The sequence below is a fragment of the Phocoena sinus genome, chromosome 4, assembly GCF_008692025.1.
Source record: "Phocoena sinus isolate mPhoSin1 chromosome 4, mPhoSin1.pri, whole genome shotgun sequence".
Taxonomy (NCBI): domain Eukaryota; kingdom Metazoa; phylum Chordata; class Mammalia; order Artiodactyla; family Phocoenidae; genus Phocoena; species Phocoena sinus.
Genome location: NC_045766.1, coordinates 19,228,912 through 19,299,778, shown reverse-complemented (window position 1 = coordinate 19,299,778; position 70,867 = coordinate 19,228,912). Strand labels below are relative to the sequence as shown.

At 51.0% G+C, this 70,867-nt stretch overlaps 1 protein-coding gene across 5 annotated transcripts; it reads right to left on the bottom strand.

Moving 5' to 3' along the window:
• Positions 1-10,187: 10,187 nt before the first annotated feature.
• MRAS (muscle RAS oncogene homolog) lies at positions 10,188-70,190 on the bottom strand. Of its 5 annotated transcripts, XR_004349701.1 has the most exons (8): positions 69,298-69,479; positions 44,411-44,621; positions 21,650-21,803; positions 20,202-20,301; positions 15,209-15,288; positions 12,716-13,495; positions 12,384-12,539; positions 10,188-11,671 (listed from the first exon to the last, which is right to left on the bottom strand). XR_004349701.1 is itself a non-coding variant. In XM_032630701.1 (6 exons), the coding sequence occupies exons 2-6, from the start codon at positions 44,601-44,603 to the stop codon at positions 13,396-13,398; spliced, it is 627 nt and encodes a 208-aa protein (XP_032486592.1). In that variant the 5' UTR covers positions 44,604-44,621; positions 69,908-70,190; the 3' UTR covers positions 12,251-13,395. The 5 variants fall into 5 exon arrangements, 4 of the variants coding, with proteins under 4 accessions (XP_032486592.1, XP_032486593.1, XP_032486590.1 ...); XM_032630701.1 differs by lacking the exons at positions 10,188-11,671; positions 69,298-69,479 and adding an exon at positions 69,908-70,190 and having other exon boundaries at positions 12,251-13,495; XM_032630702.1 differs by lacking the exons at positions 10,188-11,671; positions 69,298-69,479 and adding an exon at positions 69,737-69,803 and having other exon boundaries at positions 12,251-13,495.
• Between the last annotated feature and the right edge of the window lie 677 nt (positions 70,191-70,867).

The following is a 70,867-nucleotide window of genomic DNA, read 5'->3' as shown; positions in this document are numbered from 1 at the left end:
TCCTTTTCTTTGTAGGCTTCCACATTTATTGCCATAAAGTAGCACATAATGTTCTTGCATTAGTTTCCTAGGGCTGCGCTAACAAATTACCACAAACGGGGTGGCTTAAAACAACAGAAATTCATTCTCTCCTAGTTCTGGAGGCCAGAAGTCTGAAATTAAGGTGTTGATGGGGATTGGTTCCTCTGGAGTCTCTGAGGGAGAGTCCGTTCCATGCCTTCTCCTAGCTTCTGGAGGCTCTCAGAAATCCATGGCATTCCTAGGCTTGTAGCTGCATCCCTCCAAACTCGGCCTTCGTCTTAACATGGCCTCCCCTGTGTGTCTCTGATCTTTTCTCCTTTTCCTTATGAGGACACCAGATATTGAATTTAGGGGTCACCCGAAACCCAGGATAATCTCGTCACTATAGCTTTCACTTAATTACATCTGCAAAGACCCTAATTTCAAATAAAGTCACATTCACGGGTACTGGGGTTTAAGACTTGGGCATATCTTTTTTGGGCCACCATTCAACCCACTACTCTTCTATTTATAGAATCATGAGAACTGGGTTGAGGGTTTCTGAGAAACTAACACATTTATTTGTAATTAAAATGTAAAAATCTTTATTTTCCGTTGCCTTCCAGCATCAGTAAGAGAGCCTTGTTTACGTGATGCCACCAGGTCCATTTTCACAGGAAATAGGTGTCTCTCTTCTCTCTCACCATACACGTGGGGGATTTGGAAGGCAACGCTGAGTACTGTGAAATTCCTCTCTTAGAGGTGACCAAGAGGGAAAGGAATGAACTGTTCACACTTTCTGGGAAAAGTTTGTCTATTTGAGTTTGTGAGCTTCCTAAAGAATGGGGGAATGAGAGGTACAGACCCGTTCCTCCGGGTACCACGCTGTTCCGTTCCCAGGCCTGGCACTTGCCGAGGGTCGGGGCTCTCATAACATCATGCGGGGAGGGGACGGGTAAGAGAAGGGCCAGCATCTCTTCCCCCTTCGCTCTGTCAACGTCTCAGTGCAACCTCCTGTTGCCTCAGAGCCGAAAAGCAGTGTAGTTGCTAGGAACAAGAGAGATCATGAAATCTGATAATCTGTGAAGTCGGCTGTCACAAGTCAGGTTCTATTTGCTAAGCAACTGTCATGAAAACATTACACATTTTCATCAAGATTAAAAACGAAAACCACGATAGCTTTGAGCACCATCATACGGGAAAGTACCTATCACAACCCTGTCAGGTGGCACACCGCACAAACCGCTAACCACACCACTGACAAAACACTTCAGCCCCTTGGCAATCATAACAGAGACCCACCGGAGCTCTGGAGAGAGGGATTCCTGCTGCGGTAGAAGAGGGGAGAATGCCGGCCAGCGTGTCTCAAATTTCCCAACGCGGCAGAATCACCTGGAGGGCTTGATGACCACGGGTTGCTGACCCCACCCCAGAGTCTCTGATTCAGTGGGTCTGGAGCGGGGAGAATTTGCATTTCTTATAAGTTCCCAGGTGATGTGTAGTTGTTGAGAACCGGTGGCCCAGGTGGGGCTTTGGCATCTGCCCTGTTAATAAGCTCCAGCTGTGACTGAGGCAGAGACCCTCACACAACGTTTTGGTAAGTGCTGGTTGCAGAGTAAACAGGCCAGAGGCCAGGGACTTGGGGTCTCCCAAGGTGGTGGGTGTTTAGACCCAGAGGGGTTCATCTAACAGTTCCTAAGAGGGTCCTCCAGCCTAGACCTGTGTGTTCACTTGCTACACGCCAGTCCCGGGGTCCCCAGGGTGTACGTTAAGCTACATACAAGCAGGCCTTCTAGAGAGCGGGAAGTCCCAGAGGGCAGGGTGAGAGCTGGAGCAGGCGTAGAGGGGTCTGACTTTTGATATCCCAGGACTCCTATGGGGAGCTGAGCCGGAGGCCTTCTGGTACAAACCCCGTGAGGCTGGAAAGAGACCCATCTTCTCTGCGATGGTGCCGCCTGGTGGACGAGAGGGACACTGGCCCGGCTTCCCTGGCGTTCTCGGAGCAGGCCAGGGGAACCTCAAATGCAGACAACACATACCCACTTAGTAGCAGTGCTGCTACTACTACAAAAACAATGCTGGTAATGCCAAGAACAGCAGCTATGAAGTATCGAGAACATTCTCTGTATATGCCAGACACAGCATTCTAAGCTCTTAGAATGCATTGACTCATTTAATCCTCACGACAATAGAGGTAAACACTCATATGAGCCTGTTTTTCAGATGACGGAACCCGGTCCCAGAGAGCTGGAATAACTTGCCGAGGCCACGTCGTTAGTGAGGCAGTGTCCTCTGATCCCAGTTTGGAGTTCACATGGAGGACGCACTTGAGGTCCTGGCTTTGCCACTCAGGCCTGTGAGAACTGGAGAGAGTTGTTTAACATCGCTGAAGCTCAGGTTCCTCTCCTGAGGGGAGTTGCGTGTCCTCCTCCTGGGCATGCAGTGAGGGGTGGTGTGGTGAAAGCGCTCAGCTCTGTGAGGCCCGGGGGCACCATTCACACAAATGCCATGGCAGTGGTGCCTCACACTGGGTAGCCCCGGCCCCGCCCAGCACAGAGCAAGCCTTCAACAAGTGGCCTTTCAGCTCTTTGCCTGACAGAAAGTGGCATCTCTGTCAATAAATCCCATCTCCTTCCCCAAACTTTGATGCTATTTACACCTACCCCACCTCTCCCCTGCGCCCCAGCGAAAATGTGTGTCACTTCTGAAGAACTTCCTTGCAGAGGTGAATGACAAGGGAGAGGGATTAACCCTGTTTCAGCTTCAGACAGAGGAAATCTGGCCCTTATTGGACCCAGGAACCAGCAGTGGCCAGAGAGCCTAGCTGGGTGACACCTCCTCCCTCGCCCAGGGGTAGAGCATCCCTCACCCCCTCACTGCCACCCAGTGCAGGACAAAGGGCCTGTCCTTCCCCTGGCTCCTGCCCAGACTTGATGTCTAGGTTGGGGGCCACTGGTGACCTTGGCCGAGCCAAGGAGGGGTGTGGTCAGAGAAAACATGGATCTCATTGGCCCTAGTGAAGGGAGGGTTTGTGGAACGACTGAGGCTAGGAGGCCCTGAAGCTGGGCTGGGAAAGGAGATGGCAGTCAGGCTGAGCGTGTCTTGGCTCTGTCCCCTATCCTTAGGAAACCTGTTGTGGCAGAGGTCTTGAACTTAGCACGGGGGAAAGTCCTGAGTGAGAGCGGGCACAGGGAGCTTCGGAGCAGCCTCACGCCCTCCCAGCTCACTGCCCTGTAAAGGAAATTCCCTCTGGAGCTCTGGGGTCAACAAAAAGATTACCTTCCAGACACAGGCTTTTTGTTGGGACAACTGGCTTAACACAAAGCTGAAACCTATTTTACATGTAACCCCAGAATACATTTCCAATGAAATAAAATTTAAGTTAATGATAGCTAACGATGACAGAGCACCTACTATGTGCCAGTTATCGATTCTAGAGCTTTGCATGAATTTGCTCATTTGATCTTCACTACAATGGTATGAGGTATGGGTGATTCCATTTTATTATTTAATGGATAGGAAGTCATCTGGAAAAAAGGTGTAAATATAAAGGTATTAGAAGAAAATAATATTTGGATGAGAAAGGACCCTGTTAGTCTCACACCAAAGGCAAAAAACCATAAAGGAGAAAATGATAGTTTTAAACATTTAAAATTAAAAATATCTATAGTGTATAAACAAATCATAAATAAGATTAAAAGATTAATTCGATGCTAGGAAAATTTCTGCAATAAATATGACATAGAAGTGGCCAATAATACATAAAAACTAATAAATAAGAAAAATGAAATTTCCAATAGAAAATCGAAGAGATGGCATAAATAGGCAATTTATAAGGAATAAAACCTGACAAGCTTTAAAACGTCCAGTCTTACTGGTGGTCAAAGAAATGAAAATAAAAGAGAGACCAGATGCCATTTTCTTCACGTTTCCATTAAGCAAAGATCTCAAAAAAGATGATAACATCCAGGGATGGTGAAAATAAAGGAAATGTACATTTCTTAAGCTGGTTCACACATTTTCTCTTTAATAGCTGGGTAATACTCCATTATGTGGGTATAGCATTATTTATTTAATCATTCCCAATTATTGTTCACTTAGATCATTTCCAATTTTTTTGTTGAATGAACGCAAAGATCATCTTTGTTCATCATTGCAACCTTGATGATTTCTTTAGGAAAGGATTCCAGGAGTGGAATTTTTAGGGTGGGGTGTTTTAAACCTCTTGGTGCTGGATGCCAAATTGCTTCCCATGAAGGTAGACTATGTTTTGCTTGACAAGGGGAGCTGGGTAAGAGCGGAACTCAGAGTAGCCCTGGACCAGGAGAGGAGAAGATAACAGGCAGTGATTGGAGTCTGGAAGCTGCCCTTCAGGTGGTGAAGAGCTTCGGGGTGGGGGAGGGAGGCAGACTGGGGAGAGGTGGGAGGGCAGGAGCTGAGGCCAGAGGATGGGGGTGTAGGACAGAGCCTTCTAGGCTGGTCCTCCAAGGGAGGACGGCTGATTCCCAGCCCTGGACCTGCCCCACGAGTGAGGCAGTGGGGCCCCATGGGACAGGTTGGCCTGGATTCGGGCACCTCACTTACTGGGGCTGTCACCCAGCCCCTCCGAGTCTTAAGTGAGGTGACCCAGGCAAAGCACAATGACTGCTAGGTGGTCGATAAATGGTGGCTGTAGTTACTAGTAGGCATTCCAAAGGCATTTACTGATTTGACTCTGGGATCTTGGCTAACATTTAAATAAGAGATTCTACGTGCCAGCCATTATTCTGAAAAGTGTATATATCTAATTCAAACCTAAAAATTTGACAAATGAGGAAGTCGAGGCATAGAGCAGTCAGGCACCTTGCCCAAGTCACCGGCCTGTGGCACAGCCGGGCTAGACCTGGGCAGCCGTGCTCTGGGCACCACCTCACGCAGCTCTGCGCACCAATAATGCCAACCGCAGAGAAGGAACAAAAGTCTGAACTCTTGGGGGGCTTGTGGGGGCAGGGGAGGAGTTGTTCTGGTGCCCTGCATCAAGGGCTCCTCCAGGCTGCCTTCAAGTAGGGCTGAGGAGGGGTCCCAGGGGGCCCCTGGCTGCAGGCTGCTCCCACGGGCTGGAGGCCAGAGGTCCCAGACTACACTTGAGGCCGCTGGGGTTTCACCCACTCTGCTAAATGCTGGCTTTGCTGGCTGGCCTTGCTCAGAAAGACTAGGCTGGAAAAAGGCAGCAGATGGGCTAGGCAGTGCCCCTGGGAGGAGGCCCACTGCAGAAGCTCTGGAAAATGACAGTGCTCTAGGTTCAAAATGCCTCTGCTGAGTCACTCGGGGGAAGCTGATCTGCATTCAGCTCACTTGGAAGAAGGCGGGGATGTGGGAGATGCAGTGAAAGATTTGCCTCAAACAGGTTAAAATTTAAAAAGGGTGGGGTGGCTGGTGGGACCCGCTCAGCCTCAGCGAGGCTGGGGTGGTTGTAGACGGAGCACAGTCTTGGGAGCCAGACAAATCTGCATGCAAGGCCAGGCCCTGTCAGCCCTGGCTGTCCCTGGACCTTGGTTTCCCTTTCTGTGAACAAGTGCCCTACCACCTACCTCACGGGGTAAGATAATATGCACAAGTAACTCAGCGCCTGGCTTACCGTAAGCTCCACGAAATGTTCGCTGGTAACTAGCGTGTGAGGTCTAAGTACCCTGTGCAGACCAAGTACCATGGATTAGCTGATTCTCAGGGTTCTCAGCATCACTTCCCGGGGACTTGGGAGAAGCTCACACGCTCGGGCCCTATCCCAGACCTGCTGAATCAGAAAATCCTGTGTCTTACCCAGCCTCCCAGGTGACTCTGATGGATGCTAACGTTTGAGAACGGCCACCTAATTGATAATTATTAGTATTGTTGTTATAGAACAAGGTGAAAATTTTCATTCTTACTAATAGGGGGAACAAACTGTCACGGTTTGCCCTGGTCTGTCCTGGGTTTAGTACTGCAAGTCTCACATCCCAGGAAACTCCTCTGTCACAGGCAAACGGGAACCTTGGTCCCCCAGTTGGAACCAGATTGTACCCTAGGAAGGGGTTATGGTATTGTGACGAAAGAAAGCGAACCAGGTAGGGGGGAGATAACCTGAGGGGTGGGTGTTCAGCTGACTGGGGAGGCCGCTGCTGGGGGAAGCATGGGTGGGAGGGGGTCTGGCGAGGTATGGGTTGAAGGCCTACTGATAGTGGGCTTCCTTTGTGGAAACTGAGGCAGAGGCTGAACTTCAGAGTGGGGAGTCTGTGGGACGGAGTCAGAGGCAGAAGCCTCTGTGGGACCCTGACCCTCAGGAACTGAGTCTGCAGCTGCCCTGGGGCTGCCATAGGCTGGGGACTGGGGGCGAAGGAGGGAAGTAGGAACCTATCTGACTTAGGTTTGAAGACATGGATATCTGCTGATATCTGTAATAACTATTAATCCATTTAATAAACATTCAGCATTAACATTGGAGCACCAGGCCCTCCCCTGGACCTGGGGACATACACATCATTGTAGATTGGACCAGACCAGTCAAGTTAAGCGAGGCTCCCAGAGGCTTGTAGTCAAGTGTTCATTTACAAAGGGCTGGGCTCTCCATGCAGTTGTTTCTTTTATTAACCAGGTTTCACTGAGAAACCATAGGATTCAAGGGACCACCATACAGTGTAACCCAGCTGGTTGTCTCAGCCCTGGCCATACAGCTGAATCCCCTGGGGAGCTCTGACCCAAGCCAACTGCACCAGATCCTCTGGGGGTGTGGCCTGGGCAGCGAGATTCCTTCTAAAACTCCCGAAGTGATGCTAACACTGATACACAGCCCTTTGCAAACCACTGGTTACAAATTTGAGATGATGGCATCGGACACCAAGTGCCTTTGCTGCGCGCCTCACATCCCTCCTCTGCAGCTGGCTCCCAGCCCCCACTCCCGCCTGGGGTGGGTGGCTAAGTGCTCCCAGGCCATCACTGCATCGTGAATTTCCTCTCGCCTTTGCCAATTCTGGCCCAGGGTGCTGGGGCCTGAGCGGCAGGTGATGGTAACCCCGGTGGGAGGAGGCGGGAGAATCGTGTGTGGGTCACACACTTAGTCATGTGGGGGACGGGGAGAAGGGCTGAGGCCGCCCCCTCCCTCAGGATGTGGGAGCAATGCAGGGATGTGTGAAGGATGCTGTCAGAGCTGCTTAGAAGATGCACCTTTGCTCATTTCATTTCCTCTCCCCACTCTCAGTGGCCTTGAAACTACCAGAAGGGCCCGCAGACAGAAAAAGAGGTTCAAGGGGCCAGTTCATTTTCTCACTGGGTAACATGGTGGTACAGTGGGAATCTGATAAAAACGATTGTCTCCCCAGAAGAATGCATGCGTACATACAATTTTGCATATGATTTTGAGGAGGGGTCGAGAGGAGGTCAGCTACCCCACCTGTCACCTCACGGAGCCAAGGTTAATAACCTCTGTACTAGTGTCCCTGGGCTCCAGACCTTAAGGGACCCTTGTTAATCAGACACAGGAAGGAGAGGGGAAGGATCTGGGCAACTTCGCCCAGAGAGCCAGCTGCTGTCTTGCAGACGAGAACAAAACAAGCTGCCGTTTACCTCCACGTGGTAGGAATTTTCATTTTTACCTACAGTTATTAATTCAGTGGTTCTCAAACTTTGGGGAGCACCAGAACCACGGGTGAGCTTGTTAAAGCACACAGGGCTGAGCCTCACTTCAGAATTTCTGACTCAGTAGGTCTGAGATGGGCCCGGATCATTTGCATTTATAACAAGTTCCCAGGTGATGCTGAAGCTGCCGGTCTGGGGACCCAACTTTGAGAACCACCTGCCCGATTATTTTATCACCCCAGGTGCGGGTCCCATGACTGAGTAGGAAGCTGGTTTGAGTCAGAGTTTGGTTTCCCACATCATCGCCAGGACGTAAGTTCTACTGAAAGCATCCATCAGTTCTTGGCTGGTAGGAACTCAGTTTTCTTTTCTTAGGTTTAAAATTTCACATTAGCATGATAGTGTGCTATTTGGCACGGTGGTGGAGCTCCGCCAAGTGAAAGTCTTGGGGGATGAGAGTATCCCTAGCTGGCACAGAACACCCACCTTTAGAGAGAGTTCCAAGAACACAGAGCCTTTATGTGTTCTCAGCTCGGATTTGGAGCTCTATGCATTGAATGTGGTTGTCCACATTTTCAGAAAAATGCTGGAGAGTTTGAGAAGCAAACTGGGATCCAATTTGCCTTTGTGTAAACACTTGAAATCACTTGCTGGCTGTGGGGATACTTCTGAGTTCGCTGCCTGGCCAGGCAGCACCTTGCGGCTGTTCCAGGCAGAGGAGCAAACTCTAATTGCTGAGTTGAAAGCAGATGAGGCTGCCCCTGGGTGAACGGGGTTGAACTGGGTCTCGAGGCACAGTGAATCTGATCTCGGGCGGCCTCGGCCTGCAGTGGCTTGAAGCGGGATTTCAGTTCCCCGGCCAGAGATTCAAGTCAGGTAACAGCAGTGAGGACGCTGAATCCTAGCCACTAGACCACCAGAGACAGAAATGAATTTCCACAAAGAGATGGAAAGTAGTGAAACAAATGAAGGGTTTATTAGGAGTAAAAAGAGCATGTGTGAGGGGCTTCCCTGGTGGCACAGTGGTTGAGAGTCCGCCTGCCGATGCAAGGGACACGGGTTCGTGACCCGGCCCGGGAAGATCCCACATGCCGCGGAGCGGCTGGGCCCGTGAGCCATGGCCGCTGAGCCTGCGCGTCCGGAGCCTGTGCTCCGCAACGGGAGAGGCCACAACAGTGAGAGGCCCGCGTACCACAAAAAAAAAAAAAAAAAAAAGAGTACGTGTGAATAGACTCACATGGGTGGGCTCAGAGGGAGAGTCGTGCCCTCGTGGTAGTTTGAATCACTTGTATGGGGCATTTCTTCCGGGTTTCCTCTGGCCAATCATCTTGCTTTGCCTGGCTCTGAGTCCGTATCTGGTATATCTGGTGTAACTCAGCGTCCTCCCCTGTGTGCGTGTGCATCTCTTAGCCAAGATGGAGTCTAGTGAAGAGGCCTATGGGTAGGTTGACATCACCTACTACGGGATGATGCCCCTCCCCTTTTGGTCCCCAAAGAGCCTTTCTGCGCATGTGTAGTCAGGAAGTTCTCCTTGACCTCAGAATGAGGGACACGTGGTCTCTTTGTCTCTTATCTGGGCAGAGCTCAGCTCCTCTCCCCTCCTGCTATTGTCTTCATCATGGAGTGTCTGTCCACAGGGGACCAACTCCAGCGGCTCAGCCTGGGGCCCATCCATCTCCTGCCTCAGGTCCAGGCTAGATTTCATTCCAATGCTGGGGTTGATGTCGTAGGGCAGTGATACCCAGATTTTACTGCACATGTGAATTACCTGGGCATCTTGTTAAAATGCAGGTTTTGATTGAGTAGGTCAGGACGGGACTAAAGGAGACAGGACTAAAGGAGATCTATCAGAAGACCCTTTGCTCTGCTCACCACCACCCAGCACCCAGCCCAATGCCTGGCACGTGGTGGTGCCCAGGAAGTCTGCATGGGAGGGATGAATGGGCAGGCAGCCACACCACCCCTCCCTGCTCTAGTCTGCAGTCCGGCCTTCTCTGGCCCCAGCGCGGAGGGTGTGAGAAGCAACCCTAGCCTCCAAGTTTACATGCTTCAGCTGTCATCACCCAAAGAAGTACCAAAAGAGGGCTTTGGCCCTCTATTCCCTGGGAAAAAGACCCAAAGAGGCTCAGCTTGGCCAACTACCCATCAGTTTCAATCAAAAGAGAAATGTAATCACATTATAGGAAAGACTGTGATCTTGCAGATGGGGCCAGGGGGCAGTTTTCATGAAAAGCAACATCAGACAATCCAATCGGTGTCCTTTACAAAGAGCATCATTTCTGGGATCTGTACTACGAACGCCCACACTTGGCTTTAGCCCTCGTCTGCTTAGGAAGCGCACACCGTTGTCCCATTCGCAGGCGGGGCAGCTGAAGATTAAAGCAGGTAACTTGCTCAAAGGCACATAAAAGTCAGAGGCAGAGCCCATATCCAGGGCTGCTGGACATCAGGAGACCGGCAGGACGGGGACAACCCTCAGAGTCACCAGCTGTCTTCTCCGCAAGAGGGCAGTGTTCTGGGTCAGACGCTGACAACGTTTAATGTTCTCAGCAAAACGTCAGGAATATTTGAGTAAGAGGAAATCAGACAAGTGTTGCTCTTCTTTTCTTTATTAACGAGTTGGAATACACAAAGACTTAATAAAAGTTACATAAAAGGCTCAGGCATCATTGAGATCTTCAGGCATCACTCTCATTTCACGACAATGGCCACCTGTGTAGACAACTGCTAACACTGTGTAACAGAAGCTGGGCGCTCACGGGCGCTCAGTAATTCAAGTATCTTTCATTCTAAGTAAACCCGACATGGACTTTCTAATCCAATGGGCTGCGAATGGAGGGAAACTGTCTCTGGCTCCGGATTTTCTGTAACACGTCCGAGGGGCCTTTGGGTTAGAGCTGCCACGTGTTAGTGGGTCACTCTTCCTGGGAACACGAGGCAGGCCGCACCAGGCTGACAGGCATTCTCCACAAGAAGATGGGGGGCAAAGTCCTAACAGAAGCCATCCAAATGTCCCCTGTGAGGGAAAGTCAGTGGCCATCGCCCCAGGCTGGGGGTGGAGAGGATGGCTAGCATTACTTGCTGGGGAGAAAAGAGCCCTCTGAGTGGGGGAGGGGCGGAAGAATGTTAGAAGGAAATCTGAGAGCACACAGGGGCAAAGGCATGGGGTGAGAGGATTTCAGGAAGGGTGTGCTCCAGCGGGCACGAAGGGAGCACTAATTCAGATGGAAAACCAGTGGGAACACCAGAATGCCACCAAAGACACAAGTCCCATTGGGCTCCACGGTCAGGAAGTAGCATGGCCAACTGGTTTTCCAGACTGACCCCGCCAGGTGACCGTGTACTGGGGATGCCCTTGGGTATGCTCCACTCAGGCCTGTGCAGAAGCCCCCACTGCCACAAGCGTCCACAGTTCTCTAACACGCAAAGAACCGCCTTTTAAAAGTGTTATTTACCCATCTCACCTATGGGGAAAATGAGGTCACGGGAGACGAAGGCCGACCATTAGCTCAACAGGGAGGCTGCAGGAGGCCATCCCTCACCCAGTTTCTCCCTCTGGCACTGTGGGCTGAGTGCAGGAGAGATGGAAGATGGGGCCGGGGGTGGGGCTGATGTGCTGCCCTGTTGGGCGGAGGGCCTAGAAGCAGCTGGAATCTCTTCGTCTGGTTACATTCACAGCTAAGGGCTTCGTTCTCAGTCAACTGATCTGTTTCCAACAAGACTCCCCCATCCGGTGCCGTCAGGGAGCTGCAGGCTCCACAGTGGGCAGGGGTGCTGGTGGTGGTCCGTGCCCGGGACCTTTCTGAAGCGGACGCTGCCCCGTGTGCTGGGCTTCTTGTCCTGCTCTTCCAACTCGCTCTATCACCGCATCTCCATCCTTCCTTCTTCCCGCTGTCTTGCCTCTTCCTCATCTCCAGTTTGCAGCTGCCACCCAACTGCACCCAGGCTGCTAGGGTGTGGCTCAGAGGAGCGTATTGGTTGGAAAGAGCCTTGTCCTGTTAGTGTTTCGAAGGCCCATTAACATTACAGGATCTTGGGAAGCTCTGAAGTGCCTGATCTGGAATATTCTTTGTTATCCTTCCTTTTAGGGTCAGAAAAAAAGGGCCGTTTAGACAAAGAAGTTTGATTTTCCAACAAACAGAAGTCCCAACTGTTTTTTCCGGCATCAGAATCATTCTTTGGCTGTGCCCCCCTTCCACCACGTTGCTGGTGATCTTGCTGAATTAGGAACTCAGCGCATTTTCAAAACTAGGGAAGAATCCAGGGGTCTCAATGTCTGGCTGAGTGCTTTCTTTACCCGGGTTTCTCTCTCCAAATGGTGACCAGGCCACTGACTAGGGATATTCTCGTTTGCTTGGTGGCCTGATTTGTAACAGATGGAAACTAAGGTCACTAGCCAGCCACCTCATCTTTTGACTCTCTCTCGAGGGTGCGCTGTCCATCCATCCCGCCCCAGTCTGGCTCACACCAGCAGCACCTGAGAGGCAGGTGGGCGTGGTCAGGAAGCTAGGGGGCTGGTCCCTTGTAGAAACAGGTGTATGGGAGCCATGTCGGCACCCCAGCCTTACTTTCTCCTCCACTTATATAGCACAGTTAAGATCCAAGAGGTTAATAAAAGTTCCTGCCAGAAAGGCAACCTGTAATACTAAGCTTGCAAATGTTTCAAGGGGTTTTGCTCATTTACTGGGCTTAAGAAGTGAGTCAGTTGACTCAAAGGGAAAATGGCTTCAGGTCTTGGTGCTGTTTCAGTAAGAACAGTACTGGATCATTTTTGGTTAAGATTTAGCACGAACCAGAGTTTTCCAGATGGTGTCCATGTTAGCTGACTTCGACGCAGAGACCGTACACGCCTGTTCAGTGTGTTTGTATCAGAGGCACCAGACAGCACAGGTGATGGGAGAAAGCCCTCTCCCACGGCTGCGAAGAACACAGAACTTAACCCACACCACCTGAAAAATACACGAACACTTTTGCGACTCCAATAAACTTACTTAAAATTTATATATTTCCAGGGTAATGAGAAGCCCTTTTAAAACGGACGTGCCCGTCTCTCCCCTCAGCAAAACAAAATTTTGTTCCCTAATATCTGCATCCTCAAGCACAGTAAAACCTTCTGGGTACACACATCTCTCTTCTCTCCAGTCTATAGTAGGCCATGAGTGGGGTCTGTTTCTCCCGAGGCCTCCAGCCACGGTCCCCGTGAACTTCTGGTCTCTCGGTCACTCTGCTTTCACGTTGAGTTGAGTTTTGGCACGGCTGGGAAATTTCGGTTAAAAAACAACCATATTCCAGACATGTTATAGAAGAGGTCTGCTGAAGACTTGAAACTTCACCAGGCAGTGGGCACAGACCCCTTTAATAAAATAATAATCCCTAAAATAATTTAAAAATCTACAAAAGACACCCAAGCTCAGACACTGTGGACCGGGGTTGGCGGGGGGGGGAAGCGTGATCATGGCTTGTTTTTGTACGTGGAGAAACACTTCCACATCAAACCCACACTATGTAGTTCAAAGAAACAACACAGCCACCAAGAGCAGGGAGGGACCGGGTTGCATCAACACAGGGACTTGGATGCTGCTTTGTTTACTGTTGCCTCTTCTTTGCTGCTGAGACACAGGGTAGCCCGTGCCCTTCCAGCAAAGCCAGACTCTATCTCCTCCCTGCCCACCCTCCCTCTCTCCCTTCCTGTGTCAAGTCCTTGGGCCAAGGGTCATGGTTAGAATGGTCTTCAGTGCGGTTAGGCAGTGGAGGGGTCCCAAGGGCTGGCCAGTTCCCGGTCACTGTGCCCAGGGCCTCGGGCCGTCACAATATCGCGCACTGCAGTTTGTGGGTGCCAGTGGCCCGGTCTCCCCGCCATTTGGTTTTCTTCTTCTTCTTCTGGCTTTTTTCCGGAATCTGTTGCCTTTTGAGACAAGGAAGGGCAGAATAACAACGTTAGAAAGGGCTTTGCTGCTCCCTGCCTTCTCCTCCCTTGCCCCTGGGTCTGCGGCTGGGAGGCCAGTTCTGGCTCGGGAAGGGGAGGGGGCTAGGGGAGGGGGAGAGGAAGGGGGAGAAGGGGCCTCTGTCCTGGATGCTGGAGGAGGAGAGCCTGTCCTGTACGGTGTCTCTAAGGCGAGGAAGTGGGAAGGGAGAGAGGGCAGAGCAAAACCTGTCGTGCTACTGGTGAGACTTCCTGATACCATGCTGTGGCTATGTTTGTTTCAATCACAAGCGATGTTATATGTTATACAAGGTTGGCTTCTATGTCTGTGTTTCATATTTTAAATAAAATGACAGGCCAACTGAGCACAAAAGCTTTTTATGTGTTTCCTGTTCATTTTTCCTACATCTAAAACCTGCCCTTGGAACTCGAGGTCCATAACCAAGACATCACCCCCTCCTGGTGTGGTAGCATCTCCTAACTCCAGGCAAAGGCCCATGAGAAAATCGCTTCCCGAGTGCAGGACTGCCAGCTAAAGCATAAGGTGAAGGCTGCAAACCACAGTCCACGCTGGGGAATGATGAGAAAAGGGGGTTGTTAGGTGTGTGTGTATGGGTGTGAGTGTGTGCACGCACTGGGGGGGCTGAGAGGCGGCAGGTTGGGAAGTGCACGGGGATTCCATGACTAAGCAACAGCCCTACAGGTTGGCATGAGGCAACACACCAAATGCATGCTGTCTGAGAACCACTGGTTAGGCCGCTCTGTACGTTGAAGATTTTGGCAACAGCAAAGGTGGGGGGACAGTGAGACCAGCCAGGACACTGTCTCCGTCGTCTAGGCATGAGATGATTAAGGTTTGGACCTGACTATGCAAAGGAATCCACAAGAGACTACAGCCTGGGATTTCTGACACTCCCTGGAGACCGACAGTGGGTAGGGGCTGGAAAGGAGACACATGTACGAAGCCTCTGTGATTGGAGCCTGGGGATCAGAATGCTGGTTGTTCAGGTGAAATGTCAAGGGGTGCTCTGACATCAGGGAAGAGGAGAATGGCCTACTTTTTACCGTGTTGGCAGCTTTGGTGTTGGGAGAACAGCGGGGGCAGGATGGAGGCGCTGCCCTCGGGGAGCCTGAGCTGCAGGATGGAGGGGAGGCCAGGGAGGCACCTCGCGTAGGAAAGCACTTTGTTTAGCTTGTGGCTTCACGCATAGGGAGTTGGGGAGAGCAAACGTAGGTGGGAAGGACAGAGATGGACAGAAGTGTAAGAAATCCAACACTAGGGACTTCCCCGGCAGTCCAGTGGTTAAGAATCCGCCTTCCAATGCAGGGGACGCAGGTTCGATCCCTGGTCGGGGAACTAAGATCCCACATGCCGCGGGGCAACTAGGCCCGCGTGCCGCAACTGCTGAGCCCACGTGCTCTGGAGCCTGGGTGCCACAACTAAAGAGAAGCCCATGCGCTGCAACGAAGAGCCCGCATGCTGCAACAGAGATCCTGCGTGCCGCAACTAAGACCCAATGCGGCCAAAAAATTAATAAATAAAATAAATTAAAAAAAAAGAGAAAAAAAAGAAATCCAAAACCAGACCCAGAACCGCCCAGCCTGGGCCTCAGACACGGCGCCACGCTCCTCCAGCCTTCCCGGTGTCCGTCTGGCCACAGAGGCCCTGCTTCCAGGCAGGCGAGCCTCACTCACCTAATTACTCTAACCAGGTCATGGAAGGCTCTGTCGACGTTGAGAGGTGGGTCCTTGGCACTGGTTTCTATGTACGGAATCTGGAAGGCAAAGCAGCGTTACGGAGTTTCTGTAACAGCGTTACAAAGTCCTGTTCCCTAAGAAGGCAAATTCTCAGAGGTCCCAAGCAACCCTGCGAAGCCCCCATGGAACCCCGGCTCCTACAACTTCAAGCCCTCAGTGGTTTCTCGCTCTATAAAGTCAGAAAGTTTTACTGACAGCTTTTCTGATTCTCTCGTGTTCTCTGGTCACAGAGATATTTAAGAGCCCCCTAACAACAGAATAAAAATGATCTTTTTAGACACTTGAAGACTAAAGACTGTTTCATTTATCAAACTGATGTATGTTCTGATTCTATTCAGTTTTCTCTCTGAGGTCTATTTCTCTACCTTCGAGGATTCTGCCCCTCTTCTCAGGTCCTCCAGAGGGGACGCCGTTGGGAAAGGCTGAGGCGAGGCTGGCCCTGGGCAGGACTCTGCACCCTGGCGACCCCCGGTGGTCTATGCACCCCACCCCGACCTCAACCGTCTGCCTGGCCCAGCTCTTGCTTGGTCTGCATCCATGAGCTCGGAGCTCAGCCATGTTTGCAGAAGGCTTATGTCTGCATGTTTAAGGCTGAGGATCGTTACCCGGCTGGAAGGCAGCAGTAACTGCGAGATGTGGCTGAGGGGACCCTTATAGGGCCATGTCTACCCCAAGCCTCGGACTGGCACAGGGAGGAAAACAAAGGCTCCATGAGGTCAGGACATGGTCTTCTCCTTTAACAGGGACCCCACAAAGTCAGGAGGCTCATGCCCACTCCCCCAACAAGAGGCGAGCGTGTGGGCTCCGGACAACACGCACAGGACCCCTAGATGAGATGCAGGTGAGCCAATCACGATTGGACTGAAGAACTTTGGTATTTTTCACAACCTTCTCCTGATTACAAAATTAAGGCATTTCATTATAACACACTTGAAAAGGAAAAGCACAGCGAAGAAAATAAAAACAATCAACACTTTAAATGCATGGGGGTCCGGGGTAACAGGGTGAGTCGTTATCTTAGAGGAGCATGTCGTAACTGATTGCCCAGAACACATCATAAAGTATCTTCCCATCATCGCGGGAGATCAGATGTTCACCCACTGCTGTGGCTTCAAGCAGGGGCTTGCTCTAGCCGACCCAGACACAAAGGGCAGAGTACAAAGGACATGGCTCAGACCTTGGAAATTTTCATTTGACAAATATTTGAGCCTCTGATAACCCCGAGAGGAAACTGCCTTCCACTGTAGGCTGTTGGGCTGTAGGCTGCTCACTGAGGTGACCGTGGGCTGTTTGGCCTCCCAGGTCTCAACGTCCCTGACCTCACTAATCCTCACGTTAACCCTCTGAGGTAAGCGGTTATCTCCGTTTCACAGCTGGGGAGACTGAGTTCAGAGTGGTGACGTACTTGCCCAAGGCCACACGGTGGCCAGCAGAGAATCAAGATCTGGACCAAGTGCACACTGCACTTCCCACATGGCCTCGCACGGACAGGTAGAGGTGCTGAGGTCTGCTGCGGAGCCTCTTCTAGGCGTGGCAGGTGCCCCCAATAGCTCCTGGGAGCCAGAGTCCTGTGCAAGCTCGAGAGGGCAGGACAGCATTCTTCCCTGTGCACACTCACCCAGCGGGGAAGCGGGAGGGCAGCTGGGGCTGGGACCTCCCCGGAGGCTCTTCACATCCTATAATCCTGCCAGCTCGTAAGTCCCAGGCTCCTGGGGCCTCGGACCTCCACTGCCTGCTCACAGGCACACTGCTGTAGTACGCCCAGGTCCCCAGACGCCTCCGCTTTCTTTCTAGGGATCCTGCTTCTGAAGAAACACTGATGTGCATTATCTGGGTTCTTAGAATTCTAGGATGTCGTAGTAACAAGACTTAAACTAAGGGAAACCCTGCAATAAATGGTAGTACTATATGACTCCACCAAAGGGCCAGGAAATGCCACCTTCCTGCATTGGATGGGGGCGACCTGCCTCGGTCAGCTAAAGAAGAACTTGCCTTATGAGCTCTAAAACTAGGACAGTAGCTCACAGGGTCATTTGGTCGAATGATAAATGAGGCAGCAGCGTTCGCTGTAGGAGCAAGGTCAGCTGAGAGACTGGAGACCTGGGTTCTAGTGGGGATGGGTGGGTACTCCTCGCCAGCCGTGAAGCCCCCAGAATTCCCTTAGCCCCCTGTGTCTCATTCCCTTTCACCTGCAGAACGGGGCTGCTGCTACCCCCGTACAGCGCCCTTCCCCCGTCCCCAGCCAGCCACGCACCCACCCAGGGGTCTGTGAAGGCTCTTAGCGTGAGCTCACCGTGCGGAGCCCGAGGCTGTGGGATGCAATGGCTCCTGGCCTCTCTCTGTGCGGGAGGTTGGCCGGTGGAGGGCACGGGCACGCTACTGTCTGAGGCCTGCGTCTAATGCTAAACCCAGAGGTTAGTTCCAAGTGCTCACCTGGAGATTTCTGAGCACACCTGTCTTGGTTGATGACTTCCTCCTCCTCGAGGCATTTTCTTTCCTTGGCTCCCAAGGCCCCACTCTGGTCCTCACACATCACTGACCACTCTGTCCCTTTTGCTGCTTCCTCTCATTTCCCCATACCCACAGCACCGAAGTGTCCCCAGCCTCAAGCCTGGGACCCCTGCCCTAACTACACCCATTCCCCTGGGCTTCATGGCTTTTTTCTTTTTGTGTGTATATATCTCTATCTCTATCTCTATGTGTGTGTATACATAAATACATAATTATATATACACACAAAATTGAGGTAGAACTGAAATAACACTAATTTCAGGTGTACAACATAATGATTCGATATTTGTATATGTTGCAAAGTGATCACCACAATAAGTCTAGTTACATCCATCATATATAGTTACAGAACTGCTTTTTCTTGTGATGAGAGCTTTGAAGATTTACTCTGGTTTCATGGCTTTAGATTCTACCCACATGCTGCTGATTTCCAATATTTACCTCCAGATGGTGTATTTGACAGCGGTCTAGGCACCTCCACTTGACTATCCCCTCAGCTCCTCAAACTAAGCATCTAAAACAAAGCTCCTGGTGTTCCCCACATCCTCGGTGCTCTAGTCCCCCTGCCCGGCTAGTGGAACTCCAGTCTTCTGAAAGTTCCTCGTGCCCCAAACCTTGGCATCCTCCTCAAATCCTTTCTCTGTCACCCCACATCCGGTCTGTGGACAAATCCTGTCGGCTTTCAGAAAGACACCAGAATCCACCCGCTCCTTGCCACCTCCACGGGCACCACGCGGGTGCACGTCAGCCGGCACCCGGCTTACGGTGCAGCCCCCAAAGACCTTTCTCCACACGGGCGCCAGAGGGAAGCTGTTCAGTCATGAGTCGGGCCATGTCACTCCTCACTCAAAACCCTCCAGTGGAGCTTCCCTGGTGGTGCAGTGGTTGAGAATCTGCCTGCTAATGCGCGGGACACGGGTTCGAGCCCTGGTCTGGGAGGATCCCACATGCCGTGGAGCAACTGGGCCCGTGAGCCACAACTACTGAGCCTGTGCGTCTGGAGCCTGTGCTCCGCCACAAGAGAGGCCGTGATAGTGAGAGGCCTACGCACCGCGATGAAGAGTGGCCCCCGCTTGCCACAACTAGAGAAAGCCCTCGCACAGAAACGAAGGCCCAACACAGCAAAAATAAAAAAATAAATTACTAAACTCCTACCCCCAACATCTTCTTTAAAAAACAAACACAAAAACCCTCCAGTGGTTTCCCCTCCACTCTGAGCAAAAGCCCATAAGGTCTTAACCCCCCCGCTCTGACCTCACTTCCTGCTACTCACCCCTCCTACTCCTGCTCTGGCCACTCCGGCCTCCTTTCACCTCCTTGCTGTTCCTCAAACTCCCACCTCAGGGCCTTTGCACTGATTATTCCTCTGCTGGAACATGCTTTCCCCAGATATCCAGAGGACTCACTCCCTCACTTCCTGTCAGTCCTCACTGATATGCACCTTTCCAGTAAGGCTTTCCCTGACCACCTATGTGTAAAAACAGCCCCCCACTCCACGTTCCCTACCCCCTTCCCTGATTTACTTTCCCCCAGAGCACATGTCACCTTCGGACATGCTCTAATTTGCTGCCGTCTCTAGAAGCAAGCACCCTGAGGGAAGGAGTTTTGTTTGCCAGGGCCTAGGACTCTTGAATGAATACGTGAATAAACACAGAAGGCAGAGACAAGCAAAATGAACTTGCAGTGGGCCCCTCCCTCTACTTGCGGAGCTGGGCCCACCGGGCAGAGGGAAGGGGCAACCCTGCAGACTTTCCAGGAGGCTGGGTGAACTTCTACATAACTGACCATTGAGGCTGGGGCATGGCTGTGCTAATGCGGGGGAGGGGTGGGAAGAAGCCCAGTGACCCCACCATCCAGTGGGCAAAGGGGCATCACAGTGAACTGAAAAAAAAAAAAAAAAAAGCAACCCAAAGGTGTCTGCTGACATGCACGGTGTGGCCTGGGCAAACCTCGGTTTGAACACTTGATGAAGACAGTGGTGCCTACCTCAATGTGTGGCTGCGGGGAGTAGATGCTCCCCCAGCACAATGCCTGGCACAGAGCAGGGCTCAGTGAAGGTGGCTGACCTGACGATTCTGAACATAGTCAGGCACTGGCTCAGAGACAGGGACGAAGCCAAGCCTCCACAGCCCAGTGAGGAACCTGCTGCGTCAGGGCCAGGAGGTGAAGGTACCTGCTCTCGACAGCAGGGCCTCTAATGACTGCCAAGAAGGTGCTTTCTCTCTGGCCTATTGTCTTGTTTCACAAAATATCCCACATCACATGTGCCTCTATGTGGATCTAGCCCACTACCTAGGAGGCCTGTGTTTCATTCCAATAGACTAGGGCTGCAGGAGTGAGGGGGCACTGACATCCCCCGAGCCCTCACCCCGACACACACACACACAGGCGCGCACACACACACACACACACCACCTACATTGTGTTTGGTGGCCATTTCTTTTCCTTGCTCCCTGGTGATTTTCCTCAAATGCATCAAATCGACCTTGTTGGCCACGAGGATCATCGGGAATGACTCCCTGGGAAAAAAAGGAACAGCAGCTTGTGAGCTTCCCTTGGTGAAGGCGGGGCACCCACGCCTCAGACCTGACACAGCACACAGCACCTCCCTATGGGGCTGGGTTAACTTCAGAGTCTTTCCCTCCACATCTCTTGGAATGGAAGAGGGACCCGGGGGCTGCTGGCTGCCTTGGTTTGAAGCCTCAGGCCTGTTGCAAGGTGAGTGCAGGCCCTCCTGGGAATCCCCTGGCTCTGCACTGACTGGACCAGCGGCCAGGTTCCCAGACCTGCTTCCTCTCATCTCCCAGTCACCCTGACACACCACCCATGCAGGCCAGCATGCTGTGGCCATTGGCAGTGACTTGTGAAGAGCACCAGGGCCAGGGGCTGGCACACAGTTGCCACTCAATAAATGGCAGCCACAAAATCAGGATGGCTCCCAAGAGTGGAAGGCGGGGATCAAGAGGCATGTCTGCCTTAAAGATTCCCGTGGACACATGGGGCCAAACTGCTGTCCCAACGTGAATGAAATGCCAGTCTTTGTCAGCGTTGAGTATTTTCATAAAGAAATTATAATTTGATGGGTGAAAAATGGTACTTTATCCTTCTTCCTTGCACTTCTTTGATTAGCAAGAAGGTTGAATATTTTCCCGTATCTGTGTCATGTATGTTTTCTCTTTGTAGATTCCTATAGTCAGCGGCTTAACCCACATTTGTCTCTTGGAGCTCTATGTGTATATGTGTGTATATGTGTGTGAGTGTATAGCCCTTTACCTTGAAAAGTTATTAACACTTTGCCTTTGAGATAAGTGTTAACTGGATTTTTCGAATTTTGAAATTTTTGAAAATTTTGAATTTTCGAGATTTGCTCAAAGCTTGCTGTTTTCCTATTAGTTTGTCCTTTTACTTTTACATTGCCTCTTTAAGAGCCAATTAACTGAAAAGACCAGTTGGGCTTAAAACAGACTCCAAATTATTTAGCTATGCCATATTATGCTAAGGAAAACATGAGCCTTTAATAGGGGCTTAGAAATCTCACAGTCAAATGTGATGTAACCAGTTACGATGTACGCCGGAGAGAAAATTCACTTTTTCTTTGACTGTAATAAAATTTGGTTACATTGGAGCTGAAAAACAGATGTTATTTATGATTCCTTGACTCATCGGTGGGGACAGTTTAGGAGAGATGGGGGGGCCGACGCCTCGAGGCCTTGGCTGCGTGTAGACTCCTCTGGCTGTGTGGAAAGGTCTGAATTCAGCTCTGCCCCTCGAACCTCAGCTTTCACCTGAAGATCTGAGAAAGACAGACAGACAGACAGAGCCCACCCTGAGCCAGGCATGGGGAGGTCCCAGCCTGGCCGCCCTCACCTGTCCTTGACGCGCAGGATGAGCTGGTGGAAGCGGTCCACGTGCTCGAAGCTGGCCTTGTCCGTGACCGAGAAGACGATAAGGAAGCCGTCCCCCGTGCGCATGTACTGCTCCCGCATGGCGCTGAACTCCTCCTGTCCGGCTGTGTCCAGAACTGGGGTGGGATGAGGATGCTCAGGGGCTGTCACCACCCACCCTGGAGCCCCTGGGGCCTGTGGCTCCATCGAGCTCCCCCCAAGAGGTTCCAGGCTGTGCTTGGTAAGGGTTCAGCGGGGCCTCAGAAACCTCAGTGTGTGGCTCTAACTGACTCACTTGTGGACCCACTGACTCTAGCCCACGGTGCTCCCTGGGCCTTAATTCTCTGCCTACAGAAAAGCCTCATAAAGCCAGTGATCAACTCTGCCACAAAACCCCTCTGGAGTCCCCAGACCTAGGCTTGGAGCCCTGCTGCAGCCCTTACAAGCTGATTCTTGGGAAAGTCACCTGACTGTCTGAGCCTCCATTTTCCCCTTTGTAAAATGGACACAATGGGGTTTCCCTGGTGGGACAGTGGTTAAGAATCCTCCTGCCTGTGCAGGGGACACGGGTTCGAGCCCTGGTCCGGGAAGATCCCACATGCCACGGAGCAACTAAGCCCGTGTGCCACAATTACTGAGCCTGCACTCTAGAGCCCGCGAGCCACAACCACTGAGCCTGTGCTCTAGAGCCTGCAAGACATAACTACTGAGCCCATGTGCCACAACTACTGAGCCTGCGCTCTAGAGCCCGTGCTCCGCAACAAGAGAAGCCACCGTAATGAGAAGACTGTGCACCACAACCAAGAGTAGCCCCTGCTCGCCGCAACTAGAGAAAGCCCGCGCGCAGCAACGAAGACCCAACGCAGCCAAACATAAAAATAAATAAACTAAAAAAAAAAAAGGACACAATGCCTCTTCTTGCAGCTCCTTTGGAGGAGAGCCCTGGGACAAGCCTGAGGGAAGCCCCAAGAGGCCATCCCCGGGTCAGGAAGGGTCCTCAGTCCCTGTGCGGACAGACGCCAGGCAGGGCGAGGAGAAGAAGCAGGCCCCTGAGAGCCGGGGCCCTCGCCACCTAGGATGCGGCTGCTACAGGGTGGTGGGATATGGGAGCTGAGGCAGCTGGGGAGACGGAGGCTGCGGGGGGAACCTCTCCACAAAGGCTCTTCCCCCCAACCCATCCATCCCTTCCACTACCCACACTGCTATTCTCCAGAGATAAAATGCTCTCCCTGACTGTTTCAGAGAGAGGTCACAGCCTCAGCGGCGTAGGGGGCGGGGGTGTCTCCCTTTAGACCTGCAAGCCTGGCGGGCTCCAGCCCTGTGGGCGTTGTGAAATCTGAACCCCTCAGCGGCCGCAAGCCCCTGCCCCAGACTCACTTCCTCTCTCCTGCATGCAGCGGAGAGGCTGGTTACCGATTTTGAAGCCAGGTTCGGGGCTGAGTCCGGCTCCTCATATCCCTAGAGTGTGACCCTGGGCAAGCTCACTTCTCTGTGCCTCCTCTTCCTAAAATGGGGCTTGTCGGGGCTGTTTTGAGTGAATGTACTCAGGCCCTCGGAGCAGTGCTGGCACAAAGAAGCCCTATAGGAGCGTCTGCTGTGAGCCTGTGTCCTCTCCCACCTCCGGGCCTGGGACTCCTTCCCCCAGCCACCCCACCTCTCTGCGCCCCAAGCTTGGCGAGCAGGCTCTGACTCACAGAATTCTGCTCCTGAGCCCCCATGACTCTCACCACCCCCATACAGACCCTTCATGACGCTGTTCTCACTGCCCATGAAAAGGCCCCCAGCTGGACTGTCAGTTCCCAGAGGCAGGGACCTGGTTTGTGTGTCACTCATCTACTCAGAGCCTGGCACAAACAGTACTCAAATAGTAGTTGAATGAATAAATGAATGTGAAGTCTATTTGGTTTCATGCATCCATTCATTCATTCAGGAAATATCTGAGAGCCTACTGTGTGTCAGGCAGTGTTCTAGGCACTATGGATACACGGGGAATGGGGCAAAATCCTTGCTCCCATAGGACTTACATATACTCTAATAGGAAGGCAGATAAATGAATTCTTTGGTCTGGATATCAAATGAAGGGGCTAAGAAAATAAGATCTACAGCTGAGGACCAGTGGGGTGACTGAGGCAGTTTCCCCAATTTCCTAGGGAGGGGGTGGGGAACGAAGACTGCACCTTCACGCAGAGGGAGTGGAGCCTTTGGTCCTAAGTCTATGTCTAGTAAAGATGAGTACATACTATGAAGAACAATGGCACCAGCTAAAGGAAACTGGAAGAAGTTGGTGTCGTTTTGGATAGGGAAGGATGGCGTCTCTAGGAGAAGCTTTTGAACAGTGACTAAATGATGGGGGAGGGGGAGCCACGTGGCCGAGCCACATGGCCGAGGGCAAGAGCATTCCCAGCAGAGGGAACACAGTGCGTGGAGGTGTGCAAGGGCAGGCCCGCTGGCCTGGGGAAGCGGAGGGACTGGTGAGTGTTGGATAGGAGGTGGGGGCAGGTGATGGGGGGGGTGGGCTGCTGCACCGGGGTAAGGCTGACTTCATTCTAAGCAAGAAACAGGCCACCGCAGAGACTGGGCCAACGAGCGAAATGATGTATAGGACATTTGAATAGTTTATCCTGGCTGTTGGGAAAACCCAGACCAAGAGTAGAAGCAGTGGCACTAGGTAGGAGGTTATGCCATAACCAACAAGACAGGATGGAGGGCTGGACCAACGGTGGGATGGGGTGGATGCTGTGAGAAGTGACCAGGTTTAGGCCACTTTCTAAGACAGAGTCAACAGGAGTGGGGCGTTCTGGGTGGAAATATGCAGACGTGGGAGTGGGAGAGAAGAGTGTTGATGACAGTGGCTGTCTGGGGCCTTGGCCAAATGAATGGTGGTGTCATATCCCGAGGTGGGGAAGACGGTGAAAAAAGGGTTGGGAGGGCTGAGTTTTTTTTTTTTTTTTTTTTTTTTTTGCAGTACACGGGCCTCTCACTGTTGGGGCGTCTCCCGTTGCGGAGCACAGGCTCCAGACGCGCAGGATCAGCGGCCATGGCTCACGGGCTCCGCGGCATGTGGGATCCTCCCGGACCAGGGCACGAACCCGCGTCCCCTGCATCAGCAGGCGGACTCTCAACCACTGCGCCACCAGGGAAGCCCAGGGCTGGGTTTTTGACACACACTATCGGAACCTCTCAGACACCTATGTGGGTTTCAAATAGGCATTTGCAGACTTCAGTCAGAAACTGAGAAGAGGGCAAGAGATACAGATGTAGGATATATCCATCTACATGTGTGTGGATGGCAAGGAAAGCCACAGGACGGGCTCCCAGGACCCCCAGGAAGCCACGTCTCCTCAGGAGACACCTTGAGCCCGTGCCTGAGAGAAGTGACCATCGTCCCCATAGCCTGTCGCCCTGCACAACCTCCTGAGTCACTCAGCATGGCCGAGGGGCAAGGCTCGGCGGACACACTGACCCAGGCTGTGCCCACGCACAGAGTCTCGGTCTCCTCATGGATGAAAGTCGGGGCGGGGCTCCTGCGTCTTCAGGATTGAGTTCCTGATATCCTAGAATTCTTGGTCTGGATATCAAATGAAAGGGGCTAAGAGAAAATAAGATCTACAGCTGAGGACCAGTGGGGTGACTGAGGCAGTTTCCCCAATTTCCTAGGGAGGGGGTGGAGAACGAAGACGGCACCTTCACGCAGAGGGAGTGGAGCCTTTGGTCCTAAGTAAATCCCACTCAGAATGCAATCAAGAAAACAGATGAAAATGGCATGGATTTGGCTGAAGTGGGGATGGGGAGGCCTGGACTGAATAGCAAAGACATTCAGGTAATATTGTAATTAATATGCTCATAGATTTGAGGGTGTATATTATCCAAAACAAAAACTAGAGGTCTAAGGTATTTAAAAATCTGATCATTAAGAACTTAAAAAAAAACGATTCAACAGGGAGCTGAAAATCAAAATGGACCCCTCTAGAACGGAGAAACATTCAGACATTGATGGCCTTAGAAATTACATTACCCACAGTTTCGAGGAGAATTCTTGGAGGATATACACCAGCAAAGTGAAAAACAGATCCACGAAAGAAAGACAAGTGGTATTATAAACAATGGTACCAATGGTATGCAAAGGAAACAGCAAAACCTAAGAGTTAGATTTAAATAAATATAACACAACTTGGAGAAAATGAAGGCAATTTAGAACTAAAATCTATGCTGATCTATAAGTGAGGGTATGGGCTGGGAAAAAGTAAGTCACTACTAAAGTGCTTGCCTTATCTGGGAAGAGTTTAAAGATACTGATTACATCCAGATGTTGATAGAAAAACATAAGTATATACACACATATGTATATAGAATAACCACCTGAAATAAAACTCAAACCTTCCTAATCATTAGAGGAAAGAAAAACAGGACAAAGTAAACGGGACCAATCCAATGAAACTATACAAAAATAAGCAAGTTTAAAAAGTAGACATGAGGGCTTCCCTGGTGGCGCAGTGGTTGAGAGTCTGCCTGCCGATGCGGGGGACACGTGTTCGTGCCCCGGTCCGGGAAGATCCCACATGCCGCGGAGCGGCTGGGCCCGTGAGCCATGGCCGCTGAGCCTGCGCGTACGGAGTCTGTGCTCCGCAACGGGAGAGGCCACAGCAGTGAGGAGCCCGCGTACCGAAAAAAAAAAAAAAAAAAAAAGTAGACATGAAATAAGATGGCAGAAATAAATCTATGATGAATGACAGTAAATGCAAATGGGTTAAATTCACCCATTAAAAGCAGATACTCAGTACAAAATCCACTTGTCTGCTACTATAAAAGACACGTCTAAAACAAAATGACACAGAAAGAGTGAAAAATGAAAAGATAAAAAAGGATATGCTAGCCACATGCATCCACGAAACAGAATTCAAGGCTAAGGAATTAAACAGAACAAACCAGGGTATTTATAATAGGAAAAAGTACAGCATCAAGAAATGCCAAAGTCATGAGTCATAAGCACATAAGAATGTTGCCTAAAATACATATATATGTATAAAAAACTAATTTTTTAAAACAGTAGGAAATGACAAATCCCACAATCATTGTGGGAGAATTGAACAGTCCTCCCTTAGAGATAGAACAAGTGACTCCCAAAATAATGATTTATCATTAAATAATACAATTCACAAATGTAATCTGAGAGACTGAAAGAATGAACTTTACATTCAAAACCATAAATAAGTATTTTCAAAACACACGTGAAATTGTCATAAAAATTGCCATATATTAGGCCATAAATAAAAATTTCAACAAATTCCAGAAAGCGTAAGTCATATGGGTCATCAGAAATGAACAGAAACATGAGTATAAAAGAAACTATCCACTTGAAAATCTAAAAAGGTATAGTGGGCTTCCCTGGTGGCGCAGTGGTTGAGTCCGCCTGCCGATGCAAGGGACGCGGGTTCGTGCCCCAGTCCAGGAAGATCCCACATGCCACGGAGCGGCTGGGCCCGTGAGCCATGGCCGCTGAGCCTGCGCGTCCGGAGCCTGTGCTCCACAAGAGGAGAGGCCACAACAGTGAGAGGCCCGTGTACCACACACACACAAAAAAAGACAGAGCCTGGGGAAGGGCCTCATAGGCAGAGGAACAGCATGGGCAAGGGCCTGGGGGCTGGAAAGGAGAGAGCAGTGAGGAGGCTGGTGTGCTGGGGGAAAAGGTCTGTGTTGGGAAGAGGAGCGAGAAAGAGAAAGAGGAGACAGGGAGGTCAGAGGCTGGGACCTTGGATCCTAAACTAAAATGTTAGAACTTGGGGGGCACTGGGGAGCTACTGAAGGTCCAGAAAGGAAAGAGATGTAGTCAGAGGACAGAGAGTTTGGCATCCAAAGAGGGAGGGGGCTGAAGGAGGGGTGCTTGTGAAGAGGTGGAGGAGGACCCCGAGAAGAGGCTGCCGGGGTGTAAGCAAAGGCAGTGTGCTTCAGAGGGAGGGGAAAGAATGAACAGGGGCACCCCGAGGACATGGAACACAGGGAATGGGGGCCAAGGGGAGAGAGCAGAGTTGAGGGCGCCTTGGAAATTCCAAACCTTGGGCCCCAGGAAGGCAGGTTCAACCAGGGAGGAGTGGGGGCCAAGCTGGGCCTTGTCTGGTTTGGGGTCCACCCCTTGCCCACCCCTCCCCTCCACATATCCTGCAAAAGCCTGGTCACAGGCCCCTGGTCAGCAGCTCTGCCTCCAAGACTTCTGGGGAGGCTGCAGAAAACGGGCAGCTATGCTTTAAAAAAAAAAATCATGATTCTGCCTGCATCCCCCATGCCTGACGTCATGAAGGTAGGAGGACTCCTGAGACAGGAAGTATTAGTCACTGTGAAAGGTGTTCTGCCAATGTGTGCATGTGTGAGTGAGACAGACGGGCAGACAGACAGAGACAGGGACAGACAGACGCAGCCAGACTGGAGAAAGAGGGAGGAGAGAGACAGAGGGGGCCAGTGCTGTGCATCTCCATCCGCCCTGCCCCAGTCTTCCCACCCGGGGGTGGACGGGCCCTGCAGTGCTGCTGAGGAGGATTTAAGTGGAAACCCTGGAGCCATTCTTGGATCTGGTGGATTCAGAAGCCGAGCCCACATGCTGGCGGGGATGGGGCCCCAGGCAGGCGGGCAGCCAGCATGGAGGCAGCACCTGCTTGGGTCCCTGCTGAACCCTCCCCCCAACCCCTCCCTAGGTCTCTCCCTCTCCTTCCTCCTCCTCCTCCAGGGCTCCCAGAGGGAGGCAAACCCTGGCAAGGGGTCTGGTGGCTCTGACGCTGGCCCACAGCTCAGGGTACAGTCCAAGCTCTTTGGCTAAGCGTAGCCCCACTCACTGTTCCGACTGGCGGCAAGCACCGTGCTGGGGCTTTATACACACAGGTCCTTGCAGTCCTTTTCATGGCCCTGGAAAGAAGGTATTACTGTCCCCCTTGCACAGATGAGAAAACTGAGGCCCAGGGAGTTAAAGGGATCTGCTTAAGGCCACACGCTGGGGAGGAGGCTGCTGTAACTCCCCAAGGCCCAGCTGCCTCAGCTCATCCAGGCTGTTTGCTTCAACCAGAGGGTGTGGATCTGGCCGGGCTGTGTCTCGACTCCAGGCCTTTGCCCAGCCATGACTTCAACCAGAATGCCCTCTCGGGGCTCCCCCCTGCTGCCCTCCAGAAGGGCTACAGCCCTCCTCCTCTCCTGAGGGCCCCGCCGGCCTCTGACCTCCGACCTCCGTCTTTGAACCCTTGCTGGTGTGTGGCTCTGGTTCCTCCCAGACTGTGCCTCTAGGCTGGGCTCAGCTCCCCACCAGGTGGTGGAGCCCCAGAGCGTGGGAGTCTGGCTTTCATTTCCCTGGGTCCCCCAAAAGCTTCAGCACCCAATGAAGGGCTCAAAAAATATTTACAGAATGACTGGACAAATCGCACGCACGCTACAGGAAATGCAGTTATTGTGTTCAAGCAGCCCACGCCAGCTGTAAGGGAAACCACTAAAAACAGACTTTTGAGGTCCTATAACTCACCCTTCAGGGTGAAGTAAGGGTTCTGGAATATGAAGCAACACAGATGACAATTTCTGGAGATAATATGCCTCCAAGGACCGTGTGTGGTGTTTTCTATACCCCTCTCATGCACAGGCCCACTGTGCAAGGCAGGAGGGATGTGCCCATTTTACAGGGCAGTCAGGCAGCGAAGCCTGTGCTCTTCCTAAGAAAAGACTCCCATTAAGAAATGCCACCTAGTTGAGGATCAATAGTGATGAAGCCTCCCCTTTCTGGGAGAGGGTGTGTATGGGGTAGGCTGGATGCCGGGCAGAGGGCTGGATGCATCGACCAGGCACTGTTCCCAGAAAAAGGGTCGCTTTCTCCTTCTCCAAAGTGCTGGCCCAGTGTGGGAGCCAGGCCGCTCCAAGGGGAGGGAGCTAAAATCCCGTGGCAGGCGCCAGCTGGCTCCCTGGCGATGGGGGAAGATTTCCTCTGGCAGTGGCCCCAACCTTGACTAGCTGACCCCAGGGGAAAAGTGCTGGCCACCGGCCCCAGGGGACACTTGTTCTCATGACCATACCGCTGCAGCTGCAGGAGTGGGGTAAAGTGGGGGGGGGTCTTGGGAGACGTTTCCATGAGGCCCACAGATTCATGGACTTGGTGGGCACATTGCATGTGTGGGTGCACACCCTTTCAGGGAGGGGATCCATGGCTTTGTGGGATTCTTAGAGGAGCCTGGACCTCCCCGCACCCCACCTCCATGTTGCTCTCAGGGAGGGAAGAGAAGAAAGAGGGGAAAGAGCAGCAGCGGGGCTCACCTGTATAACCAGGGACCCAGGAGCAACCCAGAGACAGGTGGGGGCCTGGGTCCCGGCCTGGCTCTGCCAGTCCCTGAGTGAGGAGCTGGCAGCAGTGTCCCCAAGGCCTGTGAAGAGGGGCAGGCCTAAAAGGAGGGGTGAGGACGGAACACCTGAGGTTTGTGGGGATGGAAGACAAAGTCCTGGAGGCTATGCCTCCTCCCCCAACCCCCACCTGGTCACCCCAAACCGTTCACCTACTCCACATCTGCCCCTGGGCAGCCACGTGGAGCTAGGAGGAGAGAGCTTGGCTGAGCTGGCCTGGTTCCCTTAGAGCAGCTCGCAGGGCACCCTTAGAACACCCAGTAAATCTAAACACATCCCCATCCAGTCCCTCCATTCTCAGGCCACCATTTCCCATGGCTTCCTCTCTCCCCAAGCCTCCACCCCCAGCTGAGGATCAGAAACAGATTATCAGGAGCTAAACTCCACAAGTTTCCAAACCAACCCGCCTTGGAGACAGCAGAAGCCTCATACACTGCAGGTGAGGAAAGTAAAATGATGCAGTCACTTTAGAAAACAGTTTGGCAGTTCCTCAAAATGTTAAACAGAGTTACCACAGGACCCGGCAATTCCGCTCCCAGGGGTGTACCCAAGAGAACTGAAAACACATGTCTGCACAAAAACTTGGACACCAAGGTCCACAGCAGCATTATTCATCATAGACCCAAAGCGGAAACAACCCGAGTGTCCATCAACTGATGAATGGATAAACGAAATGTCGTCCCTCCATGTACAGCTGACCCTTGAACAGCATGGGTTTGAACTGAGCAGGTCTATTTATACCATTTATACGGGGATTCTTTTCAATAAATATACAAAACTATATGTGTAGAACATCGTGTGCAAGACTTGTGTTGAAGTGGATGGCCTATCCTTACATTAGGCATAAGGTGAGTGATATTTAAAATTACTAATCTGTTAGTTTTCTTATCGTTTTATAACTTTGCTTTCAAAGAATTACATAACTGCACAGTATGTCTCTTCCCCTCCTCAGCTTGTAATTAGAGAAACTGCATATCAGTCTATCATCACAAGTAAGTGGTTTCTAAAAAAAAGTAACAGTGTTTCCAGTACAGTATTATGAATATGACTGTAATACTGTATGCTGTAAAAACTTTATAACGATTCATTCATTAGTGTTAAAGCTAGGCTACTGGGAAACAGCTGTATCGGTTACACTAGGCTACCGTAAAGTGCTCATGTCGCTGCTTCTTTGTTATCAGTGCATGAATCATTATACCTGTGTATAAATATGAACTTCTTTTTCATATTACCCTTTCATTTTTGATGTTTAGTGTTAGTGACACATATAATATCTACAGTGCTTTGTATCCTATAAGACAGAAGTGATGTAGGTACTGACAGACAGATATAAACAGATGACATAAACTTATGGTATCGATAAATACAGTACTGTAAATGTATTTTCTCTTCCTTATGATTTGCTTAATAACATTTTCTTTAGCTTACTTTATTGTGAAAATACAGTATATAATATACGTAACATATAAAATACACGCGAATTGACAGTTTATGTTATTGGTGAAGGCTTTGATCAGTAGCAGGCTATTAGTAGTTAAGTTTTGGGGGAGTCAAAAGTTATGAGCAGATTTTCAACTGCGAGGGAGGTCGGTACCCCTAACCACCACGTTGTTCGAAGGATCGACTGTACTAGAATATTATTCACATGTAAAAAGGAATGAAATCCTGAGACATGCTACAACATGGATGAACCTTGAAAGCACTGTGCTAGGGGACAGAAACCAGACACAAAGGTCACATGTTATATGATTCCACATATGTGAAATGTCCAGAATAGGCAAACCCATAAAGACAGGAAGGAGATGAGTGGCTTGCGGACTGGGGGGAGGGGAGGGCAGGGGGAATGACGGATAATGGGTGTGAGTTTCCTGGAGGGTGATGAAAATGTCGAGGATGAGACAGTGATGATTCCAGGGCTCGCTGATCTGTGAAATCTATCAGCAGTTTGTGATTGCACACCTTTGTGTATATACTATCAGCCACTGAACTGTACATTTTAAAAGCGGGGGATTTTACATGTGAATTATATCTAAATTCTGAGGGAAAAAACCCACCTCCCTTCTCTGAGATGCGTGCTCCGCCTTCCCCTCTCTGCGGTGGACGCCCCGGCCTACTCCTGTCCAAGACCATCATCCCTCCAGCTGCCCACTGGATCCTGTCCCCTGTCACCCACGGAAGCACATTGCTACTATTTTGTCTCCTCCCCGTCCTGCATCATCCGTTTCCCTATTGGTTCATTTCCATCGGTATGTAAACATGGTATAATTTCTTTCACCCTAAAAAAAATGAACAAAGATAAAGAAGAAAAAATTAAAAATAAAAAACCCCTCCCCTTGACCTCACACCTTACAGCTACTATGCATTTCTCTCGTCCTCTTTACAGCCACACTCCTTGACTGATCTGTTTTTACTGCCTGCCCTTCCTCTCCTCCACTCTCTCTATTTTTTTTTTACATCTTTATTGGAGTATAATTGCTTTACAATGGTGTGTTAGTTTCTGCTTTATAACACAGTGAATCAGTTATACATATGTTCCCATATCTCTCCCTCTTGCGTCTCCCTCCCTCCCCCTCTCCACTCTCTTGAACCCACCGTTATCAGGCCACTCTATCAAAGCTGAGCTTGTCAAGTCACCATGACCTCGGTGTCACTAAATCCAGTGGACACTTCGTGGTCCTCGTCCCACTGGGTCACTCACCAGCACCTGATGCACTTGATGGTTCCCTCCTTTTTGAAGAGCCTTCTGCACTTGGCCTTGGTATGTCACTCTATCTTGCTTCTTCTCTGACCCTGATCACTCTCTGGGCATCAGTGGGTCGCTGCGCTCAATCCCGGGACCCCGTCTCTAAACACGTTCACTTTCTCAGAGGTCTCCTGTCTCATGGCTTTATGTGGCAACTCCCAAGTTTCCATCTCCAGCCTGCACACCTCCCCTTACTCCAGACTCAGACCCCAGGTGCTGGTTTGACTTTTATTTGTATGTGTGAAAGGCATCTCAGATTTCACACGTCCAGAATTAGACTCTTAATTTTTCCGTCAAACTTGCTTTTACCAGTCTTTCTAACCTTTTTTAAAAATTTTATTTAAAAATATTTAAAAAAATTTATTTCATTCAAGTATAGTTGATTTATCAGTCTTCCTAATCTTGATAAACGTAACTCTATTCTACCCGTTGTCCAGGTCAAAGGCTCTTCCCTCCATACTCCTACCCCATCCCACATACTCCATCGACAAATTCTGTTACTTCCTCCTTAAAATACATCCAGACTCTCTTTCTCACCGCCTCCTTTATCGATACCCTAGTCTACCATCAGGAGCCTCCTAACTGGTCTCCCTAGTTCTGCCCTGGCTCCTCTCTCGTCTATTGTCCACACCATGGCCAGAGTGAGCCTTTTAAACATCAGTCAGACCATGCCCGTCCTCTGCTCAAAACCCTCCAGTGGCTTATTTCCCTCCAAGGCCCTAGAAGATCACTGCCCCCTAGCTATCTCCCTGCTGTCTCCTATTAGCTTCTCTCTCACTTCCTCTGCACTCTAGCCTCCTAGCTATTCCCCAAACACATCCCCGCCTCAGGGCCTTTGCACCTGATTCTCTGTCCAAGATTCTCTCCCCCGAGGTGCAGGCACAGCTTTTCCCTTCAGGTCTCTGTTCCAACACCACCTCAACAGGAAGGCCTTCCCTAATGGGCACAGATAAGATAGCAACTCCGTCCTCACTGTCTATTCCCTTCTACCTTGCCTCATTCTCCTTCACAGCATTCATCACCACCTGACACAGTACATATTTGTTTATGCCCTGTCTCCCCCATTCTACCAGAAGCTTCATGAGGGCAGGGCCCTGGCTTTGCCAACTGCTGCACGCAAAGCGCCCCAAAGACAGCAACAGGTACCCAGAAGTATTTCTAGAATGAATTAGTGAACAGTCCCACATACATAAGTCTCGGGGACCGATCCACACAACACTGGAGGGGAGAGGTGGAAGCTCCAAGTCAGGGGCTTAAGCCTCACTCTGGACCTCCCCAGATGCAGGCAGGTGGGTCAGTGACCCCTCATCTGCACATGTGATAGGACCTATTCTTGAAAGCACCAAGCCACTCTCTGAATATAAATCATATTAGAACAGCCCTAGCAACAAAAGCGTTACCGAGGCTTTCTATGTGCTGAGCTTCACAAGGTGCTGCATTCCCTCCGTCACTCAACAAACAATAACTAAGCACCTAATAGGCGCTGCTGGCACCAGAGATACGATGGTGGGCAAAGTCTCTCTCCTGAAGGAGCTTACAATCTGTGATGTTTTTTTTTTTTTAACTTTTTATTTTATATTGGAGTATAGTTGATTAACACTGTTGTGTTAGTTTCAGGTGTCCAGCAAAGTGATTCAGTTACACATATACATGTATCTCTTCTTTTTCAAATTCTTTTCCCCTTTAGGTTGTTACATGATACTGAGCAGAGTTCCCTGTGCTATACAGAAGGTCCTTTGCTGGTTATCCATTTTAAATAGAGCAGCATGTACACGTCAATCCCAAACTCCCTAAGGGATAGTTAGGGAGTCAACAACTATGAGACTCTCTCCCATTTGGGCACAGACCCCACCGATGAGGGCAGGTGGTCTTAAGAGGCCCAGAGGCTGTCTGTGCCCAAGGGAAAGAGGAGCCCCCAGTCACTCAGACCTGGGGCCGGGTGACAACAGGCTGACAGCGGCTGCGCCACCGGCCTGGAGCTGGCAGCATCACCCAACACAAGGGCAGACAGGTGAGATCTCAAATCTACTGACCGGGCTGGTGCGCTTAGCGCAGACCGGTCACGTGACTTCTAACAGGGATTAACTCTAAGTTCTGAAATCAGGGCAAAACCCGAAATTAACTGCAGGAGTCTAGGACCTGATTGTCAGCAAGGTGAGTAAGAGGAAAACCTGGGGTTTGGGGTGCTGACAAGCATGGAATGACCCCCAGGCTGTGCTGTGACTCTGAAGGGGAGGGGTGCACGCTGCACTCAGACCTTCACCACTCAGCCCTGCCGAACTGACTCTAGGTCACTGGCTGATGGCCGGTCCCTCAGCTCCCAGGCTGGCTAGCGGGGCTAAGATGAGCATAGAGCAAGATATCCTTGGCTTCAGGGTCAGAGGGAATGGGGTGCTAAGTAGCTGTGTGACCTTGGACTTGTTATTTCACCTCTCTGAGTCTTCGTTCCTTCCCCTGCAGGGCCCTGACCTACCAGTCAGGGCTGCTGGACAGGTGCGGAAGCAGGAGGTCTGGGTTCCCAGCGGGAGGGCTTCTGGGGACACGGGGTGGCAGCACTAGCAGCAATCTTACAGTGGTACCAAAGTATTTCACCATTTTACCCACGGGTGCAGTAGTACTGCTGCGTACTGGCCGGACCCTGTGCTAAGTGCTTCACGGGGATTGCTTTATTTCATCCTTGTAGCAATCCTGCTAAATTGAGATTAGTGCCTTCACTTTACAGGTGAGCACAGCTGCTCTTCGGCCAGTACACACCAGTGCTACCGCACCAGTGGGTGAAATGGTGAAATACTTCGGTACCATCGGAAAATTGCTGCCACCGCTGCTACCCTGTGTCCCCAAGAGCCCTCCCCCTGGGGACGCAGACCTCCTGCTCCCGCAGCTGTCCAGCAGTAGCTGCTAACACTGCTGAGGGCAGAAGGAGCGACAGCGACCAGGCTTCAGGGTCAGGAAGGGCTTTCTACCAGCAAGCACCGCCCCAGGCACCTTGGAGATCAGTGAGCTCTGCGTCACTGGAAGCATTCGAGCAGTGATGGCTGATGGAGGTGAGATAAAGGGTCAGGCAGAGAGGCCTGCGGGGCTGAGTTGCATAATCTCAGGCCAGCGGCCATGCTCCCTCAGAAAGGAAAAGAAAGAGGGAAATCCCTCCCACATCACTGTGGGCAGGGCAAGGGGAGGACGGTGGGAGGACGGGTGGAAGGACGGCCAGCTCTGCCCATACCCCCCTCTTAGTGGGGTCTACTCTGAAGTTGGCCTAAGGGCTGCTGATCATAGAGCCCACCATGCAAAGCCCCCAGCTCAGAAAAAACTCTCAGTAAGTGTTCCTGTCCTCTTGCTGCCCTACCCACATCCTCCTCCCCCCACCTCCTCAGAAAGAATGTGGATTCAAGTGTTCGGGGAAAAGCCAGGTCCAGGCCCCTCCGTGAAGACAACAGCACTTGTGTCTGCGGTTTGGGCAGAAGCCAGGGTGGAAACGTCCCAGCTTCTGAGGGTGCAGGAGGGGAGCCAGGGTTTTCGCTCTTTGCAGAGACTGAGCCCTTGCCGGGGACAGAGTGGCTGCATAGTGGGGCCCAAGAGCCCCTAGGTGGGAAGGGGTATCCGCAAGGCCACTGTCCTCTGTCGATGGAAGAAAGATGCTAGCTTCCAGAGGCTGGCTGGGCAGAGGGCGGGGCTGGCAGCCCTGTGGGTGGGAAGGCCCAGACTGTTAAGTGGGCAGAAGATTTGGTCAACATCCTACCCTGCAGGCCTGAGGCTTGGGCCAGAGTGGGAGGCAGGCTGACAGGATGGGACGTACTTGGCAGAGTGAGGAGGCCCTAGGCCTGGCTCTGCCTCTAGAGAGGTCTGAACCCGGCAGTCACTTCTCCACCTGCACTGCAGTTTCTTCAGGTGTAAAGTAAAGGGGGCTGATACCACAGCGCTCAGGAGCCTTCCTCCAAACGGACTGGAAGAACAGGCAGGCAAGCACTCCAAGACAAAAGAAGTGAGAGCAGGGACTGGAGCAGATATCTGTACGCCCACGTGCACAGCGGCATTGTTCACGATGGCCAAAACGCAAATGTCCATTGCCGGATGAGAGGCTCAACAAAATGTGGTAGATGCATAAAGTGGAATAGTATTCAGTCTTAAAAAGGAAGGGAATTCTGGCACATGTCATAACGTGGGTGAACCATGTGGTAAGTGAAATAAGACAGTCACAGACGGATATTGTATGATTCCACCCGTACGGGGTCCCTAGAGTAGTCAAAACCATAGAGACAGAAAGTAGAATGGGGGTTGCCGGGGGCTGGGGCTGATGGGGAAATGGGAGCTCTTGTTTGGCAGGTACAGGGTTTCAGCTGGAGGAAATGCAAATGTTCTGAAGATGGATGGGGGTGATGGTCACAGAACAATATGAATGTACTGAATGCCACAGAACTGTCCACGTAAACATGCTTAAGATGGTCAGTTTTACGTTACGTATATTTTACCACAATAAAAACAGAAACAAACACAAAACTCCAGGACTTTGGGCTTCCCTGGTGGCGCAGTGGTTGAGAGTCCGCCTGCCGATGCAGGGGACACGGGTTCGTGCCCCAGTCCGGGAAGATCCCACATGCTGCGGAGCGGCTGGGCCCGTGAGCCACGGCCGCTGAGCCTGTGCGTCCGGAGCCTGTGCTCCGCAACGGGAGAGGCCACGACAGTGAGAGGCCCACGTACCACATAAAAACAACAACAACAAAAAAAACTCCAGGACTTTGACTAAGGCTCGGGTCTTCCTGATTCATGAAGCCGGAGAACTGGGGTACAGGGAGTCATACAGCTGACAGACAGGGTGACGGGGTCCAAAGTCACAGACCCCCGAAGAGGGAGCTGGGGAGCCGATGCAGCCCCACAGCGCAGAGGTGGGACCCAGATGATGAGGAGGCGATGCCCCCAGAGTTGGGCCCTTAACACTGGAAGGTGAGACAAAGGTCCCGAACCCTTGTGGGAAAGAACACAGAGCAGGCTTGCTCCAATGTTGGGGGGCCCCACAGACACTGGGGAGCCTGGCTGCTGGCCCCTGAGGTCGGCCATCTCCTGTCTTTTAGATTCTGCGAGCACCAGGGCAATGAGACTCCTTGAAAGACAACAAGAAATAGGTTTGTAAGTGGGAAGACTGAGACTCTTCAGTATGGAAACCACAGAGTAGGCCCCCTGAGCAAGCTTGAGCATCTCTGCTCTGAGATTCAGATCAGAACTGGAGCCCCTGGTCCTCTGAAGACCTTAGGCAAGGAGCTGGAAGGGCAGGTGCGTTTGTCTGCCGACCCTGATAATCCAGGCCACGCCCCTTTCTCCCTGGGATTTCAGCTCCATTCCCAGAGGCGCAGGGACCAACTGTGTGAGGTGGGAGAGGTTTTCCCACCCAGCTACACTGAGAGTATAGGAGACAAAGGGAAGTTGAAACCGTTGCTGGCTGTGTGACTCCCTCCGTGCTTTATTTTTATAGTGATAACAAAAGTAGCTACCACAATAGTGTTTGTGAGGATGAGTACATAGCATGGGCCTTCCACACAGTAACTGCCCAACAGATATCATTATTGTCTCCTCCTGTTCATCATCATTATCAAGCTGCCATGTTTTTATCTTTCTGAATTTGGAAGAAGAGAAACCCCAGAGTTCAGAGTGCTTGGCAGGCATCCCAGGCTTAGCACCTCCCCCAGGATGCTGTGGGCTCCAGGGAAGAAGGATGTCACGGATAGTCCCGTCCATCCCAGGGCAGCCAACAACCCCAGAAGAGTTCAGCCCCAGTAGGGGTCAGAGTTACACCCAAGCCTAATACAACCAGCCTTTGATTAAAGTTCCCCAAATATGGGACAACCTTTTAAATGCCAGACTAATTAGTATTTAGCTGTAATGCTTTAAGCCTTTCTTTTCTTAAAACAAGACCTAATTGAGTAGAGAAGTGTGCTAATCTGGGAATCCAGTATCGACTCCTGAGGCAGGCCTGGGTGGGCAATGCCCTAAATCAGGCCTGATTCTGGGGGCAGGATCAGAGGCGTAGCACCTAAGGGGAGCCCAGGAGCTTCAGAACACAAGCTCTGCAAATTCACACTTATAAAGTAATGCTGTGGCCATGCTTCCTCCACTGCTATAAATGTCATCCCCAAATCTTCCTAAAACCGCCTTTGAGGAAAAAAAAACTTTTTTCTAGAAACAACCTTGGGTAATCTAATATCCAAAGTTACTTTTAAAAAATGTTAGAGGGACTTGCCTGGTGGCACAGTGGTTAAGACTCCATGCTCCCAATTCAGGGGGCCTGGGTTCAATCCCTGGTCAGGGAACTAGATCCCACATGCATGCCACAGCTAAGAGTTCGCATGCTACAACTAAGGAGCCTGCAAGCCACAACTAAGAAGCCCGTGAGCCGCAACTAAGGAGCCCGCCTGCAGCAACTCAGGAGCCATGTGCTAAGGAGCCAGTACAGCCAAATATGTAATAAATAAATAAATAAATAAACATTAAAAAAATATCTCCATCATTAAAAAAAAAGTTAGAGAAGTTAATATGGCAGTAGACAGAAATAATATTTATTGAACCAGGCATGACGTTACTCTCTTACATATGCATTATGCAATGCTTTTCAGAATGTCTTCTGTGGAACTAGCCCAGAATGATGTGCAGAAAAACGGTCCTTTGGGAAACCCTAAGGATAATATATTCTTCCAATATACTTATAACGTATGTTTGTATATTGAAGGTTCTTTCAAGCCCTGCAGTAAACAAACTGTTTACATTTATTTAACTCAGTACATCCCAAAGAGTGGTATATATTCAAATGGGTGATGCATGAGACGATTTTAGAAAGTGCATAAATGTTTTTAATTTTAATGGTTATATATATTTATTTTGATGTCAGTTGGCAAATAATATAGCTAGCACATCAAACCTATGATTGCACATATATTGCTCAGGACTCATTCGTTCACTCATTCCACAGACATTTACTGAGGACCTACTATGAGCCAGGCAGTATTCTAGATGTTGAGAATGTAGCAGTAAATAAAATAAAGTCCCTGCTCTCATAAATTTACTTTTTAGTGGGGAATGACAAAAACTCAAACAAACAGAAAAATATATTGAACACATATAAATATATGTTCAACAGTAAAAGGCAGAATAAAGAAAAACAGTTGGGCAAGGGGATAGAAGTGAGAGGGGTGGGGTGAGTACTAGTGTAGGGAAGACCTCTCAGACAAAGGGACACTTGAATGGAGAGCTAAATGGAGACCGTCTTTCTGCAGGAAGAACGTGCTGGGCAGAGAGAACACCAGACACAAATCCCTGAGGTGAGAATGTGCTTGGCACCTGGTGGAACGGTTCCAAGTTCCAGGGCAGCAGACAAACCCTAAGGGATGCTTTTTAAAATTAATTAAATCAAATTCAAATACCATAATATTTGCCCTTTTAAAGTGTACAAGTCAGTGTTTTTTTTAGTATATACACAAAGTTGTTCTATTTTTTTAGAGTGATGATTTGGTTCTGGTTCTGGCCAAGATGAAGTACTGGGGATCAGATTTACCTTCTCACCTAAACAACCAAAAAGCAGACAAAATATAGGAAACTGGATTTCAAGACACTGGACATCAGGCAACAAAGGATGGTGACCCCTGAGAGATGGGATACAAAAGAGGGGAAGGCATGGGAGTTCCCTGGTGGCCTAGTGGTTAGGACTCTGGGCTTTCACTGCTGTGGCCTGGGTTCAATCCCTGGTTGGGGAACTGAGATCCTGCAAGCCAAGGCCAAAACAAACAAACAAAAAACAGGGAAAGGCACCTATGAACATTCAGCTTCCCAGCTTACTGCCCTGAGAGAGCTTCTAGGCCACAGTGTTGAAACCCAGGGATAAAGAATGTCATTTTATAATAATAAAAAGGTCAGTTCATCAAGAGGATGATTCAGCCTAAACATTTATGCACTTAACAACAGAGTGTCAAAATACATGCAGCAAAAACTGATCGAACTAAAAGGAAAAAAATAGGCAAGTCCACAATTAAACTGTGAAATTCAACACCCCTCTCTCAATAATTGACAGAACAAGTAGACAGAAGATCAGTAAGGACACAGAAGACTTAGAAAACACTACCAGCTTGATCTGGTTGACATTCGTAGAACATCCCAGCCAACAGAGTGGAATACACATTCTTTTCATGTGCACATGGAATATTTGCCAAGATAGACCATATCCTGAGTCATAAAACAAGCCTCAATAAGTTTGAAAGAATTCAAATAATATATTGTATGTTTTCTGACACAATGAAACTAAAATAGCAATCGATGACAGAAAGATCTCTGGAAAATTCCTAAATAGTTGCAACTAAATGATACACTTCTAAATAACCTAAGGGTCAAAGAAGGTATAAAAAGGGAACTTAGAAAGTATTTTTAACCTAATGGAAATGAAAACACAACATATTAAAATTTGTGGGATATAGCTAAATGAGTAGTTAGGGGGAATTTATAGCACCAAAATGAATATCTTATTAAAGAAATGTTCAAATCAATGACATCAGCTTCCACTTTAAGATGTTAGAAAAATTAGAGCAAATTAAATCCAAAGTAGGAAGGCAAAAGGAAACAATAAACATAAGAATGGAAATCAATAGAATTAAATGGGAAAAATCAATGGACTGGTTCTTTGTGAAAATCAACGGCATTGATTTTCAAATCTCTAGCCAGCCTGATTAGGAAAAAAGAGAAGACACAAATTACCAATATCAAAAATGAGAGACGTAAAATCACTACAAATCCTACGGAATATAAAAGGATAATAAGAGAATATTATGAACTTGATGCCAATAAATTTGATAACTCTGATGAAACGATCAAGTTTCTGAAAGGCACAAACTACAAAAGCTCACTGGAGAAGAAATAGATAAGCTGAATGGCCCTATATCTATTAAAGAAATTGAATTTGCAGTTAAAAACCTTCCCACTAAGAAAACTTCAAGCCCAGATGTCTTCATAGGTGAATTCTACTAAACATTTAAGGAAGAAGTAATACCAATGTCATTGAAATTCTTCCAGAAAATTGAAAAAGAGAGAATACTTCCCAAGTCATTCTATAAAGCCAGAATTACTCAGACATTACAAGAAAACCACAGACCAACATCTCTCAAGAACACAGATGGGGCTTCACTGGCGGTACAGTGGTTGGGAGTGGGCCTGCCAACGCAGGGGACATGGGTTTGAGCGCTGGTCCAGGAGGATCCCACGTGCCGCAGAGCAGCTAAGCCCGTGCGCCACAACTGCTGAGCCTGTGCTCTAGAGCCCGTGAGCTGCAGCTACTGAGCCCACGTGCCATAACTGCTGAGGCCTGCACGCCTGGAGCCTGTGCTCCGAGACAAAGAGAGGCCACCGCAGTGAGAGGCCTGTGCACTGCAGTGAAGAGTAGCCCCTGCTTGCCACAACTAGGGAAAGCCTGTGCACAGCAACGAGGACCCAATGCAGCCAAAAATAAAATAAATAAAATAAATTTATTTAAAAAGAAAGAACATAGATGCAACAATTCTAAAAAACTTCTAACAAATCAAAGCCAACAATATATAAAAAGATAATATATCACGACCAAGTGGGGTTTATCCCAGGAATACAATCTTGGTTTAACATTAGAAAAACTGATCAACGTAATTTACCATATTAAAGACTAAAAAAGAAAAACTCATATGATTATCTCAATAGACACAGAAAAAGCATTTGACAATATCACATTCCTGATAACATTCAATGTCATTCATAACATTCATTCCTGATAAAAACTCTCAGCAAACTAGGAATAGAAAGCAACTTCCTTGACGTGATAAAGGGCATCTATAAAAACCCTACAGCTAACATTATACTTAATGCTGAAAGACTGAAAGCTTTCTCCTGAAGATCAAGAACAAGACAAGTATGCCTTTAAGTCAATGAAATAAGGCAAGAAAAAGAAATAGAAGTCATCCAGATTGGAAAGAAATACGTAAAACTATCTTTACTCACAGACACGATCATCTCTGCAGAAAACCTATAAAGAAGCCACTAGCACTAATAAGTAATTAGCAAGGCTGCAAGTTACAATATATAAAATTCTATTGTATTTCTATATACTGGCAATAAACAATTGAAAACTGAAATTTAAAAAACAGTATCATTTATAATACAGAGGTAAGTATAAACCTGACAAAATATGTAAAAGGCCTATGCACTCAAAACTACAAAACAATTGATAAGCGAATTAAAGAAGACAAATGGAGAGAGATACTGTGTTCATGGGTTGGAAGGCTCAACACCGTTAGGATGTCAATTCTCCTCATATTCATCCATACGAATATGAATCAACACAATCTCAGTCAAAATCTAGAATCTTAGAATTTAACTGATTCTAAAATTCATACGGAAATGCAAAGGACCTAGGCTAGCCAAAACAACTTTGAATAAGAATGAAGTTGGAGATTTAACAGTACCTGATTTCAAGACTTATTATAAAGCTACAGGTACCAAGACAGTGTGCTATTGGTGTTAAGACAGACAATAGATCAAACAGAATATATGGACAATCAATTTTCATCAAAGGTACAAAAAAGGCAATTCAGTAGGGAAAGGACAATCTTTTCAACAAATAGTGCTGGGACAACTGCATATCCATATACCAAAAAGATGAACTTTGTCCCATACCTCATACCATATACAAAAATTAATTCAGGATAGATCATAAGCCTAAATATAAAACCCAAAACCATTAAACTTCTAAAAGAAAACATAGGAGAAAACCTTTGTGACCTTGGGTCAGGCAAAGATTTCTCAGACACAACACGAAGCGGGGTGGAGAGTCACCTAAAAGAACAAACTGATAAACTGAACTTCATCAAAATTAAAAACTCTCATCTTTGAAAGACACTGTTAAGAGAATAAAAAACAAGCCAAAGACTAGGAAAAAACATTTGCAAATCACATGTCTGATAGAGGACTTGTATCTCAGTGGTTTTCAAATGTCATAGAATGACATTCTATGAATAATGGCTCTTTGTTTCGAGACTCAGATGGTATAAAGTAAGAATCAGTAAGAATCTAGAACAGTGGTTCTCTAACTTCATCACCTGAAGGGCTTGTTAAAACACAAGTTGCTGGGCCCCACCCTCAGAATTTCTGAACTGGTAGGGCTTGAGGGTTTTCATTTCTGATTAAGTTTCCTGCTAGTGCCCCTGCAGCTGGTCTGGCTACCACACTTTGAGAACTGTTACTCCAGACCAACTTAGACTAAACTAGAAACACAATGTCAGACGCAAGATTCCCCACCCCACCCCAGGGACAATTATCAAATAAACTATGTTTATTAAGAGAAAAAATTGATTTCCCCCTTTTTAATTAGCTAGAGACATCTATAAATGTTAATCAGAGCTTCTGATGAGAGAGAAATAAACATGACATCACTGAGTTGGCTTGATTCTAGCCGTGCCTCTTTGTTGAATACACATTTTGGTTTCCACAAAGTTGTTCAGAATTCACCCTGGAAAACATACACAGCCTTATACCAACCATCCCATAATGGCAACACAGAAGAAACTGGCATGTCCCGCTGAAGCCTATCGACTTTCCCTGACCCCCGCGTAACGCCCCACCTACAGGCAGGGCTGCATCGAGTCTCACCGTCCAAGATGGCCCACTGGTTGTCAATCTCTGTATGCTTCAGGTAGGAGTCTTCGATGGTGGGGTCATAGTCAGGCACAAAGATCTTCTGGAAAAACTGGATGGTGAGGGCGCTCTTGCCCACACCCCCGTCTCCCACCACCACCAGCTTGTACGTGGGGAGGTTGTCGCTGGGGACGGCACTGGTCGCCATGTTGCTGGTAGGTCAGACCTGGGGAGGCAAGATATGTGGAATGAGACAGGGGGCTGCTTCTTCTCTGACTCAGGGGAAAATATTCACGGGGTTTCCTCCTTTCTTACAGAGTAACAAATACTCCCAGTTGTAGAAAGTTTTGAAAATGAAGACATGCAAGAGAAAAGTGCAACCCCAGGTCCCTCACCCAGAGACAATAACTGTTAAAATGATTTATTCAACCATTTACTGAATGTCAACTATGTGCCAGGCCCGGTCTTGGGGATGTAATGCCACACGGCCTTTAACCAGCCAAAGGCCATGTCAACGAAGTTTTTCCACCATCAAATTCCGCCCTAGTCCTGTACAGTTAAACACGTGGGCGTTAGTCTCAGCAGGGAGGGCAAGGAGGTTCGCCTTTCACATCAACTCTGGTCATTGGACTGTGGTGCTGAGAAGAATGGGAGGCTGTCTGAGCTTAAAGGAAAAGACAGTCACAACAGCTTAGCACAGCTGAGCTCAACGTCTCTGAGCCCCTTCCAACTCTCAGAATTCTGTGATCCTGGCTCTGTTCTCTGATCTCCTTGGCCTCTATCATGCAGAATGTCGTGTTAGACTCTCGTGACATCTGGTCAACCCCTCTTTTAGTTGGGGAGGAAGAAGAGGAGGATCAGGGATAAGTTTTATTTTGATGACGTTGAGTCCAGTTAAGGCAGTGGTTCTCAACCAGGGGCAATTTTGTCCCCCAGGGATATCTGCAATGTCTGGAAATATTTTTGGTTGCCAAAACCAAGTGGGTGCTACCAGCGTCTAGTTAGCAGAGGCCAGGGATGCTGCTAAAGATCCTGTAATGCCCAGGAAAACACCCCCAGAACACATAATTAACCATCCTAAAATGTCCATAGTGCCAAGGTTGAGAAACGTTGAGCTAAGCTGACTAGGCAGGGGCTGGAAATATGGGACCAGGATCCTAAAGAGCAACTGAGCCTGAACAGATAAGGACTGACTGTGTAGAGGTGATGGCAGAGAAGTGAAGAGTGACTTTGGAAACTGCATCACAAAGTACCAAGGAGGAGAGGCGGGCAGAGAGCATGGAAGGAGCATTCAGAAAAATAGGAGGGAAACCAGGATCTGTCACAGTGATGGAAGCCCAGGGTTTCCAGAAGGAGGAGATTGACAGCACCGAAGGCTAAACACTGGTGCGGGATGAGGGAGGAGAGTCACCTAAAGAACAATTTGAGGGTGTTGCCAGGGACCTAAGATGCTAACTAGGGAAAAGCACAAACCACCTCTGGTAGGGCCATTCCTGGGTAGCTTCAGGACTCATAGAAGGGTAGGGGGGCAGGCAGCATGCCAGGGGACAACGAACTGTGTGTCCTGTGCGCAATCACTGCTGCTCGGGAAGGCCACTGACTGAGCCATAGTTCCCTTACGTAATAGATTAAAGGGCTGGGTTTTCACAGTTGTTCTTAGCTCTAAAAGAGTCCTCCGTTCTAGATTTCAACAGAAAGGACGTTAGACACAAATGTAGGTTATGTGGCCACGCTGATTTGCATGGGGCTATAGGCGAGAGTCATTGCATAATCTTTGCAGTTACTGAAGCTTGATGTTGACATTTAGGGTTTCCCTGCAGTGGCAGGGAAAGTAGGCGCTTTCACACGTTGTGGGTGAGAATGTAAATCTGTCCAAACTGGACTGAGAATACACTTGCATAAATACATCAAAATTTAAAACAACATATCCTCTCTCAAAGCTATACCACATGTGAGAATGTAGTCTAAAGAGGTAATCAGACAAGTGTACAAAGATGTTAAGAACAGGGGTAAAAATGGAAATAACTTAAATACTGGGGGGCAAGTTAAAGAAAAATTTATCCATACAATGCAATACTATACGGCCATTCAGAAGGACGATATTCCCTAGCCTAGAAAAGGTTTATAATATACATGGGAAAAAAAAAAAAAAGCCAGTCTGCAAAACAGCAAGTACATATGATTACACTTCCATGAAGCTACCATCTATGAATCTACATGTCTAGGGCGGTTCTAGGCATAGAGAGGATTGGCATGTAGCTGTCTCTACAGGAGACTTAGGGACACTTTCTCAGATTTTCAATTTTCTACAACAAGCGTGTGTTCTATTTGTGTATCAGAAAAGCTGAACAGTGTTAAAATATTTCCACCAAGCAGCCGCATAGCACAGGGATATCAGCTCAGTGCTTTGTGACCGCCTGGAGGGCTGGGATAGGGAGGGTGGGAGGGAGGGAGATGCAAGAGGGAAGAGATATGGGAACATATGTATACGTATAACTGATTCACTTTGTTATAAAGCAGAAACTAACACACCATTGTAAAGCAATTATACCCCAATAAAGATGCTAAAAAAAATATTTCCACCAAATAAAATGTTCGGGCCACCTGAAAATGTGCGATTCCCTCTCCTTCGAGTGGGGATTTAAAACTCCTTTGGTGCGGGATAGAAGGACCAGGTGCCAGCTGAGCCCCAGCATCTGGTTCCCCCATCCCCCCTAGGTGGGGATGACAGTGGGGTTAAGCTGAGCCTTCAACACACTGAGCTCTCCCACGTGACAGAGCTGGTGGTCCAAAGGGGAGGTGAGGGAGACAAAAATGAACTGCTGTCCTAGCCTGGGGAGGATGGTGACACTAAGCCAGCGTGAATGTATCTGCCTATGAAAGAGGCTGTTTTTAAAGCTCCCTTCCAAGAGGATACAAACTACTATGTATAAAATAAATAAGCTCGGGCTTCCCTGGTGGCGCAGTGGTTGAGAGTCCGCCTGCCGATGCAGGGGACATGGGTTCGTGGCCCGGTCCGGGAGGATCCCACATGCTGTGGAGCGGCTGGGCCCGTGAGCCATGGCCGCTGAGCCTGCGTGTCCAGAGCCTGTGCTCCGCAATGGGAGAGGCCACAGCCATGAGAGGCCCGCGTACCGCAAAAAAAAAAAAAAAAAAAGTGAAATAAGTCAGAAAGAGAAAGACAAATACCGTATGCTAACACATATATATGGAATCTAAGAAAAAAAAATGTCATGAAGAACCTAGGGGTAGGACAGGAATAAAGACACAGACCTACTAGAGAATGGACTTGAGGGTATGGGGAGGGGGAAGGGTAAGCTGTGACAAAGTGAGAGAGTGGCATGGACATATATACACCACCAAACGTAAAATAGATAGCTAGTGGGAAGTAGCCGCATAGCACAGGGAGATCAGCTCGGTGCTTTGTGACCACCTGGGTGGGTAGGAGGGAGGGAGACGCAAGAGGGAGGAGATGTGGGAACATATGTATGTGTATAACTGATTCACTTTGTTATAGAGCGGAAACTAACACACCATTGTAAAGCAATTATACTCCAATAAAGATGTAAAATAAATAAATAAATAAGCTCCAAGGATATGATGTATATATAGCACAGGGAATATAGCCAATATTTTATAGTAGTTTTAAATGGAGTATAATCGATAAAAAATTTGAATCACTATGTTGTACACATGAACCTAATATAATATTGTAAATCAACTATACCTCAATAAAAAAATTAGAATAAATAAAAATGAAAGCTCCCTTCCCTTCTCGCTGGCAGCAACGTGAATAAAAAAATACTAAGTGGGTGCGAAGGTATCGGGAAGCAAAATCATTTCCCTTGATTCTCTTCACAAAATAAAACAAGATGAGAGGGTTTCCCTGGTGGTGCAGTGGTTGAGAATCTGCCTGCCTATGCAGGGGACACGGGTTCGAGCCCTGGTCTGGGAAGATCCCACATGCCGCGGAGCAACTAGGCCCGTGAGCCACAACTACTGAGCCTGTGCTTCTGGAGCCTGTGCTCCGCAACAAGAGAGGCCACGACAGTGAGAGGCCCGCGCACCGCGATGAAGAGGGGCCCCCCCGCTTGCTGCAACTAGAGAAAGCCCACACACAGAAACGAAGACCCAACACAGCCAAAAATAAATAAATAAAATTAAAAAAAAAAAAGGAAAGCGAGGATGTTTTTTAAAAAAAAAAAAAGATGAGAAATACACTAGTAAATATGATAGAGGACCAACCTTTGAGGCGGTGCTCAGACCACCCACAGCAGAATCACCTGGGGACTTGAAAAAAATCGCCCTCTGCTTGTGAAGCAAGGCAGCTGGCAGGAAATGGTCAGATGAGGGCTGATTTCCTTTCACAGTGCCCTGCACTCAGGAGTTGGGCCTTGAGAGACCACGGGGGGCCAATCTGGGGTTCCCTCCCACCTCAGACTCAGTGGAACAGGGTTAGAATGCACGGTTAACACAAACCTTGGACTGGGTCCCTCGTGGGGAGAAACCCTTTAGTTCTTCCCATGGCTGATGGGTCAAGTCCTTGCCCCTTCACTGGACATTCAAGGCAGTCACTGGCTGCCATCGCTGACCTCTCCAGTGGGACCCATGTTTCAGCCTCTGACACTACTCTCTCCCAAGCAACTCTGTGTTCCCCAGTGTGCCCTGTGGTCCTATGGAGCCCTCTGCCCACCCCACCTCCTACTGGGGCCCTGGGGAGAGCGCACACCTCTTCACAGGTCAGGCCCAGGCCGAGGAATCGCCTCTCGGGAGGCACCCCCTTCGACCCTGTGCCCCACAGTTCCTGGTGCAGAGGCCACCACCACACTTGAAGTTTTCTATACTTACTATACACACTTGAAGTGTGTATACTTTCTATACACACTTGAAGTTTTCTATACTTACAGGGCAGGGATGCATCTCGTCCCTCCCTGGCTCACCAAGGCCCAGCACCGCATCAGCAAGGACAGATGTCAGCTAGAGGAACTGGGGGCCCAACAATGGCCTTTCTGAACAACCATCAGACAACCCACCAGCCACAGCACTGGCCTCCCCACGCAGAGGGCTCGGGGGCAGCTCTCCCGGCCAGGCCTTGGGACTGTCTCCCTCCTTCTCCCAAGTCAGACGGATCACACAGATAAGACCCTTCCTGGAAGCAAGTGTGAGCCCAGGTTTACAAAGGTGGGACCATGAGTCCAGAAAACCCCTCAATCTATAAGGGCTCTCGGGCAGATCTTCTCTTGATGCACATGTTTTTCCAGTCTTCAACCTCCCCCGAAATAATCCCTGACTAAAATGATGTCTTTGTAAACAGGGAGGGCAGTCAAAATGCCAAGGGGCGTGCACCACACTCCTACAAAATCGGCTGATCTCACGTGGTGTGGAGAAAGAATTTTTAAAGTCACCGGAGGCTATGACGAAAGTCACCACAGGACAAAAAGTTGGTCGGTGCTTAAGGAGCAAACTGTTTCCATTTACGACATCCCTCTCCTCTCCTGTCTATTCAACTAGACGGCACCTTGGAGATCATTCTAGAACGCTGCTTCTTCACCATTTGGGGGCCATAGATGGCCCCTTCGAGGTGGGAGGGTGGAATAAGGTGGGCCCGGGGCTCCCTTTAAAGTCTCGCCACCGATTTTTCGTGCCTGAGCGACCTTGGGCGAGTTAACCTTTCACAACCTCAGTTTTTTTACTTGAAAGATAGAGTTGGCTAGAGAATCATCCTTTGCAGGATTGCTCTAAGCGGGAAATTAAAATGTATGAGGCGAGCCCAGCTTAAAGAAGGTGCTCAAATGTTTGTTCTCTCGCCCTGTTTACTTAGTTCCCAGAAGAGGCGGACCCACAGTCTCCCTCCCTCCCTCCACTCTGAGGCTCCGCGGTTCCCAGCCTCCTCCCCCGCCCCCATCAGAAGCCCCGCTGCCACCTCAGCTCCCTTGCAGTCAGATTAAATAGGCTCGTGTGGCAACGTCACCCATCAGTTAGAATACTGTTTCCATGGGAAATGGCTCTGAGGTTCCAGACAGCCCGCTCCACTCAGAAACCAACTTTTGGAACCGCAGCCCCTGGGCGGAGGAGGCGCCGAGCGCTGGTTCCCATGGCAACCACGGCTCCCAGAGCCCTTCCCAGTGCCCGAGCAACCCAAACCCCGGCTCATACTGGAAACTTCTCTCTAAAAGGCAGTGTCACTGCCTCGACGATTTTAATGACGTGTAGACGAAAACTTTAGGCATCTTTGAGCTGAGAAATAAACTTTTTTGGTGGCTGTCTTTTGCTCCCTTTCTCTCCCCACGATTAGCACCAGGCCTGCTTGGTTTGAAGTTGTTTCCTGGGTGGCAGATTTCGTCTCCCCAGCAACTGAGGAGCTCCAAGAGGACAACAGCCACGTCTCCTCATTCTCTTGACCTCTCACAGGGCCAGGCAGGGCCCAACACGTGGGAACCTCAGGGTGTATTCGTTGACTGACTACTCCATACTGGCCCAATAAGCGGGGTGTGACACCCTCCCTTCGGACAGGGGTAGGCTCGTGTCCCTAGGAAGTGGGGGCTGGGTGGACTCATGACCCCAGAATAACCTTTTCACCCAGCAATTTTCAAAGTGTGCTTGGAGGGAGTTCCTGAGACCTCCTGGGAAGACTTGTGCAAAGCCCCCTCTGTTCTCAGGGGGCAGCTTGGGGTGGAGCATCAGTCATAGCCTTGGACTCTTCAGCCAGGCAGCTTGAGTTCCACTTGTGTCTCTGATACGGACTCCCTGTGTGACGTGGAGCGAGTTTCTTAAATTCAGGGAGCCTCAGTTTCCCCATCTATAAAACAGAACAGGACCCTCAAGAATGTGTAATTACAGTCCCAGTGGGGGGGGGGAACTGGAGGGCCCCCCAGTGAGGGCATATTTGCACTGATGTGCAAAGCAGCTGGGCCCCTGGGCTCCCTGCAATGTGGTAGAGCCTAGTGATCTGGACCCCTGCTTGCCCCATCCATGGCCCTGAGAGCACCTGAACGCATAGGGCTGCTGGAGGACCCAACACAGTAACAAATCCTAGGACAGCAGTGGTCCCCAGCAGCCCCCTAAAACAGCAGTGCCCAGTGGTTATTATCTCTTACCAAATCTGCCGCCTTCTCCCCAAGTTCCAAGTTTCTAGGGCTTCTAGAGAGCTTGTTTCCCAAAAGAACAGCCCAGAACACTGCCCATTTTTCTAAGTGGGCACATGGTAAAAGAAATGGCTTTGGCTGCAGACACTGTCAAGGGGCTCACGGGCTTCCTGGCCTCTCCATGCTCCCCATCCCCCAAGCACCACTTCCGAAGTGATGTCATAGTCCTAGCCAGAAGAAAAGGTGCCCAGGAGAGGCTACATAGCAGTAACAACCCCCACTATTTAGTGGGCATCAGCAGTGGATGGATCAGACACCGAAGGTCAGGCTTGGAACCGTTGTGTTGCACTGCCTAGAATTCTTCCGGTCATTAGTTTTGCAACATCACAGAACTTTTCCTTGACTGTCTTTGTGACTCGTAACCCATAGGGCACTCTTCATCTTCTCTGACTATAGGAGCTGTGGCAGTGGTCATCCCAGAGCCTCTCCCAAAGATGCTACCAACTTAATTGAAGGTTTAGTTTTCACTGCTTTTTCTTCTCTATTTCCATACTAATTATTTTAAAGACCTCCCCTAACCCCATCTGCCAAACTACAAGCTGTCTGGTAAATAAAGCTGGAAGAGGGGGACACATTCATTATTAATGTAGCTCTTGGGAGAGTGAATGGACTTTCATTCACATTGAGCTGAATCAGCCCTGGGAAGCTAATCTCATCTCTGTGACGTCTGGGTGTGCCCAGTGCAGGGGGATGAGGATATATTGGGGGGTGACCCAACCCATGTGGAGGAAACGGCTCTGCATTCCAGGAGCTGCCCTTCCCTTCTGCACAATTCCCAGAAATGGGCAGCTTCCCCAGGGCTGCTGATTTGCAGGCTGTGCAAAAGTGGCGTGCGGCCCCGCCAGGGGTCTAGGCCACTTGGCATCCCTAAGGCTCCACTCTCCCCTCCCTAAGACTTTGCTCTGCCCTTTGTCTCCCACCTTTGCTAATCCCAGCCCAGCACTGTCACTGTATCACTCAACCCCTCCGGGAAGCCAGCGCATTCAGCTCACTTGATTATTAAGATTTAACCACCAATCCAACCGTGTGTTATTTTATGCTGTACAGGACCTTAAACATCATCAGGTCTGGATGGTATGTGGCATGGGTGCCTTCCCCCGCTTTCTCAGCGCCAATGGCAGACACCACAGTCCATCGTGGTCCTCTTTCCCGCTCAGTCTTACAACCCTTTTCAACGCAGCACCCTTGGCAGCCACAACCAGGTGACTGGTCCAGAGAGGAAACTTGTTTACCGTCCCAGATCGAACCCACTACTCTTTAGGTTCCCTCCAAAACATCCCACCTACTGGCCGTCCTGTTCCATGGAAGGGGCTCAGAACCTCCTGGGGGAGCCTGCCTGGCTACCTCTGGAGAACTCTGTTACCCAAGTCTTCTGGGTAATACATCAGCCCCTGCTTTTCTACCCCATCAAATCCAAGCTCCTCTACCAGGATCACACCTGGACTGCTGACAGCAGGGCAGAAATGTCAGACAGGAGTCCTGAGACCCAGACAAAGGCCAGTGCCTGAAGTAAGCCAGGCCCTTGACCTTACTCATGAACCCCAAGTACCACGCGCTTCCTTATATCACAACTGTTAACACTAGGGTCTTACTTGCTAGTGTGTGAGTACCTCCTGACAGAGCCTGGAGCTTAGCCATCTACAACCCAGCGCTATGAGTCCCAGAAATGACCTGCTATAATAATCACAAGGGTGATCATGTTAAAAATGATAGGAGCACTTAATTAACGTAGGCGATGTGTCTGATGCTGTTGGAAGATTTTACCAAATTAACTCATTTAGTTGTCATAACAACCCTATGAGGTATAACTTTGTCCCCGTGTTACAATTGAAGAAATTGAGACGCAAAGAAGTAAAGTAACTCTTCTAAGGTCAGCCAGCTAGAAAGCAGCAGTGTCAGGATCTAAAACCACAACAGTGTGGCTCCAGAGCCCGTGGCCAGTGCGTCACGCTAGGCAACTTCTCGTGGCGGGCAGAGTGGTGGGTGGGTGCAGACTTGGGCCAGGCCAGAGGCAGCAGATCCAGAAGTGCTGGGAAGAGGTCAGCAGTGAGCCAGGGAGGTGGTGTCAGAGTCAGGGAGGCCTCCAAGGCCGGACTGCTGCCCCTGTGGGAGAAGCAGCCGAGCAGGTCAGGGCCCAAGGGGCACCCAGGGTAAACACTAGTCACTGGGAACAGACACGCCCCCCCATCCCAACTGGGACAAAGTCTGCCAAATAGGGCACAGGTCTGGTACCGCCAGGTGCTCCTGCCCTGAGGACCAGGGAGAAAGCTGAGGGATCAGGCAGCTGCCCAGCATCGTGGGAACACCAGGGGGTTCTGAGACCTCCTATTTCAGCACCCCTGTCGGGCCCCTCTCCACTGTGCTGGTCCCTGCCCCAGCCTGTCTCCTTGTGGTCCTACACACCGGCTGCTCCCCGCCAAGCTTGGGGCTGGCGCCTCACCTGGAACCCCTCACCAAGGAGCCTGAGCTAGGAACTCGCACAGCTGCAACCTTAGGCAAGTTACTTACACTCTGTCCCTCGGTTTTCTCTTCTGTAAAAGTGGGGACAGTGGCAGCATTTGACTTGTGGTGGTCATGATAGGCTACATTTATTTGCTTGGCCCAGTGTCTGGCCCATAGAGAGCGTTCAATAAACATCAGGCAGTTACCAACACCAGCATCCTTCGAAGTCCATCTCACGTCCCTCCTCCTGCAGGAAGCCCTCCTGCCTCTCCAGAGTCCTTCCTGAGCTTATGCCCTGCAAACCGGCTGGTTCCACAGATGACAGCTCAACAGAACTCAGCCCCTCGCCACTCCGTCCTCGGGGCGCTCTCACGCCCATCTGGCAGCTGGTCTCAGCTCCCCCATTCCGCCTTGGCAGGCAGCCTCCTGCAGCCATGCTGTAGGACGACAAGCCCCCGCATGCTGCTGACCCAATGATGAAGGAGATTTAAGCTCCTCAAAGACATTTCCCCAAATATCCAGGAGATGCTCGTTCACTGAACAGACTGCGCAGCAGATACCAAGTTGCTGGGAACTCGGCATGAAACGGTTTCTCCCTCTGGTCTTTAAACCCAGAAGTGCTCTCCATCCTAAAGCCTAGCCCCTCTCTGGGTTCCTCCTGTTTTGGTGGATTTATCCTTGGAAAGAAAAGCCTGTTAAGGACACGTGACATGAGGAAGGGCCCATTTTTCCTGAGCCCAGAGAAGAATGATCCAGGAGGAGGAAAGTGGACAGGCCACCGGTGCTGGCCACCCTTCCCCCAGTACACACAGAGGGTCAGATCCCGGAGACTTGCACGTCCAGTCAGTACTCCCAGAGCACCTCCAATGTGCCTGGTCCTCGGAGCTGAGGAGATGGAGATGAATGAGCCCCAGCGCCTGGCTTTGGGGCTCATGAGGTGTGTGGGGGGGAGGGGCAGACAGACAGACAGAGGACTACAGTATACAAGGCTAAGTGGGAGCACAGGGGCAGCGGGGGGCATCTCACTCAGCCTGGGGGCATTGCAGAAAGCTTCCCGGTTGAGGCAATGACAAAATGGGGTCTTGAAGGCCAAGTAGGTATCAGCGAAGGGAAGTGATAGGGACAAGCATATCCCAGGTGAGGACCAGAAGTTGCAAAGCTGTAAAGCACAGAGGTGTGGAAAACCAAGAAGGTGCCAAGTTCTGCACGCGACACGTGTGACTGCAGCGCAGAATGTGTGACGTGTGCGGTGCGGGGGGAAGGGGAGTAGGGAGGAGCTCCTGTTGGCTGCCTGACATCTGGGGGCGTCCGTCTTTGTATCCAGAGCACTAAGCACAGTGCCGGGCACGCAGTGGCTGCTCACCAGCACAGAATGATGAGGGAACAAGCGCAGGGCCTGCAGGGCCCCGAGGCCCCCGGACCCTCCCCTCGCCACAGGCACGCCATGCAGGCTCGCTGGAAGGCCGCACGGTCCAGCAGGCCCACAGCCCTTTCTGATGACCGCAGTGAAGTTCACCAGCCAGAAGAGCCCGGCGGACGCTGCATAACTTGCCCAGGACAAACTGAGGGCTCCAGAAGCTCAGAGGAGAGGAGAGGGGAAGCAGACGGGAAAGGGCTGCAGGGCCGGTGGGAGCGGGAAGGTCACGCAGGCGGAGCTGGCATGGCCACAAAGGCCCAAAGGCAGAGCTGTGTCAGTGGCATTTGGCCTCCTCATTTACCAGCGGGGAGCAGAGTCAGAGGCGTTAAGGCATGTGCCCGAGGGCACAGCTTGGAAAAGGGTGAAGCTGGGATTTGGCATCCAGACTGACAACTAAAAACTAGAATTCTGCCCCAGTCCCCGCCCAGCTAGTCCAGGCGGCTGGGTGGGTCTGCGGGGGTCTCTGAGCTGAGGGGTTAACGGGAGCTTCGGTGTCTCAGGGTCCGCACAACCCTTCAGAACAACGTGCTCCACTGGCATCCCCGGGCCACAGGGATGCTGCCACCTGGTCGCTTGGCCCTCACAGGCCCACGTCCTCACGGGCTGAGGTCGCACCCCGATGCCCGGCCCCCTGTGTCCCCATGTCCCACCACCACAGGGAGGCTGGGGCTGCACTCAGTCCAGGGGTGAGGGGCAGGGCTGCCGCCTGGCCCGCAGCTTCCTCGAGGGGCAGAGAGGAGGAAGTGGCTTTATCTTTGGATTCTTCTTCTCAGTCCTGGGGGCCATTCCGATTTCCCTAGGACCGAGCAGTCCCACCTGCAGCTGAGGAGGAGCTTCCCAGCCTCAGGCCAGCATCTGCTCGCCCATCGGGAAAGTCACCCTGGCCATCACCCCAATGCGGAGGGTCGTTTTCTGGACACTCTGGGGCTCCCCAAAGTGAGGCTCTCAGACTCCCCAAAGCCTGGCAGGCCGCTCCGCATCCTGATTCAGCTGCTCCCTCGGCCCATGCCTGGAGGAGGGGCTCCTGCAAGCCCCCTCACCCCCCACCCTGGGCTGCTCAGGCTCAACCCCGCACACGGGACCCCCGCCAGCCTGCCCCGCCCCTCTCTCCTCGGCCTCCCCCGCCAGCTCCAACATCCCTTTACCTCAAATCCCAGGCCAAGACCTCGTGGCACATCTCCCTCCGTGGCTGGCTCTGCCCTCTGCCTGGGTCCCCCTCACTGGTGCCGCCCTCCCGCCACTCCAGCGCAGCCACCCCTCAACCAAGCCCGGGCGCAGTGCTCCTCCTGGAAACCGCCCCGGAGCCTGAAGCTCTCCCCACGGGCCCTCCCTGAGCTGCCCGGCATCACGTCCCGGGAGCCCAGAGCCTCTCTCCCACTGATTCCTAGTACAGCGTCCTTGGGGGCAGGGGCGGTGCCCAATTCGTAGCGCCTCACGGAGTCGGCCAGGGAATGCTGTCTGCCCGCACTGCCTCTTCACTCTCCCCGGCCTGTGAAAACACTCCCTCTAGGAGGCACGGCGCCCTGCGCCCCAGGCTCCCGAAGCCACCCCTTCATTCCCCGCCTCTCCCGCTCCCCAGACCTCCTTCCACTGAGCCGCCTTGCCTGCGTCTACGAAGTGCCACCAGGTGGCAGGTGGCAGCAACAGTGCTTTGCAGCCACTATTCCCCTGACTCATCATGGCCACCTCATGGAGAAGGCTCTGTTTAGCCCCTGAGGTCCCCGAGGTTCCATGGCTGTCCATGCCACGCATCGCCACCTGCAAGTGACCGCGAGCTCCCAGCTCAGCCACACGGCCACGCTGCCTCTTCTCCCTTCAAGTCTAGGAGCTGGGAGTTGTTTTACTGTCACGTTTCCCCTGCGGGGGTGGGGCTGGGGGCTACAGGCTGGGCTTCATTTTCCTTATCTCGGGGTCACCCTGGAGCCCTGGCACAGCTTTCTGCACAGAAATGCTTCCGGTGTCTGCTGTCTGCATTCCCCAAATGCAGGGGTGACCCTGGGAGTTGGCTGGGATTCTGCTTGGGTGGCAGGTAGGCTGAAGTGCTGTGAGCCACACAGAGAAGTGGGGTGGTGGCCCTCACAAGGGAGATACCATGTGAGCAGTCCCACTGGACACACAAGGGCACCAGCCCAGAGGAGGAGTGGGTGACCGTAAGGGGGTCCTTCCCTGTCAGCCACACTCCCAAGCACTGAGCCCCCTGTAGCCCCCAGGGCCCAGCTCCCTGACCATCCCTGCCTTCGGGCTGGGGATGCCACACCCCGTCCCCAGAACTCCCTGGTGGCATCAAGGCAGAGGTTCTCATACTGTCTTTCTCCCGAGTGGAGGCAACCGGAGCACAGCTTCACAGGCTGTCCCTCAGCGCTGTCCCAGCCCAGAGCTGCTGCCTCATGGAACCTATGGCTTCACACCAGCCCGGCAGGTAAGTGGCCCAGGAGAAGGGCAGGGGTGGTGACAGACAGCAAAGGGAAGGCCTGGATGCCGGGGGCAGGCCTCCCTTTGTGTCAGCAACCCCCTGCCTATGAGATGGATGCTTCTTGCCAGGGCTGAATGGTTAAACTCCAGCCCCCCGCATCCTACCTGACCCACTATCTCAACTGCTTCACCCTACACTAGCAGAAAGAGGGACTCAGGAGACAAACGGACACCCCAAACTCATGTGTAGGCAGAGGCCAGGTCGATAAATGAGAGAAGGGGACAGGGACAGGCAATAGGGAGCAGTGGGGCCTGTGGTAAACAGGAGGCCACTGGTACCTTCCACCACCTGACCGCCATGACAGAAGCATTTCTGCAACGGGGCTTCCAGACAGTCAAAATTTTTAAAGCGTAGCCAGAAATCTGAATTTTTATGTGAAAATGATTTTTTACATGTTGGCTACCAATTAAAAAGTTTTACACATTATATAAGCCAAATAAATCACCTCCCTTTGGGGTGGGGGGCGGGCAGCCCATAAGGGCACCTGCTTCTACCCTGCCACCTCGAGCATGCCAGCATTGAGTGGTGTGGCCACTCCAAGGCAGACGACCCTTGGCACTGCCTTGGCCTGGCCTAGCTTCGGCCGCAAAGAGGTGTGAGGTTAAAGGAAGTGGCAGTGACACTGCGGAGCAGCTGCAGGGCTTACTCAGCCTGGAAACTTTCCGGTCTAGCCGTCTTTAGCTGGGGGAGAGCACACAGCCACCCCAGGAGCACGGCAGAGCCCTCGGAGGAAGAGGGCAGAAAGGCACATTCAAAAATGACCGCTGCTTTGATTTGTTTCCATCGTTTGTATTCAAAAGGTTAAACATCATAAATGAAAAATGTGAAAAATTTTATGTTCGACCCAAAATGAGAAAGAAACAGGATCTAGGCCCTTCCCTGAGGTGAGGAGAGGTGACCCAATCCCCATTCGAAACGAGTAAGCAGACTGCAGAGAAAAGGGCTGGAGAAAAACAAAAGGGAAACTTCCTGAACACGAGGCGCAATGAGCGGCCGGGGAGGTGTGGGGTTTTCCTCAGCAAAGGGAAAGTCCAGGGAAGCAGGACCAGGGTGGGAGGGTCCAGCCGCCTTGTTGTGGAGGCTTGAACCAGGCTGGAGGTGGGGAGGGATGTCTTCTCAGGGACCCTGCCAAACTCCGGAAGGGCAGGAGGCCACTATTCACATCTCTCTCCCCAAACCCTATAGAGTGGCTGCATCTTTCCTGCCCTCCTACCCAGCCTGGCCAGGCCAGACAGCGAGTCCCGGATGCAGAGGGGGCAAAGGGCAGAGTGGGCAGACCTACTCCGTTCCCAAGGGGCAGGAGACATCTAGAAGCCACCATTGGCCAGGGGACCGGCCACCCACCTCTCTTTTTCCTATATACAGCACTTTTATAAGAAGTCATGAATCAAAGCATTTGCCCCTCTGCTGGGAATGTGACGTCAGGCAAATCACTCAACCCGGGTGTGCACCTCCATTTCCTCATCTGTTATCTACGTCCTCACCTCACAGCGTTTTTCTGGGGACAGACTGAGCCAATACATGCAAGTGCTTACAACAGCGCCTGGCACGGAAAGTGTTACTATTACTGTCATCATCGTCGTCGTCCTCATCATCCTCACGTTGTGGGAACTCCAACATCCCCTCCACCAAATTGCACAGAAGGGTTCCTGGGGCCACACGAGGCTGCTTTCCAGGCTGCCCCAGAGCACTCAGGACCGGGGCAGGAGGGGAAGGAAGCGGCTGCTTTTGAATCACCACCTTCAGCCCGCGAGGCGCACAGCGCAGCCTCCTCTACAGGGAGACCTCAGCCACCCGGCCGGATGAAGGGTCACTGCTCCTGCCGCTGGGCCACCCCAGGGTTCAGCAAGGAAGCACATTCTATTCTGGGACAATCTGAGGAATGATCACCACCCACAGTCCGTGCTGGCTTGTTTCCGGGGTGCAGAGAAAGGAGAAACTGTGGAGCTACATCCCATCGGGCGGTGGGGGGGGGGGGGGGACGAGCCCAAGTAGGGTAAAGCTGGAGGCAGAGCAGATGTCAGGAGCGTGGAAATGAATCCAATGGACCCAGTTTTGAATCCTGGTTGTGCCACTTACTAGCTGTGTGACCTCGGACAAATTACGTATAAACCTCTCCGTGCAAAACTATCCTTGGTGAATGGGTAGCAGCAATCAGCCGGAGGTGGAATCAGGCCCAGTGCTGTGGCCAGGGCCGATCATGAGAATGCCTGTTTATCTGGTCCTGACCACATGCCACACTTCCCTGACCAGCACCTCAGACTAGGTGAGGTCCCTGCTCTAGCTCCCAAGACACCCAGCTGTCTGTCTTGACAGCACTTTGCATGCTGCACTCAGTTGCCTAATTGTTTATGATGCAATGTGTCTTCCCCACCAGACTGTCAGCTCCAGGAGGGCAGGGCCCATCCTCCGTTTTATTCTCCACTGTATCTCTGGAGCCCAGCGCACGCCTGACACCAAGAAGATGCTCAATAAATATCCTGATTCGCATCAGCTCTAATCCTCACAGCCACTCTGAACACTGTCCTAACACAGAGGAAAAAAGATTAACACTTGAGTTTGCTCTGGTCATTGGGAAAGCCTGACTTAAGACTCTGACCTGGCTTGGAACAGTGACAGTAACAACCCCACAGCTCCTGCTGTGGTTCCTGCAGAAGGTCACGGTGTAGGTCTGGGGTGCATGCCTCTTGCTCAGACAAGCTCTTTATTGGCTCTTTTCAGGAGTAAAAGGGCAGGCTCCCAGCCTTGTCTCCGTGTCTTTACTCCTCTATAGTCAAAAGTAATGGAAATTGGGAGTTTTCAGAAGTTCTGGGGGAAAGTGCCCAGAAAAATTGGTCCCTGGAAAATGGCAGTCAACTAGGCTTGAGGAGACAGAGAGCCGGGGAGAAAGTCTCCAAGGGTGTGAGCAGGAAAGGGAAGGGTGTCTGACGCTCAGTTTTAACTTCTGCCCCGTTCTAAGCTACGGGCAGCCCCCTTTCTCAGAGGCCCTTGGTGACAGCCTGTTACGTACAATAGCCGTGGCTCAGCGGGGCTTAGGGAATGAGGAAGCCACGCCTATGGTACCCACGCAAAGTGTGGCAGCTGACCCCGGAGCTCAGATGGCCTGCTGGCATGGTCCCCACCCTGCAATCCCCAGAAACACTGCAGATGGGGACGGTTTCCATCAACGACTGCGTAATCTTCAAAGAAAAATAAATGATACACTCAGAAAACTTGCACAGGGAGAAAATCTTTGGGGAAGAATGAAGATCTATTGGGGCGAGCACCTCTCCATTTCCACATATGTGGGATGAGGGCCTGGCCCCGCATGACCGGGCTAGAGGAGAAAGGGGGGTGGGGATGCCTGAGACATATGTGACAGCAGCACTGTCCCTATTACAGACACCGCTAAGGAGGCCCACGGCAGATGGGGACTTGCCCAAGGTCACACAGAGGACAGGTAGGGGGCAGAGACTCAGCAGGGGGGCCCTCTGGCCTGCAGCCCGGGCCCCTTCCCACTCTCCTGTGGGTCTTCTGAGGAAGGGAGGGAGGACTGAGTTTCCGAGGCCCCTCTGGGTGCCAATCGCTGGTGGTGCCAGACCCTGCCTGGGGCCCTCTCCTTCCTCCTTCCACACAGAGGCTCTCCCAGCCTCCACCCAGCTTTGCTATCCACACACACCAGCCCTAAGGAGAAAACAGCCCCTGTTGAGTGCTTTATTAGAATGGTTATTTGGTGGAAGTGCTAAGTGACCTGCTCTCACTCCCCTTTTCCATCCCTCCAGCCATCCCCAGTTTGAGCCCAGAAGTAAAACAAAGGCTTTGTTTCTTTATTTTGATTTCCTGCTTAAAATCTCAAACATGCAGGAAACACCCACCCAGCCCCAGATAAGTGGACTGGGGCCACTGCGGGCAGACAGGGCCAGGGGTCACTGAGTGGGGTGGCCTGGAAGGCTCTGATGCCAGCTGACCTTAGCTCCCGGGAGCGCCAGCAGGCCTCCAGGGCCTGACTTCCTTTGCAGGAAGAGAATGGGTGTGCAGAGCGTATGGGGAGTGCTAGGTCTTTTTGACTCTGTCGCCCGGGGAACCTCAACCTGAGGAATGTGGGTGTGGAGGGACCACCGAGAAGACATATCTCCTACAAGTTAGTATTTAATATATGCCCCCAAGGCTTTGGGACCGTGGCTCCACCCTTTTCCATCATCTCCAGTTACAATAAAGCAGGCATTGAAAGAAGAACATGATAGATGCTATTTTGGGGCTGCTGAGCCTCCTTGTGAGAGAATGGTACTCGCCAAGAAAGATGCATTTGCCTCCGCCTCTTCCTGGGGACCTCCATTCCCAGTGGATTTAAAATATAAAGGGGTGAATCTGGCGGTCATCTAAAAGGGGGAATTTTCAAGAAGGTGTGTTAAAGTTCTAAAGGCTAAAAAGAAGAAAAACTGGAACTGAGTTAAAATGAATTTTGCTCTCGAAGTGAATATATAATATGCTTTGGGGAGGCAAGAACCTGTCCCCAGGCCCCCCCAAAAATAGTCAGCCCTAAGTGGAGAGTGGGCCTCCCCAACTCCAGCACATCTTCAGCAATCTCCACACAGCACCACATGCCGACAAATATTTTTACTTTTAATCTGGGTAGTTAGGATACTAGGGACGGCCTAACGCACAGTGTGTATAGCAGATTCTTTTTAAACCAAAGCTTTTCTTTAAAAAGTAGGCCGTCAACATAACATGTATGTGTATTTTTGCATAAACCAATAGGTATTGACTTTAGAATATGGTTAATTGCCTTCATTGGTACAGTCTCTGACCGCTTCTACTGCAAGACAAACCCCAACAAAGCAGGTCCTTCTGAGGTCTTTGGGGTCCCAGCCTTTGCTGGCTTTTGCAGCATCTCCATGGAGTCAGGGGAAAGGGCGCAGGCAGTGTTATCCTTTGTTGGCAACTCAGGAACGGAAAACATTTCAACTCATTCTCACCACTTAGTAAAGAAAACTCGGGGACCGCCTCAGATCTCCGTGTTCTATTATGAAACTCGTTCACATCTCTGTCCCCAGTTTGAACCCCTTGACTCCTTGAAAATGGAATCTGCCTGGGTATGCAAGGCTTTTCCAGAAGGTTTTTCATCTTTTCTGCACAGCTTTAAAAGTGGTGCTTTGCTAACTGTCCTAAGTCGAGCCCAAGCTACCTGCAAATGGGCCATGTCAGGCTCCAGCCCGGGAGTGGAGTCAGGCAGGGGCGGGGCGGGTTGCAGGAGGCTGCGAACAGCTGGGGGAGAAGCCTTCTCCTGTCTCCTGTCGTCAAGGAGAGCTTCCCCCTCTGCAGCTGGAGAGCCTGGCAGAGGGGAGGACCTGGGACCACACACCTGGGACATCATCTTTCTGTGAGAGCCGAGGAAAGGGAGAGCTGGCAAGGCCATGTTAGGGGTTACAAAGGTACTACATTGCATGCTGGTCTTCTTTCCTGTAAAGCAGTCCTGCACTTTAGACCAGAAATGTATTTTGCTCAAGATTGTTGACGATGAGCGGCTTAACAAATCGCTGTCATCTAATGATAAAAAGAAAATCATGGGGTTTTCTTCTCTCTTTTCCAAATATATACATTTACCATTTAAATTACAGTTCGCTTTGGGCAGCTCTGACTAAATGATGCTCCACAGCCTGGCCTGAAGCCACAGTGGTCAAGGCAAGTATGTATTCGGATAGAGGAACTTTTTGAAAAAGGTTAAATCCCGAGATGCACACTCATTCCTCCCCGGGGTGAGTTCAGGCAGCAAAAGGATCTATCGACAACCTTGATGGAGACCCAGGTGGCATTTTCAGTGAATTCGCTGGGGACGTGGAGGTAAAAGAGCCAAGACATGGAATCTTGGGAGCGAGGCTCTAAAAGCCAGCCGGAGGCTGAGGGCAGGCCCAGCCAGCCAGGCCTCCTGACCAAGGATGCGCTGAAGCCCTGCCAAAGGGATCAGGTGCAGGCAAAACGGTCGCATCTGCTCATCTGGGGTAACGGGGACATGGTGCTTGTTATATATTATCCTTCATCTTTTTATATTTTTGAAAATTAAGAAATATACCAAGTGCACAAATAATGGAGGGGTTCCTGGTTGACAGTGAGATTAATGAGAGTCAGGGAAAACCACTTCCATCTAGGCTCCCTCTGCCTTTCTTGCCAACCAGCCACGCCTGCACCTCCGTGGCTTCTGCTGCTTCACAGCGTCGCTGTGCATGAACTGCTCTGTCCCCTCTCCTCACGAGGCCTTCGGTCCACTGCAGCACTGATTATATATGGCCAGAACCCTGTGGGCCATGTCCCATGTCCCATGAGCACCAGGAGAGAAGGGGCGTGTCATCAAATGACCAAAGTCATCAGTCCTGGGAGTGGCACTGAGTAACAGACGGAGCTCAAGGACCAGAAAGACCTTGGTGAGACTCCTTCCAGACTCTGCTCCTCAGGCCATGGCCGTGGGGATGCCTACTTAACCACCCTGAGCCCCCATTTCCACATCTGTGAGAGGCTAACAGCAAAACTGTTGTGAGGCTTAGAGATGGCCAATGCGGAGCATGTACCCCAGCCCAGCCCACAAGTCTTCACTGAAGGAAGGGAAGGAAGAGATGGGAAGGAGGGAGCGGAGAGAGGGTAGACCTCCAGAGAGGCCGTCTTTAAGCCATGCCATCTGAGGAGCAGTTGGAGAAAGCACAGGCTGCTTGTGCCGGAGAAAAGCACGATTGTCAAGGTTCACGTGGCACAGATCCAGCGGGACAGGTTAAAGGGAGAAAGAAAAGCACTTTGCCAGGATAAGTGAATCCCCAAATGGGGTAAACTGATTTAAGGGGCATCAAGCACCCTGCCTCTGACAGCGTCCAGCTAAGACCCGCCCCTCACAGGCTGCACCGGAGGGACCCCTGTTGAAAGTTTCCCAGCCTCTACTCAAGGGGTCACTTTCCCATTTGGGCTGTATTTGTCTACTACTGAACTATTACTGGTTTAATCTTTACCTTAAAATCACCATACTTTTTAACTTAAAATTCTTACTCAGCCTTAATCTGAGTAAAATAGCCAGTAAAAAAAAAAAGGGTTTGATGTCATACCTGTATTTTTATAGTACACATAAGTAAGTGTGTGTATATAGACATATATTTATAACTATTAAAATGTGTCCCACCTAAAACCATCTACCTCATCACTATGAGAAATGTGCTCTCCTGGGTCTGAATTGAGACTAAATATGCTCCAGGGGCCCCTTCTGGGTCTATGATTCTGTTATCTGAAGGCCGCTTGAATACTGATAATGCCCTTTCTGGTCTCCCAAGCATGTTCTCATCTGTGTGTTTCATCTAATCCCCATGACAACCCTGAGGGCGGGGCAGAGAAGTCGCAGACAGAGCCTGGGCCCCTGCAGTACAGGACTCTCCCAAGGCCCTGTCAACGGTCACAGAGGACCTGAATCACAGCGCTGAACTCTCCATACCCCCTCCCTCCTTCTACTGCACAGCCAAATCCCTTCCTGGTACCGTCCAAACTCTCATTAGCAACACAACCCAGATCCAAATCACGATGTTTTATCCATTTAGGTGGCCAGATGCCAGGCTCCGTAGATGAAAATATGCCTCTCTGAGACCCAGAATGTCATTTCACAACCAATGATGACCCACACTGTCACTTGGCCATCTGGCCATCAACAGGTCCCACCGAGTAAAGCTATCAGAAATACTAAAGGAGGGCTTCCCTGGTGGCGCAGTGGTTAAGAATCCACCTGCCAATGCAGGGGACACGGGTTCGAGCCCTGGTCCGGGAAGATCTCACATGCCGCGGAGCAACTAAGCCCGTGAGCCACAACTACTGAGCCTGCGCTCTAGAGCCCATGAGCCACAAGTACTGAAGCCCACACGCCTAGAGCCCATGTTCCGCAACAAGAGAAGCCACCACAATGAGAAGCCCGCGCACCGCAACGAAGAGTAGCCTCCGCTCGCCACAACTAGAGAAAGCCCGCGCACAGCAATGAAGACCCAACGTAGCCAAGAATAAATAAATATAATTAATTTAAAAAATACTAAAGGACAATGATAGCGACATTAAAAAGCTAAATACACACTGCTACTTCATGACCCCTACAAGGGGGATGGCTGCAGAAAGCTGCCATGGATCATGCTAAAGGGCTACAGGCCCTTGGCTCAGTGGTGGGGCTCAGTGGAAGAAGGCCAGGGGAATCTCAGAACAGGCGGACCAGCCTCATTATGTGCAGCAGGAATGCAACCTAGAAGACTGGGGATGGGCACCAAGGGATGCATGGCAGACACCAAGGAGTGCAGTATGGCTGTCACTTCGGCCTCGACAACGTCCTCTGCTGTCTGAAGTAGGAGGTGGCGGCACTGCCCTCTCAGTCAGAGTTCCACAAGACAGACCCACTAGCTGATTGCATGGATTTCCACCCACAAGCTGAGAACTGACACCCGTCCCGCTCTACTTCCACTCTTGACACCGGCTCTACCACGACAGCCTGCTGGCCTGGCTGGGAGGGCAGAGCCCCAGAGTAGGTCCTCAGTGAACAGTAGTGAAGCAAGGGATCTACCCTGGGATCCAGGGCTCATTTTCAGAGATCCACAAATCTCCCAAACTGAATGCCCAACTTCATACATCCAAGGAACTTTTCTTTGGGCTTCTCACTGGCATGTTAAAGAGGCAGTGGCCCAAGAAGGTAAAAATCATTGCTCTGAACACTCAGCCCTCTTGGTTGCCTGTCCCGTGCAAGAACTTGCTGGAAGTGGTACTAATATCCCATCCCTGTGTCCAGAGACTTCACAAAAGCTGAGAACATCTTTGGGAGATCTAAGCTCTCCTTAATCCACTATGACTTGGGTTACGTTATTTGCAGTCAAAAGCACCCGCACTGATCCGGTACCACAGGGCCCAGTGGCATCACCCAAGACTGTGAGGGGTGGCAAGGCCTCAGAGTCCACCAACAAAATTCCTCTCAAAGCTCGACCTCTCTGCTCAGCCTCTAGACCATGCATAGCTGCCAGATGCCCCGGGCACAGGGAGCTCACCCAGTTCCTTCCTTTTTCCCATCCCCAGACAAAGGTAACTTTACCTCCTAGCCAGCCAGATACCTGCCCCCGGCCAGGTAAGTACAGAGCCTCTGGAACTCAATGCACACTCTTTGGACACTTGAGAACATCCCAGCTTTGCACGAGAACGTGTTCCCAATTAGTTCACATGTGCATGGTTTGTGCAAACTACGTGATGCTCATGAGCAGGTATGTTTTCAATCGCTTGCAGGGAGGCACACTCCATATGGGGGCACTTCATTGGTAGACAATGATGACACTAGATGTGAAATATAAAATGGAGGTCACATTTCCCCAAGAAGTCACTTGATGCAGCAGGCTGGTCACCATGTGAATCAGGCTGATGTTAGGACCAGGCACCCCAGGAGCTAGTTCAGTCCATCAGAGCCCAGAAGTCCTCCCTGGTTCCAGGTGATCACTCAAGCTCAGGAACCAACCCTAGGGATAATGGACTTGCCTCTCTATAAGAAGCTCAGATCAACTGAAAGTGTGGAATACCTGTGGTTAGAGCTAATAAAAGTTATACCTGTCACAAAGATGTCTTAGGTAGGTGAAAACATAAGTAGTGGCAAATACAAACAGAGCTGGCAGCCCTGGAAGACTGTCACTGACCCACCAGGGTTCAGCAGAGGGCCACACTGCCCCCCCCATAAGGAAATGTTGAGGCGGGGGGCAGTTTCTATTAGAGCACCCGGCTTACGCAACCTCCACCCGCACCCCCAAAGAGGCTGGCAGACTCTGCGCCTCGAAAACCCCAGAGCATTATAGCTCCAACCTTCCTGACCTAGCAGAGAAAGGACAAACTACACCTTAAACCACAGACAGAAAAGCTAATTGGCTGGGAGTGAGAACAGACTGGGGGTCAAAACCATGAATGTTTTCATGGAACATTTTCAGCCCCAGTCAGCAGGGACATGCGATTTACAGGAATTTAGGAGACTTACAAAAATGTTAGCCAGCTCAAGTTTCTTTCCTGGGAAGAAAAGTAGGAGAAACTCTTAAGAACTGTCTTGGTGAAAGTGCTTTGTTCACTGCAAAGCCCCTGACACGTGTCAGTTATTAATACCAGCAGCTCGCCACCCCACACTTCACCCAACCAGTGAAAGGCAATAGAGCCAAAGCCTAACACAAGCTGCACCTGGAGCCTTCAGGAAAGGTCAGCCAGACCCTCACAAGAGGGGCCTGAGGGGCTGCGGGGTCTACATCACGGACCCTAGATATGATCTTGCGCACGTTACTCTTTCTAGCCCCTGTTCCCCATTGCATATGGGGGTAATAATAAAACCCTTCTGCAGGAGTCTTGTCAAATGATGAGCAAGCATATCCACGCCAAGTGCCTGGTCTGTGTCAGCCCTGCTGGTAGCTATTATTACAGCGGAGCTTCAGGGCTTTTAAGTCAGATTTCCTTATCATTCCTGCTGCCGGGGAGGTCACTCTTTTGAGGCCACAATTTCGAGCCTTGTCAGTCACCCTCTCTGGTCAGATCCAGGGTAGAGTGTGAGTCCTAAGGGGCAAGAACCATTCAAGCCCAAGGAGGGTTGCTCGGAGTAGGCGCTGGTGGGAGGAGGAGGGGCAATCCCAGAGCTCCGGGGCTCAGGGCCAGGATGAAGTGGCCCTTCTCCACCTCTCCAGCCTCGGCTCTGGCCCTGGCCTGCACAGACCTCAGTTCCAGCCACAAAGTCTAATTGGTGTCCAGTGCCCACGCTCCCGCCAGGCATCACCTCCCCTAGGAGGCCTTCCCTGCCCTTCCACGCTGTCTGCTCCCACAGCCCCCGTGCTTCCCTCATCCCAGTACCGACCACGCTGGGCTGTCGCTCAGTTTGCACCCCTACCTTCCTCGCGGCGCGGTAACTGGCACTGTGCCCTACACTCGGTGGGCGCCCCTGCAGCTCCCGTCAATGAATGAGCCGGGCCCTGGCTGTGACCAGAGACCCAAGCCCCCGGCGCAGCAAAGGTTTATGAAGCAGCCTGCTTTTTATCTTTCAGATGAACCTGACAACTCCCTCGGCCGATCCCTGCCCTCGTTAACGCCATTTTAAAAGGGGAAAGATCCCCCCACTCCGCCTCCATCCACCCGAGTCCCGCCGCCCACCTCCCCGCGCGTTCTCGCCAGGGCAGACAAGGAACCCAAGGGCGGTTACCATGAAAGGGGCTTTCTGTGCGGTGGGCAGGCCCTTCTCACTGGGGTCTCGATCGTCTCCGACTTCTCGATCGCACACCGTCACGCTGGAGCCTGCCGTGGGGGCAAAAGGCCACTCTCCGCCAGCCCCTGAGCGTTGTCCGCCTGTGGCGAGCGCGGCCGGGCCCGGGGCGGCCACACCTCCCCCCCGGAACAAAGCGCCCGGCCGGGTGCCCTCCCTTCCCAGCCTGCCCCGACCGCTCACCGCGCGCTCCAGCCCGGCTCGGCTCCAGCCTCAGGCCGCCTCCTCCATGCCCGCACCGGCGAGAAGGCAGCGCCGCGCCCGCCGGGCCCCGCGGCAGCCGGACTGACGGCTCCCGGCCCGCGGCCTCACGGCCGCTCCGGCCTGTCCCCGCCCCGGCGCCTCCTTAAAGCGACCGCGCAGCCCGCGCGCGCCCTGGTCGCCCGGCGCGCCGCGCATTCCTTATAATGCAACAGCGGCTGCTAAAAATAGACCGCCGCCGCCTTGGGCGCAGTGGGGGCCGGGCCTGGCGCCGCGACCCTGACACCCCGCGGGCCCCAGATTCCCAGGACGCGCGGCCCGATGCTCAGGCCATCCGCGCCGAGCACCCCGGACCCGGCAGGGCGAGCGGACCCGGCCACGGAACCCCGCCGCCGCCTCCCCCGTGGCCCCGCGCCCTTACCCAGGTCCTACCCTCTGCGCGGCGGAGCTGGCTTTAAAGTGACGCCGAATGGGAATTCGCCCGGGCCTCTTTAAGAGCCTCTGCGCTCCAGCCTTTAAATCTCCGCTCCCGCCCGGCCAACTTCTGAGCCTGCAGACGCCTCCCCCGACCTAGGCGATCCCAGCCCGCCACCTTAACCGCGTTGCCTTCGAATCCCAGGCCGTGTTTCTTCCTAGATCCAGTCCCCGGCGTTACTTCCCCCAGGCCCTCTCGGTGCCAGGTTCCTGGGCCTAAAGTTCGTTCAGATGGAGGCGACGGACGGGGACGGGCGACACTCGCGATCCATTTCATTGTTTCAGTTCCTCTAACTCCTCTCCATCGGCGTCATTTTTTCCTTATTTTAAAAATTGAGATGTAATTCACATACCATAAAATTCCAGCTTTTAAAGTGGACAATTCAGTGGTTTTTAGTATAGTCACAAAGTGGCAGCCACCACTATTACCTAATTCCAGATCATTTTCATAACACGCCCCCTCTTCAAACAAACAAACAAAAACCGCCGAACCCATTTGCAGTCACTCCCCATTCCCTGCTCCTTCCCCAGCCCCTGGAAACCACTAATCCACTTTCTGTCTCTATGGATTTGCCTACTCAGGACATTTCATGAAAGTAGAATCATACATGTGGCCTTCACTTCGCAGGATGTTTTCAAGGTTCATCCACGTTGCAGCATGTAGAAATACATCACTCCTTGTCGTGACTGAATAGCATTCCATTGTGTGGATACACCACATTTTGTTTATCTTTTATCAGCTGATGGACAGATTGTACTTTTGGGCTATTATGAATAAAGCTGCTATGAACATTAGTGTACAAGTCTTTGTATGAACATTTCATTCCTTTTGGGTATATATCAATACCTAGGAGTAGACTTGTGGGTCATATGCTAGCTATGCTTAACATTTTGAGGAACCCCCGAACTGTTTTCCAAAGCAGCTGTGCTATTTTATATTCTAACCAACAATGTATGAGAATTCCACGTGTCCACATCCTCACCAACGCTTGTTATCATCTCTCTCTCTCTCTCTCTTTTTTTTTGTTTCCGGTACGCGGGCCTCTCACTGTTGTGGCCTCTCCCGTTGCGGAGCACA

Bases quoted from the DNA above. Each gene is read 5' to 3' on its own strand.
- MRAS (XM_032630701.1), bottom strand. From the start codon at position 44,603: ATGGCGACCAGTGCCGTCCCCAGCGACAACCTCCCCACGTACAAGCTG. The intron at 21,804-44,410 runs GTGAGACTCGAT...ATCCCACCCCAG, and splicing joins CCAGTGGGCCATCTTGGACG to TTCTGGACACAGCCGGACAG. The intron at 13,496-15,208 runs GTGAGTGAGGCT...TTGTCTCAAAAG, and splicing joins GACCTGGTTAGAGTAATTAG to GCAACAGATTCCGGAAAAAA.